Source organism: Ceratotherium simum, chromosome 10 (assembly GCF_057802395.1).
Source record: "Ceratotherium simum simum isolate JZ-2026a chromosome 10, ASM5780239v1, whole genome shotgun sequence".
Classification (NCBI taxonomy): domain Eukaryota; kingdom Metazoa; phylum Chordata; class Mammalia; order Perissodactyla; family Rhinocerotidae; genus Ceratotherium; species Ceratotherium simum.
Genome location: NC_141909.1, coordinates 19469525 through 19541613, shown reverse-complemented (window position 1 = coordinate 19541613; position 72089 = coordinate 19469525). Strand labels below are relative to the sequence as shown.

Genomic DNA, 72089 nt, shown 5'->3' with positions numbered 1-72089 from the left:
ATCATCTGGGAGCTAGAAACGCAAATTTTTAGATTTCACTGCAGAAGCACTGAATCAGCAACTTTGGGGGTGAGGTCACAATCTGTGCCATAACAAGCCCTCCATGTGATTCTGAAGTTTGAGCACTGGTGAGTTAAACCATTCATAATGTGTGTTAATGTAGATTTTCGTCAACATATATCAGCTTTTCTTATATTACATTGATTATAAACTATTAAAAACAGTGATAATTTCCAATTTTATAAGGACCATATGGAGTTTTTATAGCATTATTGTACAAATTGAGCCAGAATGCTGTGTTCATGATACACATGCACGAAGACTTTAACTTATTCCACTTTCTGTCCTCTACTCCAAGCAGCACATAGTAGGTGCTCAAGAAAGACTTGTCAAATAAACAAAATCAAAAATAAGAAAAGAAGGGGCCGGCCCAGTGGCATGTGGTTAAGTTCACATGCTTCACTTCAACAGCCCAAGGTTGGCGGGTTCAGATCCCAGGTGCAGACCTACACACCGCTCACCAAGCCATGATGTGGCAGCATCCCATATACAAAATAGAGGAAGATTGGCACAAATATTAGCTCAGGGCTGATCTTCCTCACCAAAAAGAGAAGAAAAAAAAAGAAAAGGTGAAAAATAATATACTTACTGATTTTCCTCAGAAGTATGGATTGACAAGGAAATTGATGAACCATGTTTTATCGCAATTCTTTTGCTTTCTTAAATATTGAATGAATGAATAAATGAATGACTAAAAGAGAAAGTAAGAAAAACAATCTAATTTTTCTGTGAATCTTAATATTCTCTATGCCTAAATAATTTACAAGTGGCAGAAATACAAATCTGTATAACTTTAAGCACTGAAAGAAGCTTATGGAATAAAAGTCAAAGGTTCACATTCTTCCTTCCAATTTGAAATTTCTCATGATTCTCTATCTCCAAAAAGTGAAAACAAAGTATCAAGTACTTGGAAGTAAGAAAGATTTCTGAAATATAAATGCAATTCAGGGATAAAGCTACTTAGGGAAAACAATGTGAATGGTTCCTCAAACAAGTTACTGCTTTCTTCATATCCACCCTCACCACCTACCCTAAACTGTGTCGTCCTTAAGCCAAACCTGAGCCCTTAAGGGTGCCCCATGGAAACAGGCTGGACTTAGTCCAGACACGGTAAACCTACATCCTCCAGTAGAGGGCATTTTTCCACTTGTTTGGGACAAGTCTCAATCCAGCAAATGTCAGTTGCAGAATGTTTCCAGACATCGTGGTCTCTAGAAATCCTCCATAGAGCAGCTCCATTCAGTGCTCCAGAATTTACCTGTTAGTTTTTTCCTCACAGTTGAGTTATTACTTTTTAACACTGTGATGTCACATAGTAGGTGTTTAATCAATATTTGTTAAATGAATGTGTGAACCCACTACATTTATATATGTATACATACATATATATATATATATCAGTGTTTTTTATATATATAATTATAATAAACTAGACATTGTAATAAAAATAGTATTCTTCTATCTATCTTTGGAACTTTTAGCACGTATTCAGTCCTTATGACATTACTCAGAGTGACATCAGCAAGATGGTGGGATGGGATATACCAGCCTTTGTCCTCCTACAAAAAACAAAAATTATACAGCTATTCACAGCAAAAATAGCCTTGGGAGCGCTCAGGAGTGCAATTAAGGACCTACTACAACATAATGGAGCAAAAAATGGAGAATAACTACACAGAAATGATCACTAGGGTGATCAACATGAACAGCCAAGGTGTTTCTGAGAAAGAAGAACAAAACTGTAGGCATCACACTTCCTGATTTCAAACTACACTACAAAGCTACAGTAATCAAAACAGTATGGTACTGGGATAAAAATGGACACATAGACCAATGGAATAGATTACGGAGCCCAGAAATAAACCCATGCATCTATGGTCAATTTATCTTTGACAAGGGTGCAAGAACACACAATGGGGAAAAGATAGTCTCTTCAATAAATGGTGTTGGAGTAGATATGTAGATAAACTGGATATCTACATTCAAAAGAATGGATCTGGGGCTGGCCCCGTGGCTTAGCGGTTAAGCGCGTGTGCTCCGCTGCTGGCAGCCAGGGTTCGGATCCCGGGTGCGCACCGACACACCATTTCTCCGGCCATGCTGAGGCCACGTCCCACATACAGCAACTAGAAGGATGTGCAGCTATGACATACAACTATCTACTGGGGCTTTGGGGGTAAAAAATAAATAAAAATAAATAAATAAATAAAATCAAAAGAATGGATCTGGACCCCTGTCTTACACCACTCACAAAAATTAACTTGAAATAGATTAAGACTTATGTGTAAGACCTGAAACCATAAAACTCCTATGAGAAAACCTAGGGAAAAAGCTCCTTGACATCGGTCTTGCAAGGATTTTTTGGATATGACACCAAAAACCCAAGCAACAAAATAAAAAATCAATAAGTGGGACTATGTCAAACCAAAAAGGTTCTGCACAGCAAAATAAACAATCAACAAAGTGAAAAGGCAACCTATGAAATAGAAGAAAATATTTTTAAACCATCTATCTGATAAGGGGTTAATATCTAAAATGTATAAGGAAGTCATACAATTCAGTAGCAAAATAATAACAATAATAATCTGATTTAAAAATGGGCAGAGGACCCGTACAGATGTTTTCCAAAGAAGATATACAAATGGCAAACAGGTACATGAAAAGACGCTCAAGATCACTAACCATCAGGGAAATGCAAATCAAAACCACAGTGAGATATTGCCTCACACCTATTAGGATGTCTATTATCAAAAAGACAAGAGATAACACAGCTGGCAAGAATGTGGAGAAAAGGGAACCTTTGTGCACTATTGGTGGGATTATAATTTGGTACAGCCACCATGGAAAGCAGCCTGGAGGTTCCTCAAAAAATTAAAAATAGGGGCCGGCCCACCAGGTGGCGCAAGGGGTTAAGTGCATGCGCTCCGCTGCAGCGGCCCGGGGTTCGCTGGTTCGGATCCTGGGCGTGCACAGACGCACCGCTTGGCAAGCCATGCTGTGGTGGCATCCCATATAAAGTGGAGGAAGATGGGCATGGATGTTAGCCCAGGGACAATCTTCCTCAGCAAAAAGAAAAAACAGGAGGATTGGCAGATGTTAGCACAGGGCTGATCTTCCTCACACACAAAAAAATTTTTAAATAGAATACCATATAACCCAGCAATCCTACTTCTTGATATACATCTGAAGGAAATGAAATCAATATCTCAACAAAATATCTGCACTCCCACGTTCATTGCAGCATTATTCACAATAGCCATGATATGGAAACAACCTAAGTCTGTTGACAGAAGAATGGATAAAGAAAATGTGGGATATATGTATATACATATGTGTGTGTGTATATATATATATAAAATATATAGTGAAATATTATTCAGCCATGAAAAAGAAAGAAATCCTGCCATTTGTGACAACATGGATGAACCTGGAAGGCATTAGGCTAAATGAAATAAGCCACACAGAGAAACATAAATAGTATCATTTACATGTGGAATCTAAAAAAAAAAGAAGTCAAACTCGTAGAAACAAAGAATAGAATGGTGGTTGCCAGGAGGCAAGGAAAAATGGGTAGATGTTGGTCAAGGGGTGCAAACTTTCAGTTATAAGATGAATAAGTTCTGAGGATCTAAGGTATAGAATGAAATTGAAATGGTTGTCAATTATCTGGATATTTATAAATACTGAATCTAGTTGTGTAGAACCAAGCAGATAATTCATATATTTGAGTTACTTATTGAATTATCTGACTTTTTGGAGTATATAGAAATATCTTGAAATTTTAGCTATACAAGGAAAATTTGGTTTCAAGATATGCTTAAGGAATTGGTTATTAAATAACTTTAACCATTACTAATTTCTGTATGAAAATCTATTTGAATTCAATTAGGATTTTTGTACAAAGTTCACTATGTGTATGTAAAGTGTTGGAGTCTTTTCATAATACAATTTCACAAATAAAAAAGGTCTAGGTTATTATAAATGTGTGCTGTTTGCTTTTATTAACAGACTTCAAAGTGATGACAACAGTACATAATTAATACAACATTATGAATCCATTATTTTGCCTACCAATTGTGCTAGCAGATGGCTGCCCCTTAAAACATTAATGTTGGGGATGTGGGCTAACTTAGAATTTAAAGGGCTTATCCACTGTTGGTATATGTTTCAAAAATCTCACCGCTGAAAATACTTTAGATATCTTGTAGGAAATTAAATGGAAATATTTCAGAATTGCCCGTCATTTTTCATATTCTCCAAGCAAGAATAACATCAAGGTTTCCATCTTTGGGTCAGCACAGTGTGTCATTTAGCTAAGTCAACTGAAATCTTTTTATGTAAATTATGGAACAGAAACATTCACTTATTAACTGAATATCAATGAACAGAAGAAGTATTTGTTACAACCAATAAAGAAATCTTGTGTCTATGGGAGAAAAAGGTTGTGTTTCAATATCTTTGCAAGCATCAGCCCTGTGTTTGTTTAAGATAAGAACTGTTATATTAACTATTCATTAGAGGCAATAGTAAATTATTTGAAAAAGTGAAATAAATAATGAAAAACTGAAATAAAAGTGAAGTAAATAAAATGAAAAAGTTTTTATTGATTTTTTTAAGAAGCTGTCTTTAAAAATATCTTATTGATAGTTCTCCAGGAGAAATTATAATCAAATAAATATCTTTTTGTGAACTTTCTCAAAATATTATATACCAATTGTTCTATTAATAATCCTTAAATCAGTGTTTTCCAGATAACAGGTAAAAACATAAATAACACATAATCATCTAAAAATAACATTTAAAGCAACAAAACATAATGCTTCATAAGAGGAAAGTTACATGCTGATTCTTTTCAAATTTTGAATTATTTAATATAGTAAGCTTCATTTTTGCCTAAATTTTTATTTCATTAAAATAATTTTAGCAGAGTTAATTTTTTTTTTTATAAATGTTATCTTTCTTCTTTTTTTTGCTGGGAAAGATTTGCCCTGAGCTAACATCTGCTGCTAATCTTCCTCTTTTTTTTTTTTTTTGTCCTCCCCAAAGCCCCAGTACATAATTGTATATTCTAGTTGTAAGTCTTTCTAGTTCTTCCTTGTGAGCCACCACCACAGCATGGCTACTGACAGACGAGTGGTATGGTTCTACGCTCAGGAACCAAACCCAGACCTCCAAAGCAGAATGTGTTGAATTTTAACCACTAGGCCATCAGGGCTGGCCCCTGCTTTAATTTTTAAAATAGTTCTAAGATATAGATTTTTAAATTATTGATTTGGAAATAATTTCAAACTTACAAAAAAGTTGCAAAAGAATGAAAACAGTAAAAAAAATCCATATACCCTTTCACCTATGTTAAAATCTTATCTCATTCGCTTTATAATTAGATCTGTGTATGTGTGTGTGTACATGTGTGCATGTGCGTGTTTTCTGAAACATTTGAGGGTAAGTAATATACTTTATGACCCTTTCCCCTAAGTATCTCAGTGTGTATTTCCTACCTTGAATAAGGGTATTGTATTACTTCACCACAGTACAATTATTAACTTCAGCAATTAACGTAGATAAATTACTTTTAGTCAACAATCATTCTTACAATTTTGTCAATGGACTCAGTAATGTCTTTTATAATATTTTCTCCCTAGTGCAGGATCCAGACTAGAGTCAGAAATGGCATTTAGTTATTAAACCTCATTAGCCTTCTTTAGGAGACTAGGAATGGAACATTTCCTTAGCCTTTCTTTGTCTCTTATGACATTGACACTTTTGAAGAATAGAGTCCTCCTTTTTTCCAATAGAGCATTTCTCATTTTAGATTTGTCCGATGTTTCCTCATGATTAGAATCAGGGTATGCATTTCCAGTTAGCATATTGCATCGGTGATGTTGCATCCTCTCAGGGTGACATACAATGTCCATCTGCCCCTCATTGGTGATATTAATTTTGGTCACTAGTCAAGGTGTCATCTGATTCCTCCATGGTGTAATTACTACTTTTTCTCCATGTAACTAAGAAATAGTCTGTAGGAAGACTGTTTAAGACCATGCAAATACCCTGATCCTCTAGATTTAGTAATCACTTATGATTCTTTCCTCATCAGATCTTCACTTTGATGGTAGCAAAGGCTGATTTTCCAACTCCAGCATTCCCTCCACATTTACCAGTTGACCTTCAGCATTCTACTGTAAGAGCCTTCCTTCTCCAGCATTCATTCATTCATTCATCTGTCTATCAACTGCTTATCAGAGTGAGCTCATGCATTTCATCGTTTTTTTCACTGGTTTATAATTCATTACTGGATCTAATTATTTTGGTACTCAAATCTTCCCATATTTGGCCAGTAGGAGCCCTTTCAAGCTGGATCCTGTGTCTTATAACACATGTACTTCTTTTTTTCTTTTCTTTTCCTCCTTTCCTTCCATTCTTTCCTTCTTCCTTCCTTCCCTCCTTCATTTCTTTCTTACCTTATAGCATAACAGGATTGTTATTACAGGCTCATCTTATACCCACTCTGTCTCCTCCCAGGAATCAGCCATTTCTCCAAGAAGTCCCAGTTCTTTATGGCGTGGCATGGTGTTAGAGACCAATATCTAGGTGTTGGGTGTGGTCTCCAAATGTATTTTGAATAATGCCTAAAAACTAGTTAAATCCTGTCAAACAGTTGAATTAGTTCTTTGACTAAATGAGATCTGGTTTATGTAGGCAATGCCTAGTTCTATTTTACTATACATTGAGATTTCATACAGATAGGAAAAATATCATGGAGCTTTTCTGACCCCTTGAAAAAACTTTTTTTAAAAGATATTTACGCTTACACCATGATGGTACTCTTTTATGGTACATATAGACCATCAGATATTTCAAGATATTTCTTTACATGGTTCAGACCAATCCAAAAGGAAAATTCATTCTGTGACAAAATGGGAAGTTCCTGTAACTCTTTTGATGAAGGAAAAAATTATTTCATATTTTCATGCTCTAATTTCCCCTAAGGTCCCAACCTACCGCAAAAAGAAATTGAAACTCCACATTTGCATATCTACACATATCCATATGAGTTTCACTTTAACATGTCTCATCAGGGCATGAAATTAAATGTAAGGATTTGTCACATCCTCTCCAAGGTGAGATATTTAGTGGTGAGGCTCCTTTACAAGTTGTTGCATTGTCTTGGGAACACCCTCTGTGATCCCCACTTTTAAAAAGACTAGAATATGGTACCCCTGACTAGCTTAGTTGTAATACTCATTATATTGGTGATTTCTTGACTGATGACTATCTTCCCTGTTAGAGTGGAGGCTCCTGAGTGCAGAGGCCACCATATCCCTAGGGCTTATTATACTGTAGAACTCAAAGAAAGGTTTGTTAACTGATTGAAAGAACCACGGTCCAACATGGGACATGTAGACAGCATTGTTATGAATCTTCAGTGCATAGGTGTGTGTCTCAGCTGGAAACCAAAGACCACATTGCAATCTCAGTGGAGGAGTTGGGGAAACTAAGGAAAATTTTGTGGGGTAAATTAGAAGTTACTTCAGCTTAGTGCTTTATTACTTCATGAATTTCCACCATTTTGACTGGTGAAGCTTTTGGTTTATTCAAATATCCATCCTTGTCCCAGAGTTCTTTCTGTGAACAATTAATAGACAATGGTGAATCCATGAGAAGCACAGGCCTCATCAAACCCACAACCACTTATGGAATGTATGTAATAAAGAATTAGAGGTTAAGGTAGATCCAAAAGAGACTTAAATTTTTTTAAATCCTAGTTAATAATGCAGTTTTTAAAAAGTTATTAGGTAATAACATAATCTGGCATTGTAAAGACTTTTTGCCTTTCGTAATAGAATTAGTATGGCCCTACCAGAAATGCTATTTCAAATTCTGATCACAAATATCTCTTTCTTAGATTTTAGGAGACACTATATAGACCAACTTTGAATATTTGGTTTTGAAAGCAGCATGTTATCTTTTCCACTCACTGTTCAAAAAGAGAATTGAACCAGGAACCAGGGTGGCAGAATTAGGACTAACGAGGAGAAGTGAAAGAATAGTCAATAGCAGACCATTATAAGGAAAACTTTTCTGATAATCAATGTTATTGTTTTAAGGAAGTAATGAGAAATTATTTTTTCCTTTCTCTTCAGAAACTAAATAAGATAGAAGCCAAGAAGATGAGATACTGGAAGTATATATATATAAAAAAGGGCTAGTTGACTATTTAGGAAGGACGGATATATGCAGAGAATACATGTATAGTGTAGTTGATAGACCAGATGATAGCAATAGTGTTAATAATGACAATACAATAATAGCTCTAATATTTTAGCATGTATCCCGTGCACAATGGTGTAAACACATACACAGACAGTCTTATTTAAATAAATCTTTCAAAATATATTTTCATAATGATCTAGAAAAGTAGATATTACTATCCCTGTGTTATAGAGGAAGGTACTGAGACTAAGTGAAGTTAAGAAAGTCAGTAAACGAAGGAATCAAGATTTAAACTTGCTACTCCAAAAGCAATGAAATCTTCTAATTAATAATATAGATTCTAGATATCTAAGAAATTTACAACTTATATTTATACAATGAAGATTTTCTCCCATGTCATGCTCTGCACAAATTCTGAGTATTCTTTTTAAATCAATTCTTTATTGAACATTTATTCAAGCAAGTGAATGGTATCTTCAAAATAATAATACTAGTAATAATAATAAAAGCTAAGAGTTAATGGTGCTTACAATGTACCAAGCACTGTTCTAATGTGTACCCCTTAGCCAAGTCTCACCGTTATCCATAGTTAACATATAATTCAATATTAAAAATATGTGTACATATATCATGTATGGATATAGATTCAGAAAAGTTTTTACCTCATTAACTCCATTTCACTAATTAAATAACCTAAGCCAAAAATATAAGAAATAATATAATCAAAACAAATTTCTTAGAGCCCTATATGAGGCACAATTCCCTCCTTATAGAAATTTCCCATAGGGAAATTAAGCGGGTTTTCTGTGGGGATTTCAGAAGTATTGGGGAAAATGTCCAACTTGCAAACTGCTGCACAAAATGAATATTTCTGTTTATAACTCTCTATATTAACTAATATCCTATCTATTGAAAAGCACTGTCTTTCTAATATCATCCTTTAACAAACATTCCACATTAAAAATTATAAGCCAATTATAGGCCAAAAATGGGAGACAGAGACATGAAGTAGTTGGGATACTATTTCTTATTTTATAGTACATGAACCTGCTGGGGAAAAGAAAGACCACCAGTTTCTTTAGCATTTTCTTCCCTAACATCATTGTGCTGTATCAAATATTTTCCTTCACAGAATTGTAGAACAAACATCCAACAAACTCCTTAGAACATTCCTTCACTCACTCATCCATTGGTTCCCTTTGTCAATACCTACTGTATGTTATGCACTATTTCAGACCTGAGGGACAGAGTTATAAATGAAAGAGACAAAGTCCCTGTCCTCCTAGAATTAATATTCCAGCACAACTTTAAAGACAACAACACATGAAAATATGGAATTTAATGCCAGGTTTTTAAAAAGTGCATTAAGAAAAATAAAGCAGTATAATTATTTCTCTCATGATTTTAATGTAAAATTGAATTGTGACACAAAAGACACCAGTAAAGTGACGTCATTAGTCTGTCTACAAAGTGAAGGTGATATGTAATTATATATTTCTGAGTCCTTCTCTGTAGTGTAATTCTAAATTGTCATTTGATGAAAGAAAGAAAACACTTGGAATGTTTTATGGTTTCATTTGAATTGCAAGAGACCTGCAATACCACTTCTGAGAAAATTCTTATTAATCAAGACTTTTGTAAGGAAGAGGATTAACCCGTTCAGCCTGTTATTTCCCATAAACGCCTGGCTTCACAGGACACTCCCTTTATACTCAGAGACAGCTTGCCAGGAGAACTTAACTGTATTTCCATGAATACAAATATATAGCCTTTCTCTTAAGTGAGTTTCGGTAAGCAGCAAGTATATTTTCACTTTTATAAAGTATTATCTTCAGAAAGGCAAAATGCTACTCTCAGATAGGTCCGGTTCTGCTCCTTTTGGGTGTTGCTAACAGAGATTTTGTTAATTGCAGAACTGCTCCCAATTTTTTCTTTTTGCTCCCACAATTAGTCTATTTGACTAATTAAATTCACTTGACTCTTGTGACTAATCTTATACTATACTTCATCCCAGATTTGAGATTTATTAGAGTTCTAGTGCCCTGAAAATCAACCAAATCCCTCAGCCTCAGCTCTCACTCAGGGAGAATACTAAGGACAGTCCTACAGTTGGATGGTTTGAATTTTCATGAAGAAGGATCTTTTGTTTTCCTCCCAGGAACTAAGCAAAACGTGTCACTAGGCCAACTCCTAGAGCCAAAGTGAAGGAGTCAAGCAGAGGCCACTTAACTGAGAAATAGGCAAGTTTTTAAAGTGAAGAAAGAAAAAAACAGAAAACTGTCCTTCTTGTACTCTTGGATCATGATCATTTTAATGCTACCTGTGTTTTCTATAATAATTCCATTTTTTCTCCTTTAATAATTCATTTTGTAGAAATGTGGTGATGGCACCCTGCTTCAACTGTATTAATTATCCAACCCACATATTTCCTAACTTACACATCTTTTGTCTCATAACTGAGTTCACTTGATGCCTAGCTCCAGATTATACCCCAGCCCAAGCTTCGGAGCATCATCTGTGATGATATCTATCACAGTAGATATCTGTGACAGTGGATATTTATTCAGCCCCAGCCACACGTTCTGAGACTCATCATTATGGGTGCTAGTCCAGTGCTGGCACGGTGTCCTATGTCTGACAGACCAGGGCCTGCTTTTGCGTCTGTTTCTGCGTTCTTGTTCTGCCTAATACTCAGTCCCCCCTAGAACTGAAGCCCTTCCAAGCTCTTACCAATTCCTGTTCCAGCATCTGGAACTCTTTCCCCAAATTTCTTGCTGATGTCTGGATCACTGTTGTCCATAGAATAGAACAGTAATACATTTAGGTAGGCAGTCGGAGGGCTCAGACAAATCTGGAAAATTGCATGATTATAACATTGTTCTTCTAAAATTAGCCTCATCACCAATTTCTTTCTGGAAATTTTATACTATTCGACCTAAGATAGTACATTATAAAATCAAAACATCTCATGCATTTTTTACTTTAATCATAGAATTCCTCATGAAATGTTTTTCCTTAAAGTCAAAGTATTTGTTCTTCAAAGGATATAATCAGAAAGGAAAATTGTAATGATACTCTGAAAAACAGACACAAAGTTTCAGCTTTGTCTATATTTATTGGGATAATACTTTCACTGGCTCAAGTAAATATCAATGGAAAAGTTTTTCTATTCAAAATAGAAGAAGAGAACCAAACATTTTGAAATCTCAGTATCTTAAAGAGAGTAAGATATAAACATTGCCCTGTAAAGAATGTTAAAAAATATTGAAATCTCTTTAAAAATATTCATATTTCTGGGAAATAAGGCAACTAACAAAATGAAATTATGTCCTATTGTTTGACATGATGGAGAGCCAAGATATTCCGTAATTGAATATATAAAGACGTTTTACCAAGTCAAGAAAATAATATCTTATCTATCCATGTTCTAGTACTTCATTGCAAGATTCTTATTATCAGAATCAGGCAGAAGAATCTCACAAGTAGACAAGAAAAATAAGAAATGAAGAAAGAATATTTCCAAATAGTACTATTTGGGCAGGCAAATTTACACGAGTATTCATGTAAATACCACAATATTAAAATAACTTTTTTTTTTTTTTTATGAGGAAGATCAGCCCTGAGCTACCATCCATGCCAATACTCCTCTTGTTGCTGAGGAAGACTGACCCTGAGCTAACAACCATGTCCATCTTCCTCCACTTTATGTGGGACACCACCACAGCATGGCCTGACAAGCGGTGCGTTGGTTCACCCGGAATCTGAACCCGGGTCGCCAGCAGCGGAGCACATGCACTTAACCGCTACACCACGGGGCCAGCCCCAGAATAATTCGGTCTTCAATCAAATTTTAAAAGTTTAAGCATCAGCCATGTATTTTATGTAATTCTTTATATCCTAAAAATACAAATTATTTGTTTCTGTATTGTTCAAATAATAATGAAGACTTGATAATTCCTGATACTGAGATATGGGAGAAATTTTTCCTATGTATACTTGTTAAAAGGACATAGTAATATAAAAAGCATTCCCTTAAGGACATCCTTATAATAAATACAGCTATTTCTTTTAACCTCACTCAATGTAAAAACAATGGTTATACAGTAAAAACAAAAAATGCTCCATAACAGAGACTCTATGGAGATTAATGGGTTTGTAAAACAATATAGTCCAGGTATACATTTCTGTTGGTCTTGTTTAATCCATGAACACATTTTGGAGCAGTTTTTCTAAACTTTTTTGGAAATCAGATAGTGATGAGAATTTGGCGGGGGGAGCTGGTGAATAGAATAACTCCAAAGAGAAATGCAAATAAGCACAATGTGTTGCATTATAATTTGTACCATATTTTAATAAATTGCGTGATGCACAACCAAGGACTGCATAGACTATTGCTTTTCAAATTGCAAATCCCCACCCATCAGAAGTTCAAGAATTAAGTTAATTGGCTGGAACTGGCAGTTTAAAAAACAAAAGGTTTGACAGTAGTGGTGTAGTTTTGGAATCTCTCTTAATTCATCCATAAAAACAGACCAGACAGGCAAACAAGAATAGCAAAACCTGGGGCTGGCCAGGTGGCATATTGGTTAAGTTCACGTGCTCTGCTTGGGTGGCGGCCCAGGGTTCGCGGGTTCAGATCCTGGGCATGGACATACACACAGCTCATCAAGTCACCCTGTGGTGGCATCCCATATACAAAACAGAGGAAGATGGGCACAGATGTTAGCTCAGGGCTAATCTTCCTCAGCAAAAAGAGGAAGATGGGTAATGGATGTTAGCTCAGGGCCAATCTTCCTCACCAAAAATAAAGAAAGAAAGAATAGCAAAACCAAAAACTTTTGGACAACACCTATGACAAAACTTCACAAATGTGAATAAAGCAGACAGGGACAAACTGTACAAGATCCAGATGGAATGAGCATCGGAGAGGCAGGAAGTGGAGGGAAGGGAATGAGCTTGATGGCACTAAGAATAATAAACATCCAAATTGCCAGAGGGGGCTCACTGGAAATTGAAGGAGGCCGATTTGAGAACAGAAGCCGAAACCATGCAGAGTTTTTGCAAGGCCCGATTCATAAAGAAGGCAGGGTACTGAAACGTGATGTGGTCTGATGGGGCTCAAGTAGTCTGAAGCCTATAGACTATTAAACTAACACACCAAAACACCTTCTAATTTTAAAAGAACAATATTATAATCACACAAAGAAAATAGCTTTTCTTTCAAATGAAATATTGACAATTATGACCGGGCAGCAATACCAAGACTATTCATCCCTAAGAATTACCTAAAGTTCTACCGTATTTCACCGATTCTAAGAGGCATAATTTTTCGCCTTTTAACATCTCTGATCCAGCATGTCTTTCATATTTTACAGGGTCTTACAATTATATCAGCACTTTTCCTGTGTTCATGCATTAAATAAATGGTTAAATTATGTGTCTTACAATCGATAGCATCTTAGACATTAAGACAAGTAGTATTTTCCTGTTATCTGCTCAACGGTCAATCATATGCTTTACCAATGAAGGAGTCGTTATTTTCTGGTCAAAGTAAAGAAGTTTGAGTGGTACAATAGAATTCAATGCTACCTTGACCCTGAGGCAGTAAACATTATAAACAATTACTATTTGAGATAAAGAAAAAAAATACCTCTTAGTTATACAACACTATACAGGAAAATATTTGATCACTTGGATTGTACTTTTTAATGTTTCGCAATATTTCAAGAGCTCAATAGCTGAGATAGTAACATTTATAATTATGATTTACTGATTGTTTTATAAATGTTGGTCTTATGGAAATTATGGTCAAAGTAGGAAGTTGAATAAAATTGAATACTAAATCCACAGTACTAATACCATTTACATCACTGGTGCTTGCTGCCATTATGTGAATTTTTTCTCCGATGCTAGTAAACACAAGAAAACATGATGACTTACTTGAAGTTAATGAATATGTTAAAGTAAAATAATATAAATAGAAATTATAACTTAGGGTATTGTTGTGACTGTCAGATGTTTTTTATGTGATTATGTGATACTTTTAATCGGCCAATGTATTAGTCTGGGCCCAATAAAGAGACAAAAATCACACAGTAATTTAAACAGGAGATGTTTAACATAAAGAATTATTAAGTTATGATAAGAGAGTAGCTATAAAGATGTAAAGAGAATACTAAAGTCTACCCTAAGGTTGAGGAAGGGTACTCAAGGAAGGACAAATTTGAAAGAAGGGCCCCCTTTTGAAGTCTGAGGTTCAGACCTAATTGGAAAAGGCATGATTGTAGCCCACTGGATGGCGGAGAAGTTGGCTGCACTGCTGGGTCAGAGGTGGTCCACAGTCACCAGAAAAGCAAGAAACAATCCTTCAGGGTACAGGAGAGCCACAGCTAATGGTAGGGTGTACAAAGGGAGTAGAGGCTGCTGCTGCAGGAGAGAAGCCTAGAGTGTGCAGTGTCAACATGGGGAAAGCTGCAGAAAGATGGTTACCATGCTCAGGCAAGGATACAAGGTTCCCGTGGAACTATGCGCTCTGGGTGCAGGATCAGGCAGAGCTGCACTGCATGTCTTCACACAACCACACCGCTAAGTTACTATGCAGCAGAAGCAAGAAAGGAAAACCACATACACAGGAACCATAAGAAGTTACTCCTTTCCTCCTACAATGTCCCTCCCACTCCCTCTACTGGCTAAATTTACATCATGCTGACTGGAAAGAAAAATGCTTGCAGAGTTCAGTATGGACTCTCAGAACAGGTAGTGAAGGGTGAATTTGGAGCTGAGAGGCAATAAACTGATAACTGGCACGGGAAGCAATTAAAGATATCTTTGAAGTGTCTGCTATAAGAAAGGTATTGTAAGCCCTGGGTTAGATGCTAGGAAAAACACTATCATTAGGAAGCTGTATTGTGTAGCAGGAAGAGGGGAATGAAAAGGAGAGAAACAAATAGAAAGAAATAATGCTTATGGAGAATATGCCTAGAAACCCAGGGTCACAAGTAGTTGGGGGTAAAGCACCTTTCACTTGTATAGTATTTAAGAATTTTATAAAATGCTATATATTATCTCATTTTGATCCTTACAATCATCCTGTGAGGTTAGTTGAGTTATTAGTATTATTACCAACTGATAAATGAGGAAACTGTGGCCCAGAGACATCATAGATTTACCAGATCCCCAAAACTAGAGACTATCAGAGAATTTGATCTTAAATTCTTAGAAACGCATGTCTAGCACTATGGTACTTAACCTTGCTTTGACAATGAAATTAGACTAGAGCTGTTTCAAAGTCCCATTACCCAGAAACACATTGCAAATTACAAATGAGTCTATCAGCAAACTATTAAGAGTGTACTCTAACGTCTAGCCATCTTTGTAATTCACTGAGACAGCAGCTACCTCTCTCTTCTGGAAATGTTCTAGAAAACCCCACCCTTTTTCAGCAACCCCAATACACATACATACACACTCACAAACACACAAACCGCAAACTGCCTGGGCACATAGGTGGTGCCTATCATGGAAACTTTCAGAAGTCTAGCTGTCTGGATTATTTCACTTAGCATAAATCCCTCAAGGTCCGTCACAAGTGGCAAGATTTCATTCTCTTTTGTGGCTGAGTACCATTCCATTGTATATGTCTATATATACCACATCTTCTTTATCCATTTATCCAAGACAAATACCACATTTCACTTATGTGTGGAATCTAAAGAACAGAACAAACAAACAAGACAAAACAAAACTCAGCGCTCACAGATGCGGAGAACAGATTGGTGGTTGCCAGAGGGGACAGGAGTTAGAAGGGAAGCAAAATGGGTAAAGGGGATTACGAAGTACAAACTTATAAAGTTCGTTATAAATTAAATAAGTCATCGGGATGTAATGTACAGCATGGGGAATATAGTCAATAATATTGTATTAACTTAGCAAGGTGACAGACAGCAATTAGACTTATTGTGGTGAACATTTCCCAGTATATATAAATGTTGAATCACTATGTTGTAAACCTGAAACTAATATAATACTGTATGTTAATTATACCTCAATAAAAATTTAAAAAGCTCTAGCTGTGAACATCTTTAAACCTTATAAAAATAACCCCAGCTGTTTTTTAAAAAAAATTTTTAATGTGCATCCATCCTACGAAGAATTAATAGAGCACACAAAGGTAAAATTCAACAACTCACAAATGCTAATTAGATTTGCTAGGTATTAATATGCCTGCTATTTTCCCTCACTCAATGAGTTCTTTCCTTGTTTAAATAATTTCTAATGTCATGTAATTAATCTCACACGCAATCCGTGTAGCCTTTCAAACTTACTTAAATCTTTAGTTCTGCTGACTACATCTTGTTCTAGGTATTTAAATTGTGCCTGAGGGTTGAACATATGAGAACTAAGGCCAACAACATCCAAATCTGTCTCTGACTAAAATATCCAGATAATAAAAAAATACTCTATTTCGTTTGAATAACATAGATAACTTCCTCTACTTTTCAAGTCACTTTAGATATTTTCTAAACAAACAATCACCATCAACTGTGGGGTTGTTGATTTTTTTTTAATCTTTCTTTGGGTATTTACGGTACAAATAAATTTTAGTTGTTATGGCACTTGCTGTCCACTTGTGTGTGATGTACATGCTATGCTTTCCCTCCCTTTGGTTCCCTGCGTAGGCATTTCATTATTACCAAATTCCACGACTAGCGAGTTAGGATAAGAGTAAGTCAGTGAAACTAAAAATTGCTACTTGAGAGACTGTGGTAAAAATTTTAGAAAGAAGCTTAAACCACTGAATAATTTATAGTTAGGGTCTCTGTCTAGTGAACAACAGCAGAAATAATTTTTAAATATATAGTCTTCAAAATCATCCTTTATATGAACAGACATGATTATGATAATAAAGAAAAAGGAATGAAGAGCATATTTCTCTGCTGCTCCCCATTCTTTCCTCCTGTATAACTTCTTTCATATCTGCATAAATCTCATACTTGAGATAATTTTCAATAGTACAAAATTTAATACAAGTTTTCTAAATTATTTGAAATAAAATCGCTTTTTAAAAAAAATCTGAGACTCTAAATACAAGAAGCATTTACTGGGATTTTCTTGACAGGATATTTTTTTATTAAAATTTTTTTATTTGCATAAAGAATGTGTAGAACATAATTTATAAATAATAACAAAATATACAAGACTCTTTATTGTAAATCCCATATGGCCAACTGAGTCCTACAAAATGCTTTCATTGATTTTTTTTATTAATTATTTTATCGAGGTCATACTGGCTTATAACATTGTGTAAATTTCGGGTGTACATTATTATATTTCAGTTTCAGTACAGACTGCATAGGATTATTTTTAACAATAAGTGTTCTTTGTTTGTTTTTAATCATGTTGTTTTAACATTTGAAGAACAATTTCCTGTGGTGTCTCTGCAAATCTGCAAACTCCATATCGGTGATGGCAGGGAGAGCCAGACGGTGTTACATGGAATGAATAGTCTAGGTTATAAATGATGGAACGAAAGTGGCTCTGTCAGAGAATATGAAATAGAAAATAAACGCGTGCATTTAATAGAACAAAGGTCATTTCCACTGAGTGGGAGAAAATAATTCCACGTGTTCACACTAAAAACAAAAGACATTTGAAAATGAAAACTTCGCAAGAGTAATCCCAAGACACAGGTGGAGCTTTTAGAAGAGCGCTGTTCAATCATCCTCTACTGTGGTTTCTGCAGATGCCTCTCCATCTAGCCTGACAAGCAGGGGATTTTTGCCCCACTCCTACCTGCTTATCAACATAGATTTTCAGGTAAAGAAAGTGTTAACATATTTGTTATTGTTGGATGATATCTCCTTTTTTTTACCATTTTTTAAATTTTGCAAATTTTTACCATTGCAAATTTTGATTTTGTTGAAACAGTTAAAACATTTTCTCGTCTTAAATAACTAAACATGTTGGATTTTACCTTTTTTTTTGTTTTCAGGTAAACCCTAATGTTTGCAATTGACACAAAGTGATAACACATACTCAATTGAGTCCCCCAGCTGTGTGTGTTATATATGATTTTCTAAGGTGTCTAGAATTTTAAAGCCAGTGTATTTAGTACCATGTCCTGTGTCTGATGTCAACCACAACTTGAAACTAAAATATATTTTTCAATCTTTTAAGTTATCTAGATTTCATCATTATCATTAATTCTGAATAGACCAGTTGGGATCATTCTGGGCAAAAAAACTTTTCAACTATCATCTATTTTCATTAACATTACTTGAGAAATTTTGGCAATTGTTTTTTATAAAAATCCGTTTGGATTATAATTCCCATACATAGGGATGTAATGACTTTCTGTAAAAAAGAGTTTGCATGCTTTCCCGGTGGATAATATAATTCTCACCTTTGTTGGCATGCGCCTACTACTAATTTAAAGTCTGTAAATTTAAAATAATTATTTCAAAGTGTATATATTGTGAGAGTTATGAATTAGGAAGCACAAGGAGATTCAGATATGAATAGTTATGTTACTTTGGATCGTGAAAAAAATGCAATTTTTTAAAGACTTTTTCTCGTGCAATGCCATTCAGAAAAACACATTTAGGTTCAGTTTATATGCACAACGTGCTTCACCCTTGCCTTGACTATTAAAACCACTAATTAGCAGCTGTTCGATTACTTAAAATAGTCAAGCTGTGCATGCTGTAGCTAAGGACAGAAGGCACAAGTAAAATAAAACTGGTAGTAAATCCATTGTTTCCCTTTTGAAGGACAATTGTTCAATAGGATCTTATGTCTTGATTCATTGTCACAGTGTGAGCCTGGATCCTACTAAGAAACTATAAATTCACAAATACTTGTCAAACGTAAACATGTTTTCTTTATACTGTTAAAAATGTTAGTAAAGAACAAAACTGAATTACTAAAATAACATCTATTGGTTGATTATGTATTAATTAATAAATGTTAAAGTACAGTACTTAATTTCTCTTTCAATGTTAGCATCACTCCTTGCAAAATTCTGTAGCAAAATAACAAATTCATGTTGAATTTTAGATTTATATACACATGAAATATTTGGGAGAAAATAGTAGAATTGGTTAAATAATCTCTTCATAGCTAATAATTAATAATTATTTTCAAGTTAAGTATTATTTGCTAAATACTTTTCCAAAAAATTGTAAATTTTTTACAATTTTTTTTTGTAGAAATAGCATCATTTAATTATATATGGCAGAAATGAACAATTATAATAGGTTTATAACAGAATATATTTTGTTGATTTCAACTAGGTCACATAAAATATTTTCTTTGTCATTTTTTGTAGGTTCTATATTTCTTGGAATCATCCATTTTTGCTAGCTGGAAATTAGGATCAAAATGTTACATACCTAAAATGTATCAAAACCTTTAAATTAGAAGCATTTGATAGAACAATTAAATCCAGAGTCTTTTGAATAAAGTGTCTTTTTCACATTTGACAAATAAGTCACTTTGTCTTAAACCCTTTAAAAAAGATTTCATTAACATGATCTAGAATAATGAGGACATAAAAGTTGTTTATTGTTTAAAAAAATAAAATGCATATATTTTTATTTCTTAAAGTACAAAACATCAGAAGTAATTCACAGAATAGAAGGAATGTTATTTCAAGAAACATTTAAATTAGAAAATGTTTGACAGTCTTATGATATCAAAGGGAAATAATAATAGAATTAACAGAAAGATTTCCCCCAAAATCCGTAGTCAGCTATCATTTTTGCACTGATTACAGTTTTTAGAAAACAAGGAGAAAATGACCTTGAGGTGTGTTATCCTACATACGCTATACCATATATTCTGGAATACCTTCATACTCAGCAATTAAGTTCAAAGATTTAATTAAGAGGAACAAGAATATGTTCTTCTTTTTTTTTTCAGGTCTACTACTTAATTTTTCCTTATTTAACCAACACATCTCACATTAGCATAAACAGAATTGTGTGTATTCTCTGGCTCTCCTCTTCCCATGGGGAATGTAAGACTTCAGGGAAATAAACAGCAAAGCTGCTTCTCTTCCTGCAACTGCAGCTATTCTACAGCAATTCAGGATACAGATAAATCCACACATGCCTGTGTTGTTTTGAAAAGTTGAATTTAAACATCCATACACAGCTGGTCAGAGTATAAACTGCTAAAACCAATGTGGAAAAATAATTTTACTTTACTTGGTAAAGTTGAGTATATGCATACCGTATGACCATTCCTGTGTATAACACTACAGTCTGGAGAAAATCCTTCTCCTGTGCACCAGGAGGGCATGCCCAAGTTCATAGCTATGTTGTTCAACACAGCAAAAAAAAAAGAAAAAGAAAAAAAAAAAAACCCTGTAAATAATTCAAAAGTCCAATGACAGTGGAGAAGACAAATAAATTGCAGCATACTTATACACTGGAACATTTTATGGGATGGAAAATCAGTGCACCACAGTTATGGGCATCGATGAGAAAGATTTTTAAAAAACAAATATTAAATGAAAAATTAAGTAACAGAGGAATACAATATGATTTCAATTTCAAAAACAGGCAGACACACATTGTTTAGGAATACATCCAAAGGCAGTGAAATTATAAAGAAAAACAAGGCAATGATTAGCACCAAATTCAGAGTAGAGACTACTCCTAGGAATGAGGGAAAGGAGTGCAAAGTGGAAGAATGTACACTCAGGTGACTTCAAACGTTCCTGAAACGTTTTGTTTCTCAAGCTGGGTGGTGGGTACCCAAGGGCTCAGTTTTTTGTTTTTTTGGTTTTTGTTTTTCATAACGGCATTTGGTTTTTGAAATTTACATATGTACTATATTTCACAGTGAAACAAAAAATGAGAGGAAAAGAAATTGAATTTAGTTACAGACTTAGTTAGCAAATTGCTAATAACTTTTTGACTGGTTTCAAAGTAGCCTATTGACTAAATTTTGTCTTCCCCCAATCAATAAACAAGCACACATGCAAAAAAAGTGTGTGTTATAGTGCAGAGTAAACCAAGTGAGGTATTCATCCTAATGCGCATGGAACTAAATCTAAATCTGTCAGAGCTAAATTACAGTACAGATGAGAGTTTCGGGCAGTAGTTCTCAACAAAATTACAGTGGATCTCAGCCAAGAAAAGGAAGGAAGAAGCTGAGAGTGGACGATATTCACTGAGGATAGGTGTCAGAACGGTGGTTGGGGAGGGTTTGAAAAAACTGTCCCCCGAGTTGTGTTATACCCCTTAAAAAGCAAGATTCCCTTCCTCCTCCTCTCCTTCATCTCCACCAATCCCCCCTCTCTCGCCCCCTAAACTGGTCTGGAGGACAACTTTAAATATCTACTCATATACATTTTTATCTTTCAAATCAAAGATCCCCATCATCACATTCATTCACACCTTGAACAATTATTTATCGAGCATCTACAACATGCTAGGCACCAACTTTCCAAATAAAGCAGTGAACACAACAAACAAAAACTCAAAATTCAGAAAACTCAAAAACATCTAAATAAAGTAGAAGCCACTTATCGGATAGGATTGACACCATTGGTTAGTCTGTTAGTGGAAAAACACATTTATCTGTTTTAAATTAAAATACTGAAGGTTTACACATATACATAGATCTATTTCATTCACCAATCTTGTGATGGACAGTCTAGTCCTTTTCCTTGAGTATGAGTACATTGATTGGAACTCTGCATCATCTTTCTTACCTAAGCCATTCACATTATGCATTGTGTACAATTTCCAGGCTCAGGTTCTTTCATATGGAAGAAGGACTTAAGATACACTAAAAGTTATAATTACAGACACGAGCTGAGAGCAGAGTTTTTTGGGTTTTGTCATTTTTTTTCCTCCAGACTCAATCTCTCACAACCAACTTAACGGTCATTTTGTTACTTGCCTTTCATGGAGCATTCTAAAAAATTCGATTCAGTTTCCCTAGAAATAACTATTTTCTTTTCAAATTTATCTTATATCTATTCACGTAATTTTTAATTTAATTTAAATTACATAAAATAATAACTGACATAACTGGTTTGGGAACTGACATCGTTTTGGATTTAAACTCTCAGATTGTTGATAAGCACACATTTCAGCTGCTGGAAGCAAAGATGAGCCAATTTACCTACAGAGAAGAACCCACTAGCCTTAAACATTCAGTGCCTTCACTGAAAGAAATCGAGAAATTCTGTTAACCCAGCGTCGGTTAAGGGGAGGCTGGTTAAGAGAACGTGTACTATCAAATCAACAACGGCAACAATAACAAGAGTCGTGAGCAACAGAACACATATTCTGGAAAACACTGTGGAAAGAAGGTTCCTGTGTGGAACATTTTAACCTCTAAGATCAAATTGATATGCAGTTTGGGGGACTTAAATTCTGCCTAAAACCCCGTGGTTTTCAGTCTGTGACTCAGTTTAACAGGTGCAAAATCCCCAGGACATTCCTAGCCTACCACTACTACATGGTGTAAAAAAAAAAAAAACCAAAAAACTAATACAGAAAATATTCATTAAAATTAGCGAGAAGGATGGCGCCGTTTCTGATGAGTCCGCAAGAGTAGATGGCTTTTGATTAGCTACTGACAAAGTAAATGTCAGAAATCTATTGGCCTCATCCTATTAAAGACTGCACATGGAAGAGGAAAGCCCACACGGTCCTAATCCACACTCTGAAAACTGAAATGATAGCCAAAAGCTACCTAAATTCCGAGTTTCCCAGTAGCCCTGTAGAATCTGCAATGCTGATGCTTTTTTGTGCAAATATGGACCCCAAACCAAGGTGCAGACTTGACACCAGGGATTTCTCCGGCAGCACCAACTGGAAAAGACACAGCAAAAAGCGGTCCGAGTGACCCAGTGGAAGTGGGAGAGGAAGGCCTCTCAGCTCGCCCAGTTTGGGGACAAACGTCCTCTCCTAGTAATGGAACCAGCAAGGGCGGGATCCTCCCAGGCGAGCTGCCAGCCAGAGCTGGAGGCAATGCACCTGCGCCCAGAGGTTTTGTGATGTTTCCGGAAAGAAGTTACTTTGAAACTGTTAAAGAATAAAAACATAAAAATGCAAAAGCAAAATAATAGAAATGAGTACATTGCAATAAATTTAAAAAATAAATCAGTATAAAAGTGCAAAACAAACCAGCCTGGGAGGTGCCCCACCCTCCTCCCACCTATGGGGGGTCAGGATTGGGTAGAAAGGAGAGGGTCTGAGAGCCTGGAGGCCAAGCCCCCATGGTGGCCCCACGGCCAAGGGCGCAGTGCAGCCCAGGCCAGGGAGGCGAGGGACTGCGCCTACCTCGAGGTCCAGGGCTTCTCTCCGGAAGTGAAATCGCACCTGGGACCTTGGATTCTCATGACTGTCCCAGTCGCAAGCCTCGCCTCCGGGAATCGGTAAGCCCGGCTCCTCCCGACGGCACCTGGAGACCGAAGTCTCGAGGCCCCTGGGCGTGTGGGAGCCGCGTGCTGGACTGGACACGTACTGCACTCAGGCCACCCAGATTTCCAGCTCAAGGTTTGGACCAGGCGGCCTCTCCCACCCATCTCCACTCCTCCCTCCTCGCTGAACCTTCTCTCACCCACCCGCTTTGGGTTGTTGAAATGTTCTTCCCGTCGCTCCTGAAGCACCAGAGCTCAGATTTTTTTTTTCCAACCTGTAGATTCCTTTCACTATTCCTCGTCTTCTGGTCCTTTCCACTCACCCCGTGTACACACACATCCTTATTCACAGACCTTGCCTTGCAGGCTGTATCTCTGAGGGTGTTCATATAACTGTTTCCAAAGCTCACCTTAATTTTGTCTGTTTTTCCCCCTCAGAAGGTTGAAGTGCAGTGCTATTCACCATAAATATAAGGAGAGGAATGCTACTGTGGGCTGTATGGCAGCACCGGGTGCCTCTAGGCCCATGTCCAGCGGGACCTGGAGTTTCTGTTGCCTTCCTCAGACAGCTGTGAGCAGGCTGCTACTGGCCAGTTGAACTCCAATTTAAAATGGAAATTTCTCCGTAACACACCTGCCATCAGATGTGTGCAACAGACTGCCTTTGTTTGACTGATCCAGTGATTTCCTTCCTGAACTTTTAAAAGTGTTGAATGGCATAGAGTTCTGTTTTTATTTGAAATAAATTTTAAAATAATTGAGTTTTAAGAATTTCACAGCATTGAGTGGAATAACTGGAGACATAGCTGTGTTAAGGTAAAATTAAGGTTTGGGGGAAAAAAACAAGGTTTGGAACCACTGGTATGCACAATCCTAGGCATTTGGATTTCAGTCCTGTCTTTTATTTATGTTTTCAATTTCTATTTTAATTTTATTCACTTAATAAAAACAAATGCCGCTCCCTAAACATCACCATTATTGTCCTTTCAAAAGGGGCATTTTAATCCCACAGAAATAAGAAGGCTATAATCTCACAATAAAGTCTAAAACACTGAATTGATTGAATTTAAACCTTACAAAAAACTCACTGATGTTATGCATATTGTTCCTTATTTTTGCCCTTCCTCAGTGTAAACTTTGGCATGGAATGGCATCAATGTGATGGCTGGTATTTATGAGCCACATTGTCCTAAATCATTTGATTGCTAAATACGTAAACCAAGGTTTCCCAGTTGCTTGCTTACATCACTGCTCTCATCCACCAGCACCTCACTGAGGAAAAAGCTCTCCTTTCCTCCTTCCTAGGTATAGGCACTTATGCTAATCATGAAGAGAAAACAAGCTTGATTAGGCTATTTTCAGAGGTGTGTTCTTCGGTCTGCCTTTTGAAGAATGTACAATTAAGAGGAAAAGCATGTTTATGGGAAATTGCTGGTAGGGTGCTGTTGCAGCACCATTCTCCATAATGGCGATTTCTGATTTGGGATACAGAAGAGTGAACACCAAGGCAGCGTGCCACTGGGGCAGTACAAGTGGAGAGGAAAAGGACTTGTCTCTGGGACATTTCAACAGCAGTCTGTGTGTTCAGTGGAGAAGTTGACTAGAGATCTGTCAATATACTAACCCACCCATATAGTAGGGATGCATAAATAAATGATTCTTTTTGAGATTTCTTTGTGTATGTTGACTTCATGAACTGATTTATTAAAATCGGTACATCATAATGAAATCAGCCAAGTCTGGGTCTGATTCTTGGCTCAGCCACTTGCTTGTGCTGAGAACTTGAATAAATTCTGTCACTTCTCTGAGCCTCAGGTTCATCTTTTGTAAAACAACGGTAATCTCTATTTTACTAAGTCCATGTAAGAAGTAAAACTACTGACTGTTATATGAAAGGATATTTTCTTGACGTGAACATATTTGTGAAAATTTCCATACATATTTACACAATGAATTAGATAAATTATAAACATTAGGAAGGATGAAGCACATCCTTCATGTGTTTATAATGTGCCTGTAAACATTAGGAAGGATGGAACTATAATAGTTCCTGCCTTCCCTTTATGTTTTAGGGGGAAATTAAGGAAGGAAGGCTACTGGTTGTACGTTTTACACCAGAATAACCACTTCAGAGGGTGTGGCAAAATGCAGACATCCACGGATTTCCATCCTCTTCCATTTCCTCCGGCTTCACTTGATCTATCTGTTCTGAGGTGATCACTTAAGGAAAGGTCATGGAAAAGGCCAGTCTTCATGCCTGTCAGAGACAACACTGCTTGCTAAGTGCTATCAGGACTTTCCGCGGTCTTAATGGAGCCAAAATGGAGATGGTGGCAAGAAGATGTGGGTTTCAACAGCAGCCACGACAACCACATCCTTTACTAGAGAGGCAGCGATATGTGGAGGCTTGGAGCAAGGACTCAATAGCCAGACTGCCTGAATGTGAATCCTGGCTCCACCACTTACTATGTGACCTCGGAGAAGTTAGTTAACCTATTTATGCCTCAGTTTCCTCATCTATAAAATGTGGGCCATCACAATACTAGGAACTACTTTAGGAAATTTTTATAAGGGTTAAATGAGTTAATATTTGTAAAGTACCTATAAAAATGTAAGCACTATGTGAATATTTGATAATGATTCTTAAAAAGTTATACTTCTAAGAAAGCTGTGTAATGATAGAGTGAATGAAATGCTTAAACATTCTTCACCTAATTGCCAAGGTTGTTTTTGTTTCGTTTTCTTTTGTTTTGGTATTAGCTTTTAGCTTAGTTCTTTTCTATTCCCAGGAGAACTATGTTTAAACAATCTCAAATACTGATTGAACCAGAAGAAAGCCTCAGTCAGTTATTAACCTAGCCTCCATTCAGTCTGGTTTTTCCATTGATGTCTAACGAGATTCTTATCTCAGAAAGGAAATCACTGGTAAGAGTTATGTTTGAGTATAGTTATTTAACATATGAATGGTGCACTCTTTATCAATATTGCCCACAACCAACTGAGGATGTGTGTGGGTCCAGAGAGATGCCTTCTCACCTCCAAAGTTACTGATACACTTACTAGACATATAATTTGATTCTCTCCTTCCTCCTTACTTATAAGTAGGCCAATAGAGTTTGGAATGAATTAAAAACATAGAGGTCTATTGATGGTAACTATACTCATCCTTTTCTTAAAGCATAAGCCTGATCATTTCCCTCCCTCCATGAGCATCCAAAGCTATTCAAAATCCCCCTCATGTTCCTATTTTTGTAGAGTGCAGAACAATGGTTCATCAAATTTTGCCAAGACATACAAGAAAGAGTCCGACTGCTTGGATCATCCCCACAAGTCCATATCCGTATTTTTTTATAGACTTCAGTATAAAAAACATAGACAAAACAGATAATGTACAATTCCAAGCAAGCTGACAGCTCCTCTACCCTTCTCTCTTAACCCTCAGTGTCCACCAGAGAAAAAAAGGAAAACTTAGGGTATCTAGAGTATCCAAAATTTTATTTTGTCCATTAAGAACATTAACAAAAAAATTTCCATCATCTTAATTTCCAAAAAAAAGCAGAACAATAAAATGGACATATTTAAGAGTAGATAACAGTCCTGAACATGGAATGCATTTAGGTTTCTTAAAATAACTACATGGTCCTTATTTTCCTCTTTTCATCATGGGTTAGTGAACCTTATATCATCCGTTAAGAGACCAGTGTAGAAAACACTGCCGTAGATTATGTTATCTGTAATACACTTAGTTTGTTCAGGTTGCATACGGTAGTTTATGGGAAAAATACCTTAGACTTAAACAACATAGGCTTAAACAACAAACATTTATTTCTCAGTTCTGGAGACTGCAAAGTCCAGGATCAAGGTGCCAGCAAATTTGGTGTCTGGTGAGAGCCCACTTTCTGATTCATAGACTGCCATTTTCTGGCTGTTTCTCATGGTGGAAGAGGGTGGAGAACTCTCCGGGGTCTCTTTTATGAGGGTACTTATCCCATTCATGAGAACTCCACCCTCATGACCTAATCACCTCCCAAAGGCCCCAACACCTAATACCATCACATTGGGCGTTAGGATTTCAACATATGAATTTTGGGATACACAAACATTCAGTCCATAACAACAGTTTCAGCATATACAGCCCCACACCTTCTGAGCACTCTATTATCATCCCTTCACCCCAAGAGATACCAGATCTTACAAACTGACCTCAATTTTAGGAAATGGTACAAGGAATTTACTATATTATAAACCTAAGTCAATCTAACTTCCTTTAAAACATCACATATTGCAAACAAACTTGCTAAATGCTATAGTAATCAGTGTTTTACATTGCATACTTGGAATTAGACTTCATAAAAATGTGACATGTAAATTAGCAACTTGATGCGAATAGTGTGCATTAATATACAAACAAATGTAAAATGGTTGACTCGCATTCTAATTGTGTTAACATTACATACTTTAAACATATTAACATAAAACGCTTAAGTGTGCATTTTATTCTGAAATCTCTTCAATGGAAGGCCAAGGCCTTTTCTTTGAGTATAGTTTCAATGATTAGAATTTTATTGAATAGATCATGCCCTTCACATATAAACCATATTCCAATGCATCTTTTGAGATTTCTAATATTGGTTTCCGTAAAAATGAAAAAAAAAATATTGGCAAAATAATATGAGAATCTGATTTGGTTTGTTTTCTTCATAATCTTTTACAGTGTTTCATGCACATCTAAGTTAACAGTTTTTTTTTTTTTAAATCATATTGTCTGTAGGGAGTCTTTCTAAAGCATTCAACTTAGTTTTCCTAGAAACAACAATTTTCCCTTCCAACTCTCATTTCATTAGTTTAAGTAAAATTTAATGCAATCATGTAATTACAATAACAACTAGCATAAATCGGTTTGCAAACAAACACAACTAATTTTTGGCAAGCCCCTAAATCTGACTGGTGGGAGCAGAAGTGTAGAACTTACTGGAAGGAAGCCTACTAGCTCTAGTGAATACTCTGTGGCCTTGGGTCAGTATGTTTTGCAGAGGAAAGAGAGAGTTTTGATTAATGTATTGAGCATAAGAAAACATATGTTTGAGTTAGGTATTTTCTCATTTAATTTCATTAACTACTAGAAAAACTAATCATGAATAGCATACTAACATTTTAGCATTGCCCCATCATTAAATGACACAGAGAAAGTTATAATGATGAAATTCTTTACAAAAATAATTATTTAAAACAAAATTGTATCTGGAATATCTTGGCTTAAAAAACAGAGACTATGGGTCTGGGACTGCAATCCATCCTGTTCACTACTCAAATTCTCAAGCTGACCATAGGCAAACCTAACATCGACAAACTTTGTTTCTCCATTTTGCCCTCTCTATGTCCTCTTTCAAAAGCTCATTATTTTTATCACTCTTCTCACTTACTACTTCTGTCAATTCCATAATAAATATTTTAAGATGCTTCCTAGCTGGTCAAGGGCCCTTACTATTTGACATCCAAAATTCTCCCCTCTCAAAGCTCTCCCACATTCAAACTTAGCTATTTTCTGTTTTAGTCCTTCAGATTCTATTTTTGCTAGATTAATAGGCTAATAGTTAATGTATATAAATATAAATATATTAATATGGTTAATAAAATGAATATCTAACATACTTTCATGAGTTCTAAGGTCATATGTGGATGTCTATTCAGATAATCTCTGACCAAAAAAAGGTGTGATTAATGGTAGGGATTTTAATAGATGCTATGGAAGACTTTGGAGTTGGGAGAAAATTTTCAGTGACAGTGCTTTTTAACCCTTTTTACAAATTAATACTATGGAAGCCACACAATCATTCCAATCATTAGGGCTGACTCTTGATTCCTTGGACCAAAGACCTACATAAAACTATCTCTACTAAAGACGCAGGGCGAATTTACAGGCTGCCTCTAAACTCAAAAACACCTTTATTTTATTTTGATCCGGAAAGTCAGTCTGTGTGTATGTGTGCGCGCGTGTATGTGTATTTTTAGCATGCTTGTTAAAGTATAAGTTTCCGATGGAAAAGGAGCATGCTATGTATAATTTCTGGAGGAGTACTGATCCCATTTTAGGTCCAGCCAAAGAGGTTATTCTTAATAGAATAGCTGGAGTCTCGCCCTTATTAACAGGCATCTAGGCAACTATAACCCACAAGCCACTGGCACCGTATTTCCCCCAAAAGCTAGAGGCAAATATTGAAGCAGACAAAACCTAAAAAGGTAAAGCTGTCCACTCCTACACGTTTTGGCTGAACCTTTTCCTTCCCTCTCTTCCTCCCCCAAACTCCATAAATCAGGGATAGGATGGCTTCAGTCTCAGGTCGTGCCGGTTTATAGCAAGCACAGTTAAATCTTTGTTATTTTGAAGATAAAGCCTAGGTTAATGAACAGTAGTACATATCTCATCTCATTTATTCAGTTACTCTCAAGCATTTCTAAAGCTCTCTGTTTTCTTCCTTTGGCTTTCAAAGGAAGCCGCACTTTTAATCTAAGAAAAAAATAATTCCACAAATTCTGACTGAGACAATGTCACTTTTACAAGTTTACCCTCACCTCTTTAAAGTGGAATTATTTTTAAGATTTCTTTTCCATTGTTCAATTATTTTTAATCAAACAATTTATTACATCTCCTTACATTATCCAACAGGGCTTATTTTTTAACTATTTGTCATTTTTCTTTATCCATCAGAAAGTGATAATTAAACAAGCATGCCAAACGCACGTACGTGCGTACATATACAGGCTTTCTGGATCAAAATAAAATAAAGTTTTTTTCTAGTTTTAAATGTAATTCCTGAATTTGCGCTGCGTCTTTGGTGAGACGGTTTTGCAGTAAGTCTTCCATGCTAGGAATTAGGAGTCAGCTCTAATGATTAGGCGCCTGCCAAAGTATGCTTCTGAACTGTCGTAGTTTTTACAGTTTTGAAGCCTTGGAGAAAGATTATATGTTTCCTTCGGTGTAAACCACTAAAGGGAATTGTAAAATGGACATTTTTCTAAAGACTCTTTCAAAATGTATTGACACTGTGGTTGATGGCCTGCATTGCTAATGGTTTGCAACCAAGATTTGCAAAGACTGCTGATTATATACAGAGGTCATTTTAGAAGACTATTTAAAGGCTTTTAGTTGGTAAAAGTGCTATGTTTCTAAAAATACTTAATTAGAGGGTCTACCAATACAAAGAGGCAAGTTAAAGAGTTCCATTGATGGAGATTCCTGCATCCATCCGGGTTAGCCTGTCTCTGATTGTTGCATAAATAAATAAATTAATCCTTGGAAAATCACAGGATCACAGCCAGTGGGACAACACGGTATATAATTATGCAATTAACTGAGGTGTTACCATTTTTCTGTACCTACTATGAGTAATAATAAAGTAACATCTCCCAGAATGAGGCTAGAATCTTGGAAATAGTAGTCTTTTTCTTTCATGCATACACATACACCACTTAAAATGAAATCAATTTAAGAAGACAACGTAAACAGCATTTAGAATTTTTGTTCTCTGTTGTTGTTTTTCTCCCATGTGATGTTTTCGTTTCCCAGTTTGGCAGAGGGATGGGCTGGTGCAAAGGATGTTAGGGAGACTGGAGTGGAAATGACTTTGAGTAAAACAAAATTGGAATTAAGAAAAAGACGGATCAAAGAAGCAGAATCTTTGGGTTGTGAAGAAACTAAAAGAGATGGCTGCCCTTATAGACCTTATATTGGAGCAGGGAAAGGCAGAAAGTAAACAATAAACATAATAAGAAAATAAATTAAATTGAATGTTTTAAGACAAGTGCTAAAAAAAAAAGTAGAACAAGAAAAGATTGGGGAGATTTGCAGTTTTAAATGGATTCTACAAAGAACAAGGAAAAACAATACTTGGCTTCAATTTTGGGGGTGGAGGTAGAGGGGTTAGGAGACAGGTCTAGCAAAAGAACCTTAAGAGACTTTTGGATGAGTCCTTGTTCTTAAATAAATAAGGAGAGAAATCAGCATTCCCTGCCCTCCTCCTGCATTCCCTTCACCCATCCAGCAAACTCTGGCAACTCTCTTAACCTCAGTTCTCTGTACAAACAATGCTGAAATGGTACAGGCACATCAGTGAAGATCCACTTTTTGCATATTTATTTTAAAAACATATAGACACATACAAAGAAACCCTGTATCCCGCATCTTCTCACTGCAAGGCTTTGTGCTGGCTATTTTCCCACACAATACTTATACACATGTCCATTCTATGGTTAGCTCTCCTTGAAAACAAGCTCTCTGTGTTACACATTTCTGTATCTTACTCAAGGATTATTTGTTGCCTGAATACATGAATTCATTCATTCATTCATTCATTACTGAACGTCGAATTTGGCCAAAGGAAAGAAAAGAAAAAATTTGTTCTATCATGCTCCAAAGGACGCAAAGTCAAGTTCAATTTAGAGCAAATATATCAATTTAGAGGCAATTTGGAAGTTATTTTTCAGTCCCATAAATCTTAAACCAGAGAGAAAAGACTTTGGAAGAAAATGTTTCTCCTCCCCTTTGTACTAATTGCATGACTAGGTTCAAATGTATTATTTATCTTGCTTCATGAACATACAACTTAACCAATTCTGTATGTCTTACATGTATGAACAATGCGTGTGTGGTATGTAGAAGAGTCTATGTGGAGAGATTTTTAGGTACTTTGATAGTAAAATAGCCACTTTATGGTGAAAAAATTACAACTTCTTCAATTATTATTTACTCTTATAAAATAGAATGTTTTGAGAATCTGGCTCAATGTGTATAACAATATAATTTAGAGTCTTTTCAACAACAGAAAGAACTAGCTGTTGGCAAATAATCTTATCACAATATATTTAACTTTATGTTACTGTTAATAATAATAATAGCTAATGTTTATTGAGTCCTTGTGTACTATTTATGACTTTCAACCATTGACATATATGTCATTTAATTTTTAAAAACAATCCAATAAAATAGATATTATTAATAGTCTTAATTTAAACATGAGGAAATTGAGAGGTAGAAGGTTGTCCATGATTACAGGCTAGCAAGTAGAACTGTTGGGACACCCACACAGGTCTTTATTGCTCTAAATTACATTCTTTAAACATTGGTATATGTTGTTCCTACTTTACTAAATAGTTTTGGAAATACCAGATGTTTTATGGACCACCTGAGAAGGTTTTGAGATGCCTTTGAGACTTCAGGAGAAGTCGAAAGGGATTACTTACTCTGTATTATATTCTCAATTTTCTCTTGTCTAGAATTGGCAATGAAAATAATTCTTGACTTTTATCTCTTCTTCTAGCAATCAGAACAACGGCAACTTTGGTATTCATTGAATCTCTGTTGGAATTGAAGAAAGTGAGATTTTTTTTAAAAAACGGGCACTTTTTTTGTTATTTCTTTTAAAGACGTACTGAAGGAGGATTTGGTGCCTTGGAAATGTTCAGATTTAAATTATTTGATTTTTCTTCAATACATTCATGTTGACCAATTCCTAATGACTAGTAATGCCATACAAAATTAGCAATACTGTTCTACCTAGCTTGGCAGTTTTTAGGTTAACAAAAATACAGGATATTCCTAAGTAGTCAAAATGAAAATGAAAAATATATGTAGTGTTTTAAATCTCTAAATCTAGTTGAGTTGATATTGTTTGAATGTACTCTAAAATACATCCAATGTGATAGTACATCTATGAACTACTGTTACAATGCAGCAGTTAGTCTGAAAAGATTAAAAGAAGCCAGAGAAGGTACTGCCTCCAGGATCAGGTGAAGGGCCAGTACACACAGAGGAGAGCTCTGGAAAATGTGGCCTTTGGTAGTTTGTCTTAGAATCCACCCATGCTTAGTTTCTTATTGGTCTGTCAGTCTAACCTTTACTTACCTGTTCTCTCCTATTGATTCAGGACCACCAGTCGTCAGTATACTCCCTGAAAAGGAAATATTTAAGAAATTCCTTGTTGAGACAGAAATCTGTCACCATTTCAGTTTACCAGGTAGTGTTATGATTACTGGTGCTCTGCATTGACTTTTTTCATGCTATAATCCTCACCTGCCTTCCACAGGTCCACAGGGAAGTGTGGGTTTTTTGTGTGTTTTTTTGTGGGGGTGGGGGGCGGGTCTCTTCTAATCCTAATATCTTCTTTGCGTTTCCCATGTCCCCAATTTGATAAGCTAGATACCATATACACAGATGACTACTGATCATTTGATTGTTCTCATGCAGGCAAATCCATATGTGGTTATCACTATCAGTTATATCAGCTTCCCAAATTAGAGACTGTGATCACTTACCTTCACAAGCAAGTACATGTGAATCAATGGTTATACTAATACTCAATTCAGTTGGTTAATAGTCAAAATACAATCTGCTATAATCTGTCAAATCTCTTTCAGAGTTCCAGTCAAAATTTTGTCTGCTGGAAACGTCCATTTCTATCCCATATCTGCTTAGGTTTTATGTCAGGGATACATGATATGGTATGTAGTTCCCAGGAAATTGGATGTATCAACCTCTGTCTAGCCCACAACTGAACTTCCCCACTTGGCCATTTGTAAAGAGCTAATTTTGATATCAGAGAATGATATCGAATGATACCTAATGACTCATTGACAATGGAAAAAGGCAGTCTCCAATGTGCTTTAATACAGAGAAGTTTCATTTGGGAGCCACAGATGCTCTGGGAATCACTAAGCCATCCCAGATTGAATGTGTCTTCCCAAGATCCATTAAATGACACCAGCAGCTGATTGAGCGATTCATCTCTCTTTCTGTTTCTGTGATCCTGAGTCAGCTGGTTAACCAACATCAACCTCTCCAGTTTTTTCGTTCTGCCTTCTTGCCATTTTGATCACCCTACCCCCAGCCATTATCAATATTTTATCCCTTAGTCCTAACTCACTTCTGATTTCAGAGCTCAAAAGCCTAATAATCTTGACAGATTCTAGCATCAGTATCTCCACTCTTTTTAAATCCTGGTTTCCCAATCTCTAGCCTCCCACTGGTGCCTACAAAGACTTCAACTACGTCCCTTTGTATAATCCCACATGAGTGTAAATAAAAACAAAAAAGTCCATCTCGCTTTTCAGATAGAATTAGAAGATTTAATTATTAAATATGTCTCTAAGTATACATTCGTAAAACGGAAATTACATTCTGTATAATTTCTACATATATGTATAACCAAGTACAAACATTGATATATAACGACAGTATAAAATGCTTTCATGTTTGTGATGTCCAGAGATGTGGAAAGTATAAGCCTCAAGTCCACTAGAATGCATGGTAATTAAAATTGGCATAATAAACATAGTTTACCAGGGAAAAAATGATTTTTTCTACATGATTCTGCAGCTAGGACTTTCATATTCATTAATTACTTTGACAATTTTTGAGCAATACTCTGTGGCAATTATTTTAGATGAACATACATGAGACTTCAAAATAGCTCATTCTTTTTGCTACTATTAGGCACTAACCTTGAACACTGGATATTGAAATAACCAGCTGCTATAGCTAATGTTAGATGTGGATCTAAACAATGCCTATTGGAACAGCCAGCTCACCCGGATAGTGTAAGATATTAGTCATCTCTTAAACATTTAATATTGAAAAAGAGAATTCTCTTGGCTAATGTTAGAGGTTAGTCTTTTCTTGAATATTGGATATCGTAAAAGCCAGCTCTTCTGGCTAATGTTAGGTATTAGAAGTTTCTTAAATATTATCTGTGACTGATTTGTCTGTCCTGTCCATGACTCTAGCTGCAACTAGCTCATCTATGCATGATCATTTAGGGAACACACAAAAGTCAGCAACGGACAATATTCGAGTATTTAACCACACCGTCCTTCTCGTTAACGTGTCTCGTTAATCCCTGCTCTTCTGTTTGCCGTGGGGTTTGACACTGATTCCTTCCTCCTTGTTGTTGTTGTTGCTGTCCATACTGTTGTTTTGAAATTGAAAGATAATATACATAGAAGAAAGGGCATAAAATACACTAATCAAAGGCGTGTAACACTGACATTTTTTTTACACCCATGTAACCACCCTTTAGATCAAAAATATAGACTATTTCCAGCACCCACTTCCTAAGCTATTTTCCACACCCCATTCCCACCATTCCCATCCTCTGATCTGTCACTCCTTATTTTGATATCCTGTGTGGACTTTTATGGCTCGTAAACTTCAGCTTCCCTCAACCCTTCCTATCTTGACTTGGCTTTAAACATTCTCTTGGCTTAATTTTACTTGCAGCTCCCAATACCAGCTGCCATGACCTCCCAGCCAGAGAAGGCGAACAATTTGCTTTAAATATTTTACAAGCAAATTTTAACACTGAACACATCTAAGTATATATGGCTAAATCTAATATCATTTGCTTTTAAAATTATACCCACACGATTTTGGGAAATTCCTATAAACAAATGTGTCAGACATAGCTGGTCTTCCTACCACCACAATGCCATCATGCACAAATTCTCAGAAAACAAAGAAACTCATTTCACATTGTCAAGGATGATTTCTAAGGCTTGAGTGGATATTGATTTCTCTTTGAACAATTGTAGTGTAGAGCCCCCCCACACTCTCCATATTGTTCTTAACTGGCCCTTACACTTTTATCCTTTCAGACACAGAAATGTCATCATTTGTTCCAATTCAGTTTTGGTTTAACCCAGTCAAAACTTTGTAATATACTTCCTTGTTTTGAACAATGGCATGTGAAAAATAAGCTAATATATTGAAATTTACTGTCTGCCTATGGAAAAGGCTTAATTAATTGGCAATTAGGGGAGCAAGGGTGCCTTGGTTTGCAAGATTTTTCAAAAATGTATCCCCTTTTTTGGAAGACATTTAATAATACTTCTGTGTTTTTATAATTGTATTGGTTTATATATTCATTAGGCATTTATAGAAACAGAGCAAGTGAACATCACTAATCTTCAATCTGAACACATTGTCATCCCACCTTTAAAGTGACTTCAGAAAAGCAAATTATTTATTTACAACTATAATTCACATAACCAATTACAATTTACATAAAAATAATTTTTCATCATCTTGATATACAAAGAAAGTATTAGGCCTGAATGGTAAGGTGACTATAGGTACTCAAGTGTAGTTTTGTAAAATAATAAGACAACTGTGAAATCTCTGTTATTTTAACCAATCTTAAAGAGGTAATTATAGAATCAATATCTTAAGTTGTTTCTGGAACTATTAGCTAGCAAAATAGACCTCGATGATAGGCTGAATCAACTTGTTTCCTCTTATATAAACTGAGGTTAAAGCCTATATTTGAAAGCAAGAATATAAAGAAAACCTAAGAAGCTTTTAGGAAATTAAATAAAATTGATTAAAAGTGTTAGCATTTGGTAATTACTCCTACCTGGGACCCGTCTTCTTGTTGTCTGTCTTTTATTATTTTTAAAATTTAGTGATCTTTATCTACTCCTTTCTCACAGCTAAGTGATCAAGAAAAAAAATTAAACTTATATCTAAATATGTCCACTTCAGAGAATTTTTTCAAATACAGCACAATCCATGTTTGCAATGATTTTCCATTGTTAAGTAGATTTATTAGTTAAATTAAACTGCAACCCCAGATAGCAAAAATATAACAATGTTCTAAAGTTTCCAGTGCACCTTATAAACCAAGGCTGCTACAGTTAATGTACGTAAGTTTTTCAAAATTATTTCTGAAGGTTTTGTCTGTTTTTTTGAACCTTTATGCCCATAACTCTTTGGTGAAGGATTTGAAATATCCTGGGTCAGTTTCTCATGGTTTCTCTGTTTGTATTAGTAACGCACGTATGCAATATGGACAGACACCAGCACAAGCACCTACCAAGATTAACCAGCTAAAGGTACTGAGTAGTCAAGCACTTTTATCTAATGCAAGAACTAAGTACCACAGCTTGTCAGTTCTGATTTAACTCAAGCACGACCTGGGAATTTTTTTAAAAACGATGTTCAGGTCCCACTTTTGACCAACTAAATTAGAATATCTGCAAGTAAGGGCCAGACATTTGCATGTTTTAAAGGCTCCTTGGATGATTGTAAAGTATAGCCATGTTGAGAACCAATGAATTAAGTTAGGGACAAGAAATTTAAAAAAAGCTTCTTATAATTTTGATGTTGCACCCTTCTAGTAAAAACAAGTGAAAAACTAGTGAAATACTTTATTATAATTTACTATAATGATACATTGCCTTAAAATGTTTAATTAAAAATGTATTAAATTTGTTTTCTAAAAGCCATACAATTTTACATATATTGATAAACCTCAACGAATACTGGATTTCTTTAAGGGTAGAAACTGTCTCTTTATTGTGACAAATAGTACCTAGCATGTTTAGTTTTCTTAATTAAATAATCATCAGGTACTCCCATGTGGTTCTACAGAGTACCCAGTGACAATTTCAAAGATACAAAAAGAAGAAACCACTTTCTTCAAATTGCTTCTTTATTCAAATCCATACACTTATTCATCTTTCCTTCTATAATTTATAATTTCTTAATTTCTAAACCATATATGGGACTATCAGGTTAAATGATCATGGTCTTTGTGTTCATTATAAATTTACTGTCACTAATAGCACCTTGGAATGTCATTTGTAGCGAATAATCTATGTATTCACGTTATGCATGATTATCAAATAACATATACAAAATACAGATGTTCTAAATTCTTAACTAAGGAAATAAAATAACTTGACATCAGTGGAATTATTTTATTAGACATTGGAAGGAATAATATAAACAAATAAAATAAAATCCTGAAGACTTGAATCTTTCCACTTATTTGCAGAAGATTCATGGTAATCAGTAATAGCCTGTAATTCTTGAACTTTTCATAAGCATAGACTGTCTTATTTCTTGTTATAACTCGACCAGTGCCAGAAGAATAGCAGGCACTTAATAGATGATTGTTAAATTGGACTGAATATTTTAAAAATCCTAACTATAAAACATAATTAATATGGTAGGACTAAACTATGCATTTTCAGACATTTACAAATATATATTAGAAAAATCCAAAATTTCATCATTGAATTTGTCATTGATCACTATTTGCTACATTTTAAAAAAGAGTTCAAAATGTTCTCGATTTATAACCAGTTAATTTTCCAAAGTCAAAGTGGTGTTTAATTTATTTCCCTTTCTGATAAAATTCAAATACTGCAAGAAAATAATAAATAACTATAGGAATCTATGTTAAAAATGCCAAATTTACAAAATTTGAAATATACTTAATTGCAATAGCAAACATAGGCTATCTCTGAATCGCTATTTAAATTATATATGGATTTAGGTTTAAAATAACACTGATAGTCGTCATTTGTCTTTGATTCCTGTATCATTCCTAAGTTTTCATGTCTATAATGTGAAGGTGATTATTGCTTGACTAGTTTCTTAAAATCCTATAATTATGCCACAAAACAAGAATATTTTAACTGAATTTATCTTTCAAAAATTCAATACAATTAAGTAAATTGAGACTGACACAGTCAAACAGGAAAAGGTAGAGAATAAAATTCTGAATGTCATTAATAAGGTCAAGAACTTTTTATATGTTCTAAATTCATAACTTCTGTGCCCATAAGGCTCTGAAGCATATGAGTGAAAAGTGAAAAATACAGATATTTGTCTACTACTTGTTATATACTGTGTAAACACTCAGCTATATAGAACTGTTCTGATGTTGAACTGAGCTTTTCATTTCATTTAAAATGTTCTGGATTTTGTAAAACAGTACCGTGTGTTTTAGCTAACTTGAGAAGGCTGTGTGTCTACTTTGGCATTTCAGATAGTTTTATTTTTACATTCTTTGGTTGCAGAAGGCATTTGTTAGCAGTTCAGATATTTTTCTGATCTCCAAAATCACAACCACAAAATCTTCACTTTAGTTATAAAGTATACCTAGCTGTGGCCCCTGAAATTGAGGAAGGTGAGTTTCTAGTTAGTCAGTAGTGACTTCAAAAAAATATAAAGTTGGCTAAACTTCAAATTCATTGGAATTGAAAAGTTTTCAATTATTCTGATTATACTTACAATAATTTATTAATTTTGAAAGGAACTATGAGCGAACCCCTTAAAAATAAAATGCAATCTACTAATTGTGAAACTTTCTGGGATTTCCAAGTAAGTAGGTTTAAATTAATTTACATCTTCCAAAATCCTGATTACCGTAAAAAATGTATACTTTAAGAATTAAATTTCTCACACTGTAGTCACAGAAAACAGTTGCTTGCCTTGTAGATTCCCACAGAAATATTGTTAGATGGCTAAAAACAGCCTTTTAAAACTAAGAACATTGCAGTGATGTCTTTAATTAGAAAGAAACTATGAGATAAATAACTCTCTCCTGCTAAGGAACCTGTATATAGGTGGGATTTCCCATGATTCACAGAGTGTGATGAACACTTACTCATAGCACCCCTCCCCCCAGACATTCTAATTTAAAGCAGAAGATAGAGTTTTAGAGAAAAAGGAATTGACATATCAGACAATGCTGACCAAAAGTAACATAAATTAGACTTTTAATAAAATTAGCAATCAGTTTTCCTCTTTAAAAGACTCGAGTGACTACTACAGAAAGATTAAATGTAAAATTTCAGATTCGGCCATCTATTTTGAGTTGTAAAGCAGAAATATCTAGAAAATAGAGCTTTAATATAAAAGGGTAGCAAAAACAAGAGTTAATCCATTACTTTCCATATCACTAGTTTGACAATTGAATTTAAGCAAAGCATGATAAAATGAGTCAGAAAGATAGTAAATAAGTAATATTGTCAAGATTTGAATATCGAAAATTTTAACACTTGGACATAATAGACATATTCTGGTAATATGTTTTTCACAGTTGACTTGTAAAATCACGAAATAGTGGTATGTGCTTTCCAACAAATACTTACTGGATTATTTAAAACCAATTTAAAATTACTGTATTTGTAGCAAATGTTATGAATCCCCACTTCTTTGAACAATTATGTTTCTGAGAATTCTGGAATTTCCTAAACCACAATGTGTAGAAGGAGGTGCTCCAGAGTGGCCTCCTTTTTTCAGCTTTGTGGTTGTTTATGAGGTTCTTTCCGAGCCCTATTTCTACAGGAGAGCCAAGTGTTCTTACTAAATGCAGCAGGGTATGGGAGGAGGATCAGGTACTACAGCTGTGAAACCTCTGCTCGGGCATGCGTTTTGGTTTACACACGGCCGGGTTAAGGAAACAAATTTCAACGATTTGTGCATTCATGTCTCGGGTGTAATGCATTTATCTCTGAGTCTAAAACGATCTTTGCACTGAGTAATCCCGTTTCGATGTGAGAGTAAGTCACTGGATTTTACTTAGCTTTGGTTCATGTTGGCATGAAGCAGGCCCCTAATTACCACTGAGATCCATCAAGGGCAAGGAAAGTAATACACAGTAATCACATCGCGTATACGTCGAGTCCCAGGGAGCGCAGGGCTCTCAGGAAGCCGCAGGAAGCGTGCGCTTCCAGGAGGGTGTGCGACGCGCGGGGGTCTGCACGCGCGCCGAGCTTGTTAACGGAGGGCGTGTCGGAGGCGTGGCGCGAGGTGTCCGGGCGAGGCGCTCCGCGAGGCGGGCGGCAGTGGGCGGGCGGCGGGGCAGCGCGGCCCGAGGAAGGCAGCGCGGCGCCGCCAGCGGCTCCCGGCTCCCGCTCTCCCGGCCGCCTAGCCCGAGCCGCCGTGGGCGGGGCCTGCGATGATTGGCGGGCGGGCGGGGAGGTCGGAAGTACTTTGTTTTTTATGCTAATGAGGGAGTGGGGCTTGTCCGTATTTACGTTGAGGCGGGAGCCGCCGCCCTTCATTCACCCACATGGTCCTTCGAGGTGCCGCCGCTGCCGCCTGATCCGCGCCTTCGCGCCACTTCGCGCCCTCGGGCGAGGCCGAGGGGGTGGGGACGACCCTCGCCGCGCCACCGCGGCTCGCGCCCCTCGCAAAGCCCCTCCGCGGGGCGGGCCGGCCGGCCGGCCGCACCCCCGGCCTGGGGCCTCCGGTCGTAGTAAAACGGAGGCGGGTGGGGAGGCGGGCGCGAGAGCCCGCGGCGGGCGAGGCGAAGATGGTGGCGGCTACTCCTCCCGGTGAGTCTGCCCGCCCCTCCGCCGACTGAGGGAAACCTGTTGTGTGCGGCCCGGGTCCGGAGGACGGCCGGGCGGGTGGGGCGGAGCGGCCCGGCGCGGCGTGGCGGCTGCGGCGTGGCCGGGGGCCGGGGCGGGTCTCGGGCCCTTGGCCGCCCCGGCGTGTGGCAGCCGCAGCTCGCTGCCCCGTCGCTCGCACGCGGGCCGGCCGAGGGGTAGGGCCGGGCCGGGCCGGGCGAGTGGGAGGGGCGGCGGCCGCGCCCGGCCCCGCGCGGACCCTGCCTGGGCCGGCCCCGGCGGGCGGCGCACACAATGGCCCCTCGAGGGCGGGCGCGCGAGGCCCGCGCCCCCTCCGGGGTTCGGCGGGCACGCGGGGCGCGGCGGCCCCGGCCAGGGAAAGTTTCTCCCGGGGGCGAGAGTTAAAGCGCCTCCAGAACAAAGCGGCGGCGGCGGCGGCACATGGGGCAGGCCGCGGGCCGGGAGGGGGCGCGCCCACGAGGTACCTGCGCGCCGGCGGGCGGCGCGGCGTGGGCGCGAGCCCGCGGGCGCCCAAACTTTGTGCGCGGGAGAGCGGGCGCGCGGAGGGCGCGGGAGCTCGGGGCGCCGCGGCCTGGGCGCCCCCCCCACTCCGCGTGGGCTTTGTTACCCGGCGTGGGCAGCCACCGGGCGGGGCGCGCAACTTCCAGGGCCGTGGCCCGCGGACCAGGCCCGGGCCGGCCCCGGCGGCGGCGTGGAGGCGCCTTCGTCCGCCCGCCGGCTGGGAGCGCGGCGCGGGAGGGCCGGGCCGGCTCGGCGGGAGCGGCGGCCGCGCCGCCATGTTCCTGCGGGGCGGGCTGCGCGGGGGTGAGGGCGGGGGACATGGCGGCGACTGCGCGCCGCGGCCGATTGTTCCCGGCTTAGGCCTCGGGCCGCGTGCGATGGGCACCGCAGTCGAGGAGCCTCCGCCCCTCTGGGCCGGGCTCGGGGGGGCTGGGGGACACAAAGGAGGGGCGGCGCGCCCGCGTCCCCGCCGCGCTCGGGCCTCGGCGCCGCCGGTCGCCGCGCGGCTGCCGCCGGGAAACGGGTGGGGGGGTTGCCGCGTCCAGCAGGGCCCAGCTCTGATCCACCGCCCCCTGGTGGCCGCGCGGGGAGCCGCAGGGCCGCGCGCCCCCTTGTGCGACATGTGCTGCCGGCCCCGGGCTCCATGAGCGTGGCGGGCACTTTGCAGTCTCGGGTGTTCCTGCTCCTTTATCTGTTCCTAAGCCGGAGGAGAGGGGACGGGAACTGGGGAAGGCAGGGTCGTTTCTGCAATATCACCAAAAAATCACAAAGATTAGCAAAATGCCGTCCGGACCTCATCACTTGGGGAAACAACTCTTTATCCCGGCTTGCAGCCACGAGGTCTTGATTGGGGGAGGGGTGGTGAAGAATAGTCCCTTTGCTGCTGCTTTTCGCTCTCATTGGAGCCGTACAGCCGAGTTAACGATTGCTGTTGATCATACTGGAGTATTTCAGGGTTTTTTTTTTAACATAAGACACGAATCTACTACTTGTGGGTGTTTTTAAACTTTATTCTCTTAGACATTTTCACCCATACATTGTTGGTCTTTTAAACCCTGCTAGTATTGCCTGGCTATGTTATCCTCGGTTTTGCAAATAAATGTAATTAATTGATATAAGGGGGTTGGAAAAGAGAAAATTTAAATATGGATTTGTAGGGTGGTAGTAATTTTGAGCAAATATGTTTGTCTTTTTTCCCTATTTCCCCCTCCCCCATCCTAGTCATACACGTGGACCTAACTGCACCAGAAGCTTTTCTAAGGATACTTGCTGGAAAGGAAGTTTTCCCGAGTGGGTAAGTGTATTCTAATTTTTTTTGTTAACTTTTCTTAAAAACAGATGTTTCTTGACTTGAGTAAATAAGATGGGATTGGGTTTTCAAAGAGTGAAATAGGTATTTTGTACTTTGTCCATTTACCTTTTCTAGAAAATTAACTCCGTATGGGTCAGCTAATTTTTACGTTAGTAAAAGTACAGTGCAAAAATCGTTATAAATCTTTGGAAACTGATGCAGGGTTTACAAAATGTAATTTTAGAACTCCTTTAAATTGGGTGATAAAATAGATCTAATCTGGAGTAAGTTTTCAGGGTTTAAAATAATTTAAACACATATTTAAGTTCTACGACCAGTTAATGCACTTGAAATGTAGTCTGAAGAGTAATTTTATTAATCAGTTTACCAAGTATTTGCTAATTGGAAACCGGAAGAAAAGAAAAATGTTTTGCCACGTGGATGTGAAGATTTCCTCTGAAAGGTACTTGAGTCAAATTGCCCTGTTGATAAATTAGTTCTCATTCATATGCAGTCAGATTTTCACTTTTTAAGTCATGCCTTGGGGAATGGCCTGGTAAAGAAAGAGCCACCACTTTCTCTTACAGTGTTAGAATGATGGTTAGTTATGATTGTCTTGTGAAAAAGATTTTTCTTCTAATTTTAATGTCTAAATGTGCTTCTAAATGGAACTTGCAGGTTTAAGATAATTAAACTCATTCTGCCTTCCACCATTAGGGATTATGCTGGATTTTGTATGTTTTATAGCTGTTAGAGTTTGAGGTGTTATTCTGTCTAATTATTTATTTCAAATTTAGCAGGAATACAGAGAACTTCACCTTGTAAAACTGAAGATTGTGACCAGTCAGAATAATGTCAAAGTGCTTACAGTGCAGGTAGTGATATGTGCATCTACTGCAGTGAAGGCACTTGTAGCATTATGGTGACAGCTGCCTCGGGGAGCCAAGGGGGGCTTTGAAGCGCAGGGCCTGCTGGTGTTGAGTGCTTTTTGTTCTAAGGTGCATCTAGTGCAGATAGTGAAGTAGATTAGCATCTACTGCCCTAAGTGCTCCTTCTGGCATAAGAAGTTATGTTTTCATCCAATAATTCAAGCCAAGCAAGTATATAGGTGTTTTGATAACTTTTTGTTTGCAGTCTTCTGTTAGTTTTGCATAGTTGCACTACAAGAAGAATGTAGTTGTGCAAATCTATGCAAAACTGATGGTGGCCTGCTATTTCCTTCAAGTGATTTTTACTAATTTTGTGTACTTTTATTGTGTCGATGTAGAATCTGCCTGGTGTATCTGATGGTGACAGCTTCTGTAGCACTAAAGTGCTTATAGTGCAGGTAGTGTTTAGTTATCTACTGCATTATGAGCACTTAAAGTACTGCTAGCTGTAGAACTCCAGCCTCGGCCTGTCGCCCAATCAAACTGTCCAGTTACTGAACACTGTTCTATGGTTAGTTTTGCAGGTTTGCATCCAGCTGTGTGATATTCTGCTGTGCAAATCCATGCAAAACTGACTGTGGTAGTGAAAAGTCTGTAGAAAAGGAAGGGAAAATCAAACCCCTTTCTACACAGGTTGGGATCGGTTGCAATGCTGTGTTTCTGTATGGTATTGCACTTGTCCCGGCCTGTTGAGTTTGGTGGGGATTGTGACCAGAAGATTTTGAAAATTAAATATTACTGAAGATTCACCTTCTACTTTTAAATGTTCCAGAGATGTGAAATAAAAAATCTTTGTAATGTTAATTACTTTGTCACTGTAAAAATCATACAACTCTTTGTTCCTTGAAATCAAGGTTTATCATATTTTTGTACTAAAACATTCTACCTCTGAGGTTGCATGTCAGATTTGACTGTTAAGTTTTTATTGTATTTTTTTGTTGTTGAATTAGATTTATTTCGTTATCAAGTATTTTATTATGAATGTCTGTAAAGGAAATTTACTTTAATAAATGACTGATGATAATCTGTAAAGTTTGAGGATATGCTTTTTTGCTACCGGATATTTTACTTGATCTAAAAGTTAATTAATAAGTCATGTTACTTGTACATTATTCAAGTATTTAAATTTGGTGAAAATGCTATTCTGTTTAAAGCAATGTGTAAAGAAAGGTTTTTTTTATTTTTTAACACATGGAATTTACATATGGGAGGGGAGGTTGTGTTGTTTCTGGTAATACTATTTTACGAGTACTGATGTTCTTGATGTTAATTGGTTATGTACTAGTTTTCATAGTAATTAATGATATATAAACTGTTAGTGATCTGTAGACTGTTCTTTGCTTTCTGGAACTTAAAAAATATAAGTTAAAAAGAAAACAAGGCATGCTGATGATAAATGGAGTGACAGATATGTGTTATGCATACACATCTGTAATGCCAAGAGTGTTCCCTGCTGCCTTCAGAAACCACTTTCGCAACGATGACAGTTGGTTCTAGGCTTATGTGACTTATGTCACTGGAGGGGAACCTAAGAAGTGGCAGTTACAGTATTTTTCCCAACATTTCTGCCTTTTCTTTTCATGTGTTTTGTCTCTAGCCTGGGTTTCATATGTGTGTAAAAATGTGGGTTAACTTAAGAAGGATCAGGTTTAAAAGGATCAATTGTTAAATTGGACCCAAGCTGAATTTTGGAGGAAAGATGCTATCTTACTAATATGAAATAAATATCTGTCACCTTATTTGTTACACCACCTGATAAATTTAGAAAGCATTTTTTAAATAGGTTATGTGAAGTCAAACAAGAAAAGTTTAACTTCTAATGTATCCCTTCTTTAAGAAATTTAAGGAGTTTAATTATGGGTCCCTGAATAGAATGGTAAGAGTTTCAGTTATGGAGTTGATGAAAAGGTAAATTTTCAGAATGAGAAAATATTAAGAATTGTGTAGTGATTTATGAAATGGAAATCTAATTGTTCTTTGGTTTGAGTTCTTAAACCTTTTGAATTGAAGGAAACCTGAAAATTGTTTTGTTTTGGTTATTTAATGACAGACATTGCTTTAAACTAAATGTTGTAAAAGTCCCATAATGTTAGCATGGCTTATAGTAGTCTGCAAAACTGTGCGCTGTGGTTATAAGTGAGAAGAGTGATGTTTACATCTGTCAAACCATATAAAGCTTTTGGGGAAATAGGCTTGTATAATTCTTTGAAGTGGAAGTGATAAGAAGCCTGCCAGTTGATTTCTGTAGTACGCTAAAACGTAAGTCAAATAAATTTTAAAAACAAAACCTTTAGAAAAATGGTTAACTGTTTCTCTCTAGATACAGAACTTCTGTTGTATTTGTGTTCAGAACTTAGTTGGACTTTAGCTGGGACTTATATCTAGTAAACAAGTTAATAAGTGTATGTTTTCTTGGGTTGGCGGTGAGGCTGAGGTTGTATAGGGTTTAGTAGGAATTGCATTTTGTTTGTTTCTGGCTTTACAATGTGGCAAATTTTATGTTCTTGATCCTGTTAAGATTTTCTTAGGCATGACAACATAGCAGTTCTCAAGTAGCACTAACAAAATGCCATGCAGGTTAGTTCTCAACTGATTTTGTTGCCTGGATGAAGCAAGGCTTTGTCTTGTAATATTTTTTATCACTATTCTCTTTGTTTTTCCTCCAGAGTCTCAAATCCCCGTCTTTGCCAGCCCCAGCAGGTCGTGCGGTGCACACAGTGGCCCCTCAAGGAGGGGACTCAGGAGGCATATAAAGGTTGACATTATTAATTTAGCTATTTTGAGATAGAAATAAGTGAACAAATTGATTGTAGCTGATAATTGCTTCATCTCTAATTGACCTTGGAAAAAACAGTTTGGACCTTTTTTCTTAGTGTTTTAACCCTGAAATTGCTTAAGACTTAGGATACTGGCACTTCAGGTTTGATTGCCTTCAAACTATTAGAAAAAATTAACCTCTTCATATTCTTTTGCATGTTATGTATGTACAATTGTCTCGTGTGTTTAAAAGGAAAGCACTTAAGGTTTTACAAATTATTCTTTTTCAAAGTTGCTTGCAAAGTAGTGGTGATTTTACTAAAAACTTTGAGATCTTCATTTTACAGGCAAACCTGTCTAAGCAGAGCAAGCCAGACTTGGGTTTTTCCCTGTAGTTTGAAGAACCCTACAGAATGATTCTTGACAAAATGCAACCTGCAACTGCCTGGAGAACAATTCATTGTCACATCAAAGTTTATTATGTATTTAATGAAATACTGTTCTCAGTAATCCATGACCCGGTGTAGTTTGTCTATGAGAGAACTAGGAATCTGAACTGAGCACTAAAGGTAAGGGGAGCTCAGTGTAAAGGCCAATTTTTGGTGTCTGACTGGAAATGAGATCATCATGCCTGCTTGAGACTTTGCAGATTGTCCTTTGCTTTAGAGGTTGTTTTACAGCTTACATTGTGCTTAAAGTCTGAATTAATGTAGTTTTCTGTTTTGATAAAGTTCAGAATGTAATATTCTTAATGAGTTTTAAAGGATAACTAAGATGGATGTATCTCCCGTGAATTTGAAGACTATGGAAAAATTGTTAAGGTTTAGTTTTCTTTTTCCAATAATTTGAACACAGACATAGCGTTCAGAGATGCCTGCTTTTGTATCTGCAATTTAGGTATGCTGTTTGTTTTAGTGCATTTAATGTAAATAAATTACGTGTTTTAAAATTACTTGTTAAGAAATTGTCCAGAATGAGCATATTGAAATAAAAATCTTAAGGTTATTCTTAGTTGTGGCAGTTTTTCTGGTTTTCTTGTTGTTTTTTTTTACTATAAATGTTCTAAACATCTTTGCTTATTACTTGAGGTAATTGGGGAAGTGGGGAGAGGTACTGAAGTGATTCACCTGTATTATCTTACTTTGGTATCTATGGCATCTGTATTTGTATCCTAATTTTACAGATGAGGAAATGAGATGAGCAATATTTATGTGTAAGAAGGATATAAAACTGGTAAATGGATCCTAAATTCAAACTTATGTCAGTCTATAAAAAAGGGTATCCTCTACCTATTTTGAATCTGACAAATGCTCAAGTCACACTTAAAGTTACTTAATTTAGAGATTGAGTTGGGTTTCTAATATATTAACCTAAAATCTGATTAGATGGGCTCCAAGTGTAAAATGTTTATTTTAAATCATAGATCATAGGCATTTAAAACCCAGCCAGTTGAGATTTTACTAATTAAGTCTAAAGCGTCTCCATTTGGTTTTTACTGGGATATTGCACACGTTAATAAAGTTTTTTTTACCTATTAATTCATTGAAAAATGTTTGAGGAAACCATAAAGTGTGAAAAGTCTTAACTGCTTTTAGTAAATACCCAAATATTTGTTGATACTAGGGGTGAATCTTTCTTAATGGACCTGTAGTATATTTGAAACAGATTGAGATGTGTTCAGCGATTTCTGAGTGTTCAAAAAAATTATAGTAAAAATTTTTAAAATAAGGTACTAGGTTGTGTTTGTGGCCAGTAAAGCCACTCTGAAGCAACAGTTCCAGTCTTGTGCAGTTTTGAGTACTTTAAAAAAGCATGTCCCTGTTTACATGTTTGTTTATAAGTTTATATACTATGAAATTGTTAATAGATAATGGTAATGTTGACTTCAACTTAAATAGACTAAAAGACATTGAAAGCTTCTTATATTCCACTGGTAAACTTGAAAGAAATCATTCTTATATACTTAGTTGAGATGTAATGATCTGTATGGGAATACCATTATTCAGCAGATGAGAGGAGCTGGGATCTCTGAATGTTGCAAGAGTAGTAGATGAAAATTGTCTACGTTTAGGTCAAGTATGTATGCCCCTCCAGCCACTACGTGGTTTTAGGCAGTGCATCAAGTCCCGTTACATCCCTCACATAAATTCAAGAATGCAAAGGCCATGTTGAGTGAAGACTACTGTTGGATACCTTTATAAGATAAGGTTCTTAACCACAGTTGGGCATTATAATTAATTACCTGAAGATAATTTTCAAAATATAAAGTCCTGGAACTTTGGTATGGATGCATTAGATAGGATCTTTGGGGAGTGAGTAGGGCTGGATGCTAGGAAGACAACCATTTTGAGAAATCTGTTAATTTTGATATATTTAAGAATATGACTACTGCCGTAAATTGTCGAGAATGACGAGCCATGGGAAGAACATGCAGAAGGCAGAATAACATCAAAGCAACACCTTGGAATTTGTATGGAGGTAAGATGCTCACTAAATAGGACTGGAGAACAGACTTTTTGCTTCATATACTTAAGTTCTATAGCTGTTTTGCTTGGCATGATACCTTTCAGCTGGTGCCAACCTTATATTTGCTTCTGAATCCACAGGCTTTTCCTCACTCCCAACTTTAGGTGGTAGTAACTCCCCTCTCTGCTCCAAGGATACTTTGTTTTGGTAACAGCACCTAATACACCAAGTGTGTAATGGTCTTTGCTGATGTGGATTTCCTTGAGGGTTGGCTCTTGTAATCACACTGGTCTACAGGTTCATTCCATACAAGTGATTTTCTAGTCCTCTTTCCAGACTCAAAGGAATATACCTCTCGTTCTTTGATATCTAAAATTTCTTAAAACACTTAAATAAAAAGGATGTTATTTTTGCCATGTTCTGAACATTTCTGATCTCTGATTTTGCCCTTGACTGCACTGTTACTCGTGACATAATAGACTGCTGCTTCTAAAATATGAAACTTCATTGAGCCCCCAGCTCACTCGATTGCCTTTATACAGTGGCTTTTGGTTGAAGGGCTCTGCGTCCCTCGTCCCCACCTTTTACCCTCTCCAGGATGACTTCAAGGACTTTGCACTTGTTCTTCCTGTAGGTTGGAAAAATTTCCCCCACCTACCTATGTATAGTTTTTTTCGTACAGTCTGCACAACTGTCAAGTCAAACTAGCTCTCCTTAACCGCCAACTGTAGTCCCCTTCCCTGGGTCCTGTTTCCTAATAGACTAGTGGCATCACCTGGGATCTTGTTAGAACTGCAGGATCTGAGGCCCTTTGGCAAGCCTGAATTGCCATCTTCATTTATTTTAAGTTTTATGCCCCTCATTCCCCTCTAGGATACTCCATGAGGGCAGGGATTTGAAGATGTGTGGTTCATTGATGCCTAGTCAACACCTAAAAACTGTACCCAGCATGTAGAAGGTCCTTGATAAGTCTTGCATAAATGAGTGGAGGTGCCTGTGGGTGAATACGACTGCTAGAGTGAGGCAGGCTCAGTGGAAGTTAACAGCAAAAATGAAAGAAGGCATTGATCTGCTAGTATGTATGAGACTTATAAAAGAATCATTGTAAGATGCCTTATTGATAAGCTTATCAAATATCTAGTAGAAGAGATCAGTGTAGTGTTTGTGAGTAGGAGATGGGTAAGTAAAGGATTTACAGTATCCAGTAATTTCTCTGGCAAAAATGAAAGCCTTAGTGTCTGAAGTGTTAAGAAAATAAAAGACCTCTTCCTTCTGCATTCCATTTGCATGGCAGTGTAATGGTGATGTTGAAAGTATGTAAATATTGAATTGGACTCATCTAAAAAATGAGCAACTGATGTTCAGGCCGCTGGGGTAAAGGAGAAGAGCACCCACCAAACTAATTATTGAGGAAGGTGAACATGGTGGGAAGTTGTGCTTAGAGGCAGGATAGTTCTCAACATAATTGTGTTGCCTGAGTGAAGTAAGGCTGTCTTGTAATATTTTTTATCGCTATTCGCTTTTGTTCTCCAGAGTCTCAAGTCCTCATTTTTTGGTTATTAAACAACTTAGCATTCTTAGAACATCACGGTACTGACTGAGACACTAGAGTATTCTAACTTTTGGCTTCACCGCTAGCAGAAGGTTTCAGGAATGCAAGTAGTCCTACACTGGTATACGTGCCTTGAATAAATTTTGAATTTTCTCTCTGGTGTCCTGAGGCGAAGAAAGCATCAGTAAAGCCTAGCTTGAGGAAATGTTCTTTGTGATGTAAGAAAAGGGTGATAGTAAGGAGGAGTTGAAGGAAAACCAGGTACGTTCTCAGATTAATTTTAGGAAACGACATACAGAAATTGGTATGGCAATTGATTTCCTCAAAACTAGACATAACTTCTTGTAGTACATCTAGTTTGTGGGCCCCAGGAATACCTCAACTCCGATTTGAAGACTTCTAAGTTACCACGTGGTACTTGGCTGCTTGGCTATACTTAAGGAGTATAGTGTAATGGTTAAGAGGGAAACTTCTTGTTCAAGTACCAGCTTACTCCATTAGGTTAGGCAAGTTATTGTTTGTTTTTGGCTTTTCCAACTTGGTCAGCGAGATAAATAGCTGTCATAGCTATCCCAGTTCATGTTCTGCTAGAAACAAGCCTCCATTCCACCTGCATTTGAAACAGTTTCAGCTTCACTCAGCTTGGACAAGTTTAGGTGTCAGAGCCATCTGAACCTAGTCTAAGGGATAAGATCATTTTAAAGCCTGATCCTTATGCATCATCTCTATCGTCAGTGACAAAGTCAGCTTTCCCTCAGCACACAGGATACCTAGACAGGGTGGTGGGGTGAATAACAAAAGGATGATAATAGAGTACAATACTGAGTTGGGGAATACATCTCTGTTGGTCCCAAACATGATTCCGGTGAGGGGCGGGGTAGGAGGAGTAGATTGGGAGTCCACACGGGTCTCACCAGGTTAAAATTAAGGTACTGGGGCCTCTACAGGATCTGTTGCCTTGCTTTTTCCCAGCTTCTAGAGCCTGCTGGTGGTCCTTAGATCATGGCTGCTTTTCTCCATCTTCAGATCCAGCAACAGTTGGCTGAGTCCTCACATCACACTATGCTGACCTCATAGCCTTCATTTTCCACTTTTAAAGGCACTTGTGATTGTATTGAACCCACACAGATATTCCAAAACTCATATTTTAAGGCCAGCTGATTAGTAGCCTTAATTCCATCTGCCACCTTAATTCCCCTTTACCGTGTAAACTATTTGAAGGTTCTGGGGATTAGGACTCAGATGTTTGAGGGGACCTGTTGTACTGCTTACTATGCCTCCTCTCATCATCTTGTGGAATTATGTCAGTTTTGAACATTGTTATAGTTCCAGACCTGAATAACTACTTAGGATTTCTTTCAGACAGCTTAAGTAAAATTAATGAATTAAGGAAAAGACTTAACAACCCAGTGAGAAAAAAATGGTACAAACTCAGACTCTTTAGAGTTTTCCTCCCCAGGATTTAAATTCCAGCTTATAGAGGTTTGAAGAGAAAATGACTATTCATAAATTCAATTGTCATTCTTGTCTGAGTAAAAGGAAGATTTTCTCAGATGGGAAAGGCTCAGTATATACTTGTCACAAATCCATTCAAGAAAAAAGTTGTAGAACTACACCAGTCAGCTAACAGGTTATTTAAAGAACTCCAGAATGAGGGAGCCAGGAAATAAAAATGTTAGCCTATAAGACACGTAAACATTAAAGGACTGCTTTAAGAAGTGAAAATACAGAATGTAGAGACCACCAGGGTCTAAAACCTGAAAATTAGCAAAAACTGGGAAATGAGCCTTAGAGACATGTAGAAGGTAAATAAGCAATCTATCCTTTGCTTTGTTAGAGTGCAGAAATGGTTTGAATGTTATTTTTATTTCAAGGCAACCACTAGCAGAATAAAAGACTAAACTAGAAAAAGAGCTAAGAAAACAACCCACAAAGCAAAAGACAAGAAAGGAGGAAATAGAAGAGCATTTTAGTAGAAATTCAGCACAAAATATTTTTAAGTAGTTTGTTTTAACTCAGTTATACTTAAGTTTCATAACCTGCAAGCCTTGGTGATTTGTAGCCTTTGGAAATGTATCCAGGTGGTGGTTTGGCTGTGCTCAAAGTCCTGGCCCTTACCTTGGTTCTCTCTGGCCCGGCAGTAAGACCTGTTACACCTCAGCTCCTTGAAAACAACAGATCTAATTTTGTATTCCCCTAAATGGTTGCGAAATGGGCATTCAATAAATATCTATTGAATGAATGTAAGATCACTCCCAAATATTTTACATTAGTGTATTCTCTGATGCACTGCAATATGTATTTCCACACCATCCTTAAAATTCTCATCTGATGCCAAATTTTGTCCAGAAGTCGAGGCTGAAGATTGCGCTTCCTTTGATGGAAAGGATAGAAAAAGACAGTGTGTCTATGGTGGGGGGTGGGCAGGCAGTGGATATAAAGAAAAAGCTATCCCCACATCTGTCTGTGATGTGTAAGGGTGACATGGATGGCTGAGGGGTAGGTATGATCTGGTGGGTTCTGGGAGTTTTAATAGTGGGTCATAGTATGATAAAAAGGGTTCAGAACAGATCTCCGGCAGAAGTAACTCAGAACCAGTTTCTTGCTTTGTAACTTAGGAAATGGGAAATGGGTCCATGACCTCAGGACCACTGTCTTTTTTACTTTTTGGCCGTTACTGTTATCCACCAGATTGCTGTACTCTGGGAAGTAAGCTGCTTAATAAGCTGACAAATATTTGTGAAAATATATATTCATAACCGTATACTAAAGGCTGTGTGTCCTCAAGGAGATTGCAGGTGATTTTGAGATGTCTCACATGTGTAAAATTAGAATTAGTAAAATGAAGTGGTAGCTGACACTAAATGAAAGGCTCAGAAATTAAGTGCTACTGGAGTTCAAGGGGAAATGACTAGTCTACAGTATGTGCATTTGGCACAGATTATAACACAATCTAATTTAGCATACATTAATGCAGTAATCAAGTTTTTTACCAATTTGGTCATGGTATGTTGATCCTTGCTTTTAATAGGAGGAATCTAATATTTTACAAATTTTTCCAGCCAAAAATGGAACGTGCAGTTTAGTACCAAGTAAAACTGTTCAGTCATAGTTGATTGCTGTGACTGTCGAGATTAAATTCTTGGTTTCCTTGCTTATACAGAATTTGAGACATCTCACCGCTATAGAAGTGCCTTGTCTTAAAATGGTGATGGAATAGTAAAATATCCAAGACCCTAAGCACATATTTTATTCATTTTAAAGACTTGTTCAGGGGTCGGCCCGGTGGCTTAGCGGTTAAGTGTGCGCGCTCCGCTGCTGGCGGCCCGGGTTCGGATCCCGGGTGCGCACGGACGCACTGCTTCTCCGGCCATGCTGAGGCCGCGTCCCACATACAGCAACTAGAAGGAAGTGCAGCTATGACATACAACTATCTACTGGGGCTTTGGGGGGGAGAAATAAATAAAATTATTAAAAAAAAAAAAAAGGCTTGTTCAACCCTGCTGATGTTTGAAGACTAATATTTTAATCATAGGTCTGTCTCCAAAAGGATGCCATCCAAAAGTAATTTTCACTTTTTGTATAGGGTTATTACTTTGTATTCATTTGATTTATTAAAAAAAATTAAGGGATAGCAATACATTTATACAGTCATGTAATTCAACTTTAAGTTACAGGTTTCTTACACATATTCAGTTCTGGATAATGATAGAATCTAGAATAAGGAAGCACTGATGAAACTTAAACAAACCTACCAGGAAAACGTTAAAGTCATAGTTTAATAATTCAGTGAGGTTACAGTGCAGAAATTAAATAATCATGTTATATAATGCCATTATGTTAAATAGCTGAGAATGACTTAGCCATGACCTTTGCCCACTTTTTTAAAATACAATACTAGCTAAACACAGAGCACATGCTACTAAGATGCTGAAGAAAATTTTGAGATTAATGATTGATTTTTACACTTGAACCATGTTAAGTCTAAGTGCTGCTGACGCTGTTCTGTCTTGAACTCATGGAATAATTGGGCCAAGTTTGAGGAAATCAATCTCTACTAAATAGTTAACCATAAGGTATATTTGTTCTAGCAAACAAAATGCTTTCAAAATGTTCCACTTTTGAAACTGTTTGAGTTTTTTATGTTGACCCAATGACTTTGTTTGCAGAGGTAAACTGAAGTGGAGTTAAGCAATTGCCTGACAAATGTGATCACTGAGATGACCATACGGAATAAAATGAAGGAACTGCTTTTTAGACAATTTACTTAATGACAGTGGACCTTTACTCTTCCTAGATCTTGAGCAGTTTTTGTTTGTTCCAAGGGTTGTTGGAGTTATAGTCCTGCATTCTTTGCCTCCCTCCCTTCCTTTCTCTCTCCTGCTCTCTCTTTTCTTTTCCTCTCTCCCTTTCCTTCTCTCTCATTTCTTCCCTCCTTTTTTCCCTCCCTCCCTCCCTCCCTCTCTATCTGTCTATCCATTTATCAATCATCAATGATATGCACATGGTTAAGGATTTTTTGTCTAGTAATTATTAACCTATCCTTATAAAATTTTAAGTATTGAAGTATTACTTAAAGTAATTTATCATTAGCTGTATCCTTATGAAACTTTAAGTATAAATTAAATATTTAAATACTTAAAAATATTAAGTATTTAAGAATACTTGAAGTATTACCTTTAAGTATTCAAGGTAATCAGAATACTTATTTAGTTTCAATTGGATGTTTTACATTCATATGGAAAACTCAGAGGCAAAAGTGTCATTTAAAACATGATATATTTTGAAACAAGAAAACCAAAATTATTTTCTACTGGATTCATTAACTTAGTACCACCTGAATTAACTGCTTATTTATTGGACTGTAATCATAATATTTCGTATTTCCTAGTCATCTCAATTTCAAAGTGCCTGGAATTTGCATGGTCTAATCTGTTTTGATGCCATCTTAACCTGAGAGTTAAATAAAGGTCTTTCAAAGATTTTTTAATCTCGTGAACCCATGCCTTAGGAACGGTGAGTTTAAAAGATTGCATAATGTCAAAGAAAAGCTTCTTGTCTTTCAAGACCGGGAAAGATTCCCTGGAATGTGGACAGCTGGCGTTGGGGGGGGAGCAAGAAGTGGCAGAAACCACTGCTCTTTCCTGTCTTTTGTGGGGGTTGGGCACAGGTAGGAGGTAGCAGAAATCGCACATATATTAAGAGTTCCACAGCTGGCCTTGTCCCCTCGCTCAGATGACAGGCCTGAAAAAGACTCACCAGACCTCTTGCTACTCTCTGTGGCATGGGAGATAGGTAGAGTGGTTCCTGTGCATTTAAGGAGATTTGGGAGTGTGGGAAGGATCCCTGTATGCCTGAAAGAGAGGCATGCTTGAAGAGGCCTTCAGTCAGGCGCAAGAGACAGCCCAGCAGTGACAGACATGGCCTGATATCCAAAAACCTGTGTGGAAAAAGCCTGTCCCCACTCTGAATTTGTAGCTGAAATGCATTCTAGCTACATGTGTACCAGGGATTGAAGACGGAAGATATTAAGAAAGCATTGGAAGAGCTTGGTCCAGAATCATTTAATACAGCAAGTGGGTTAGAAAAGAGGAGGTGGTAGTTACAGGAGGAATGAGATGGCTTGAGAAGCAGTCTTTGTGACCAATATGAACTCGAATTTCTGAGCCCACAATAAAGTGAGAGGAGATGTGGCTGATCCCCACTGGTGAAATAAAAGTGGATACTGCTAAAAACAAACAAAAGGACCTATGCCTGCTTATTCTCTGACCCTTGACCCCCACAGCAAGGGAATACCCCTTACAGCCACTCCACCTCTACTCATCTATGCAGTAGAAACAATGCAGTAGTAGACAAATCAATCTGCCCTGGTGCAGAACTGCATAGGGCAGCAGAATGGCAATTCCATTGTGTAGAAACTTGAAGAATTATTTTTTGTAACCTTAAAATTCCTATTGAGGAGCTTGAGTAATTTTGTTATAGGCCATTTAGTTGTCCTTTAACCCTTCATATAGGACTTGTAAATGTCCTTATGTTAACTTTATTTAAAGTTAATAGTAGCTAACAATTATTGACCCAGTGTCAGGCACTGGGTATTTATTTAATCCCAACAGCAACACTATCAGATAACTGCTATAATTACTGTTTCCATTTTACAGATTAGGAAATTGAGGCAGAGAGATATGCAGTGCACTCAGTTCACAGGTCTGATAAGTGGAGGAGCCAGAATTTGAATCTAGACAGTCTGGTTCTAGAACCAGTTCTCTTAATGGCTATACTGCCTTCTAGAACAGCTTATACATTATGATAATTATGCTAAGAAAATTTCAATAGCAAAACATTAACATTACTTATTGTTGAACAGAAAAATTTGAAGGGATTTAATATGATTTTATACTTTTCCCAAATGTAGGATAACCATATTTCTGTTAGAATCAGAAGAAATAAAGAAGTATATTTTTAATGAAAACTGTGGAAAGAATTACATAGAGTAATCTCACCAGAAAGACAGAGAAACATACAGAAATGTCCATTGCAATGTTATCTGAGTGGTGAGATTTTTCAGTGACTTTTTTTTCTTTTTCTGTACTTTCATTTTATTTTTTAGTATTTGATTTTAAACCCCTAGTTTTAAAAACAAAGTAAAAATTATGTGTGGGTTTTATGCTAAAAATTGATAATCTCAATATAATCATTGGTTTTCTGGAGAAAAACATTACCAAAAATGATTCATAAAATATAGAAATTGTTAATAGATCAGTAACCAAGAAACACTTTAAAATGTAACTAAATAATTACTCCCATTGAAGACTTTGAGCCTAGAAAATTTAGGCTATTGAGTTATTTTAAATTTCTGAGGATAAGCCAATTCCAATGTTATAAACTCTTAAAGAACAGAGGAAAAGGTAAAAGGCTTCCTAATACATTTCAAGTTAGCACTAACATCTGAGAAAAATACAAAAATATAACAGTGGATGATCTCACTTATGATAGATGCAAAAGAACTACATAAATATAATGCAAATAACATCGTGATAAGTTTAATATATTAAAACAGGGGCCGTCACCCTATGACTTAGCTCGGCTTTGGTAGTGTGAATAAACTCACTGAAATAGAACACAGAAATAATTGGCATAACTTAGAAAAGGGGAGGCAAAATTATCATTATTAGTATTCAAAATGATTCTCTTCCTTGGAAACCGAAAGAAAATTAGTAGAAAAATTATGAAAGCTAATAGAGACTTCAGTGAGGTAATTGAACAGAAAGTTAAAATATAAAAATCAATGGTTTTCTTAGATACTCACATAGAAGTTACTAAAAGAAAAAAAGACTGCAAAATAGTGACAATGGTATAAATTATCTAGAAAAAATCTTGAGACATGCAGAGTGAAAGGTAAAAGAATTTAAACACTAGATTCATAAAAGAAAAGTTGCATAAATAGAGTGCTAGCTAGGTTTCTCTATGAGAAAAAACAGTAATGTATCAGTCTTCCCATACTCCATTATTGAGTCAACACTGCTCCAATAAAAACCCCATGGAATTTACTTTTGGACTTGGCAAAAATAATTCTAGTCTCCATCTGGAAGAAGAAACAGGTAAGAAGATGAGAAAAAGTCAAACAACGTGGGAAATATACTAGGTACTAAATGTTTTATGAAGTTACACTAATAAAATGAGACACACTGGCAACACTCAAGATAAATCAATGAAACAACATAAATAGGCTTCCAACAGTCATTGTTATATATAAGAATCCAAAAATATATAATTAAGAAAAATGCCAGAATCAAAATTAAAATACAAACACTACACTAAAGAAAATGTTTGAAAAAAATACAGGAAATAGAGTGACTATTCTTAATATAAAAAGCAATCATAAGAAAAATCATGAAGTTCTCTAAGAAATGAATAGGCAAAAGATAGGTGTTGATAATTCAAGAAAAATGAAAAACAAGTGGCAAATAAATATAATGTGCTGGTTGAGAGAAATGGCAGAATCAGTGTCAGGCATGGCAGTACTGGGGCTTATTTAAATGACCTAATACCCAGAGATTTTTACTTGGTGGCGAAGGAAACATTTTTAGAAAATTCTTAATATACATTACTACTTTTTCTGTTTGTGTTTGTGGCAGAGACTGCTTATGTCACCTCAATATCTGTTTTTCTCAGTCCCGTCTAGGAACAAGATCAGCCAAGTTTTACCTGGGCACATGGCTACCTAGCTAGACACTACTGGCTCCTTCGCAGTTAAGAGTGGCTAGGTGACTAAATTCTTGTTAATGAAAAGGAAACAGAAGTGATCTGTGCAACTGCCAGGTCACATCCTTTAAAGCAATGTGCTTATCTTCCTCTATCTTTTTTCCCCACCATTTGGGATGAAATATGGGCCTGGTGCTGGTGAGTCAGCTTTGACTATGCAGAGGAGCAGAGTGTGGAACTCTAGGGGTAGAGAGAGCAACAGAGTGAAAGGAACCTGAAGCCCTCGATGACATTTTGGAGCAGAGCCTTCTACTTAAATGGGGTGGCCCTGATATTAGAGTCTGGGACAAAGGCCTACATGCAAGTAGTTTATTTTAGAAGTGGTCCCAGGAGCAGGAACGAGGGAGAGGGGAGTGAAACAGGAAAGGAGTTATCAAGTTGGCCACTACTAGAATTGCTTGGTGTTCCTTCCCGTGAAACCCTCTGGAGACCTTTAGGAAATGTATTCCAAAACTGTCTGCCTAGGGAGGAAAAGGAGGAATCATTTTTCCTATTGGTTCTCATCCTTTACTGACTAAAGTGGCTCCAGGGTGTTAACCACCCCCCTCTTCTGGATAATATTTACATATTGATATCTATTGGATTCACTTGGGTGGAAAGAGAGAGCGACACCACACAGGCCCAAGGTGAGGCATTGTGTGCTCCATAAAACTGGTCAGCTTGTGTGGATTTCCTTGCCTCGGGAGTGGCTGGAGTTAGAGGTGTGATTAAGGAGATTTAAAAGGGGCTGGCCACGTGGCTTAGAGGTTAAGTGCACGCACTCCGCTACTGGCGGCCCAGGTTCGGATCCTGGGTGCGCACTGACGCACCGCTTGTCCGGCCATGCTGAGGCGGCGTCCCCCCACATACAGCAACTAGAAGGATGTGCAACTATGACATACAACTATCTACTGGGGCTTTGGGGAGAAAAAGGGAAAAAAAGGAGGAGGATTGGCAACAGATGTTAGCTCAGAGCTGGTCTTCCTCAGCAAAAAGAGGAGGATTGGCATGGATGTTAGCTCAGGGCTGATCTTCCTCACACACACACAAAAAACGACAGTGCACAAGAGTTTCCAACACACTGCACACTTAGCACCACTCAGATCTGCTTGTGTCCTGCATTGATCCCAGTGCATCACAGGGTGCCTTTAGATATGTCTGGCCACAATCTCAGCAAGCACTTAATATGAGAGGGTTACTGCTGCTAGTCCTGCCTCTGTCATTGATATTCATCATTACTTTCTTCATCACGTTTTATAGATCTCTTGATCTGTCTCGCAGCTTGCATTTCAGCTGATCTTGGTTGCTTGCTTGGTGGGATTATCCAGGCCTTCAACCCTGAGGAGACTGACCCCTTACTTGCCATGTTATGTTTGGGCCGCAGTTGCTATAATTGCTCATTCATCGTGGTCAACAGGCATAAAGGCATGAAGAGACACCCTAATGAATCCCCTGGGCTCGATATACATTCTTCACTCACCTCATTTCGTACCAGCGACTCCAGCTCGTGGTGATCAGGATAAATTACATTCACCATTGCAGTAACTCTTTTTTTTTTTCTGCCAATTTGTCCCCTGCGTTAAAGAGCCCAAAGTTACCAGGTGGTTTTTTTAGCATCCAGAGGGGAATACGCTCAACAACTCACTTCAAGTGTGTGCCAATTATCAACTTATGTCCTTCAGCTCCAAATTTACCCTTCACTGCCTGTTTTGCAAAAATGAGAGCTTGCTCTTGAAGTATTCTTCCCTGCCAGCTGGCACAATATTAAGCTTTGTCAATAGAAGGTGCTCAAGAGAGATTGCAAGAGAAAGGGATTTTCTTTCCTGGTTCTGGCATGCTCACCTGGCAGGCTCTTCTCCATTGCCCAGCTCCTTCAGTGTATAACAGTCAGCAGCACCCAGAGGCTGCAGTTTCCTTGGGCAGTTTCAGAGTGGAATACTTAGAGCAGGACACTGCCCCATGAATAGCTACCAGAGGGTGGATTTCTGGTAAATTCAACTGACTTTACTCCACTTACTGCCATTCAGTAAGCCATGCTGAATCACTCTCCAACAAAGTCTGGATCTCAGTCCTTGGAGGGCTTCTTCCTTGGGGCTCTATCTCAGCCCCAGGGGTAGTGGCTGCTTCTTGTATCTCTATTCCTATATTCTTTTTTTTTTTTTTTTTTTGTGAGGAAGATCAGCCCTGAGCTAGCATCCGTGCTAATCCTCCTCTGTTTGCTGAGGAATACTGGCTCTGAGCTAACATCTGTTGCCAATCCTCCTCCTTTTTGCTTCCCCCAAAGTCCCAGTAGATAGTTGTGTGTCATAGTTGCACATCCTTCTAGTTGCTGTATGTGGGACGCAGCCTCAGCATGGCCGGAGAAGCGGTGCGTCGGTGCGCGCCGGGGATCCAAACCTGGGCCACCAGTAGCGGAGCGCACACACTCAACTGCTAAGCCACGGGGCCAGCCCCAATTCCTATATTCTTTAGAGTTCTGTTTACTTCTTACTAGACAATTCCTTGTTATTCCAAACCCTTGTTTAGTTAGTGATTCTTTATATTAAACTTTCCCTGTTCAAATTATTTTGTGGTTTCTATCTTCTGATTGGACCTAGACTGATATAAGATGATACCACAGTAGATAATGGAGAAGAATGAATCTCCCTGGGGGCAAGACCAGTGGCTGTGGGGACCAGTGGACAAACTAGTTCCTTCCAGAGATTGGAACCAGAGCCTAACCAAGGAATTTACTTTATTGCTTGGGGAAGAAGTCTTCTCAATTCCTGCCAAATAGAATATCATAGTGAGGGCCATGTTTCCCATTCTTGTAGAATGGTAATTTTTATTGCAGCTCTTTATCCTACTTCACAATTTCGTATTGAGATGTATGGGAGCACAAGTAACTTGTCTGTTAGATAACAAATTGCTAATCCTTGAAGAACCACCTCCAGATCAGGTAGAGAGAAATAACATCACTCGGAGATCCTCTTTTGAACTGGGCACAATAACTAGATGAACTTTAAGTTGCATTCCTTGCGGAGGGCCTGTGTTTTCTGTCTGGGAAGACTGGTGTGTGTGGATATTTGAGGGCTAGAGGCCAAAGGCAGAGACTACTGTTTTCCAATATTCTTTCCCCATTTTCCTTTTAATAATAAAACTCCTTGAGTTTTTGGTAAGTGCTTGCCCACCCAGAGACAATATTTTTCTAGTCTGTTTTGTAGGTATGTAAGGCTGGGTTCTTGACAATGGGATGTCAGGGGAAGAGATACATGTAACATTCCAGTCTCGATCTTAACACAGTTAGGTATATGCTCCCACCTCTCTCTTTACCTTGGTCTTGAATAAAGACAGTGTGCTGGCAAGCCAGTTTGGAATATGTAGTGCAAGTGAAACTCTCAAGGGGTTCAAAGAATCCCACATAGAAAATCTGGGTTCCTGAATGTCCTTGTGAAGCAGAGTCTCCTCCTTGCCCTGGATTGCCTGCTTACCTCTGGACTGATAGGTGAGAGAAAAATAAAGTTATTGTTTTGTTTTTATGAGCTAATGAATTCTTGGTCTTTTTGTTACATCAGCTTAGCCTGTTCCTTCACTAACACATTCTTTCTCATCTTCCTTTCAAATTAAGCATGTTATTTTCCTACCATCTGACATGGAACTTTTACAGTATTTCTTTCCCTTGAGTTTACTCCTCCCATTTTTTGCAGAGAGAAGAGTTTGCAGAAATCTTTGGCTTCATCTCATTACTCTTTACTGTCACTGCCTGCAGGCAGAGCCCATAATGTAAATGTAAAATTGTGTTCAGTGTAAGTTCCCTTGAGTGTGTAATTATAACGCATTCCAGGGTGCACCTAAATAGGAAGAATCTGTTTCTCCAACCTAAGATTGCTTTTGGTGTCAATCACACAGTGAGATATAGACAGAGGCAATAGCTATAGTAACTAACACTAAATGAGGCAGACCATAATATAAAAAATTATCCATTTTCATTGTTAATGATCTTCAGATAATATGGAGCCCTAAGGGTGGGATGGGAGAATTCTAATTTATTTTGGAGATCTGCAAAATATTTCATAAGGACATAGTATTTTTGTTCATCTTCAAAAGCACTAAGTGATTTAGATCTGTTTTATACTGAACACAAAGTGATGATTAAAACATTGTCGGTATTTTCTGTTGTCAAATCACAAATACTCATCAAAGTGTAGATAGCAACTAATAGTTATGAAAATCCTTTAATGTATATAAAAATACTGAAATATATTTTAAAAATATATAAATACTTGTATAAAACCTTTAAAACATGCACACAACAGCAGTCATTGCAAAAGTGATTGTTGATGGTCAACTATTTTATTGACTAAATTCAAATATACTTATTTTGAAGCTCAAACTCTTAATGAAGTAAAGCTTCATAAATAAATAAACAATTTCATAATTTACTTACTTCATCTAAAATAGATTATTCTGATTGAATTTTAAACACATATCACAAGACTCAGAGAAGTTTGGATCTAGAATCTTTACATAGGGGGAAGTAGTTTGTGAATCATTTAGTAAAATATTCAAGTAATTAAAAATAAATGCCTTTGATTTCTAAAATGAATAAATTTAATTGCTGACACTAACTTAACACCTTTGAAAATATATCTTGGAAAAGTAAAGAAGTATAATTAATTTTAGAACTAGGAGTCAAATAGAGGTAAAAAGTTTAGACACAATGCAGTGTTTCCCAAATTTTAATAATTTTTAAACCACATTCATGATTTTTGGCGTACCCATATAACACCTAAAATAATATTTACTTAATCATTTTATTATATTTCATTCCATTCCATTTTTACTTAAATACATTTAATTTTTAAAAACCAGCATCATGGTTTTACTTGCCATAAATATAATATTTATTATACATACTATATCAAGACATAATATTATTTTCTAACTATCTACTTAAGTAAAAAATATTCTTAGGTGTGCTATCTAAAGTCATTTCACTTAGCCCACATACCACACTTTGGTTAATGAAGTCGCAAGTCTGTTATTTAACGAAGTTTTTTATGTCCATCTTTTCAGGAATGTTTTATTTGCCCAAAACAAATTGAATAACATACTTTACAATTATCTTTGAGGTAAGAAAATAATTGTCAGCATAACATTGAACAATATTTTAGGTTTTTGTGATTGTATTTATGCATATCTGTAGATTGCCAATTTGCAAACAAGAACTCTGAAAAATTCAAATTATATTTATTGAGAAATAAAACAATAAGAAAGCCAGATTATTCTACAAAATGCAATTCACCATTTTCAATGACTATGACACATCTTACTATAGGGCAGTGGATTTGGATTTGGAGACAAAGTATTTATGATAGGATTTTTCTATCATCCGATGTCTTGGATCACCATCTGTTTACAAATATGTTTATGGACCAAAATGCTGGATGGAGTCAAGTTTCAACCTCATCCAATTCTTGGAGTTTTGCCCAGATCAAATGTGCTTGGTAAGCTGGAGCACTATACATGCTTCTGATGGACTAAAGCTGAGTAATGAAACCTCAATACTCCTTAAACCCGCTCGAGTTGTTCAGAGTACAGTGGAGAGTCCTAGCATGACCATGTGCAGCAAGTCTGTGCACAAAAGTCCCTTAAGTTTCCATCAACCCCATGCTTTCCCAGTGTGCTGAAAGGGATCTGTTCAGGCCGCCTTTGGAGGTATATTCTTTTTCTATTGCTGTGTAACAGGTTACCACAAATTTAGAAGTTTATAACAACATCCATTTATTAGCTCACAGTTCTGTAGGTCAGAAGTTCAACCACAGTGTGGCTGGGTTCTGCTCAAGCTAAAATCAGGGTGTCAGCCAGCCACGTTCTCTTGTGGAGTTAGGGTCCTTTTCCTAGCTCATTCTCGTTATTGGCAAAGTTCTTTCCTTTGCTGTCGCGGGACTGACGTCCCTGTTTCCTTGCTGTCTGTCAGTTGGTAACAGATCTAAACTCCTAGAGGCTGCTCCAAGTTCATTACCACGAGGTCCTCCCCATCTCAGCAATGGAGAATAGTCCTTCAAATCTTTCCAAGTTGCTTCTGTGAGCAGCCAGAGAGAATTCTCTGCTTTTAAAGAGTTCCTCTGATTGGGTCAAGCCCTCCAGGATGATCTCCCTATCTCAAGGTTAATGGTATCATATACACAACCTAATCAGAGGAGTAAAACACATGAAATTCAGTCCTGGGGATATGCAGGGTGTTCACACCAGGGACAGGAAATATTGGGGACATCTTAGAATCCTGTCTACCACAGACACTTTTGTCACTTTCACTTTCAGCTTTACAGATTTCTTTGGCTTCTATCCTCACACCCAAGCCTTTTCTTTCTTTTTTTTTTTTCACAAAAGAAACTCAGAAAAACTCAAACTCACTAAATTAGTTTATGTGTAATAAAATATACATAAAAGATGTGTATTCCTGGGCTTGCAAACGTGTTTCAAGGTGACAACAAATAAGCTTAGATGCTATTCATCATTCTCATTGGAAATGTAGCTTCAACTAAACCGTCACTTAATGGTGAAACACTTTTGTGACACTATAGTAGCTGACGGTATGGTTATAATAATAAGGACATTGTATTAATTCAATATGATTTCCGTCTAACTAATGTCAGGCCTACTGTGTAAGCAAGTGACAGGTTTATTTCAATACTAATACTAGTTTATTTATGGTATTCTTTCTACAAATTAAATGTATTTTTTAGGTTCTATGGTATGAGTATGCAAATAGTAAAAGATTAAATTAATTATTTATGATTTGGTTCACCTATCCTGAAATGCCTTATCTCCTCCTCCATGTCTGATTATTAACTGGATTGACATAGTAACTAATTCTCAGCCAAAAGCTTTGCTTTATCAAGGTTTATATGAAAAGGTAATTTTCAAGAACACAAGTACGTCTAATTTGGAGGTGCTCCCTAAAACACTAAAATTTATTACTAAATCTAAAATGGCTAATTTCAAATCAGGATAAAGACTAATGATGGAAAATAAAATACTCAATGGTGTATTGTAGTGTGGTGAAAAGAATAATAGTCAGACACCAGATAAGCTACTTAAGTAACTTATCTGAGTCTTAGTTTTTTTACTATAAAAGCAGGGTGATCGTCCAACTTTATTGAGTTGTGAGAACTGAATGAGTTTAACAAATGTACAGTCTATAAGAAATGTTCAATAAATACTTCCCTTCTTCAAAAGTAAATAAGCTAATTTGTTAAATTAATAAACTGTAAAATGGGAGAAGTCACAGTTTAGATGGACAGAGAACACTCCACAGATTTAATTTGATTTGTAAAAATTTGTAGATTCAGCTGCTATAACTGAGATAGTCAGAATAACAGTGGCTTACATAATACTCAAGTACTTCTAAGTATTTGAAACAAAGGACATTTAATAGTGGAATCAGTTAGATGACGAAATAGTTGAGAGAAGTCAAGCGGATGATATGTCAACCCAGAGATGAGCAAAAGCAGAGAGTAGCATCTCCCTACCCTGGAAGGACAAAGGGAGGATGAAGTGTTCCAGAAACCCAGGGGATGGGGTTGTCAAGGAAATGCAGCCAGAGATGCCACTCGATGCAGAGGGAGAAATACCCTGGTTTCTTCCTTCGAACAAAAGGCAGATCACAGGGGAACATAAGAAATAGCCCACAGAGTTTGAGAAGAGCAAAAAGGCAATGAGAGTATCTGAGGGCAAGCAGACCATGGACCGGCATGCTAATTGGTGGAACTAAGAGAAACGTAATTGACCAGCAACTCAGATTTTAGGTAATTCAAGAGACGCCTGGATCCTGAAACTATTGTGATGATTAATTCTCTTAATTGTGTTTTCTCAGAGCTTCAGAACCACCACCAACAAAAAGAGAGCCGTCAAAGATAGAGACTTATTCCCGGAGCCCCTCTCAGGCAAGGCTGGGGAAGGGAGCAGCAAGACTAGCAGCCTGGGTTACAGTAATCAGGAATGTGGGCCCTGTTATTCCTGGCCACAAGACATGGAGGAACAAATCAATATGGTCTCACTTCCGCTCTTTTTCCAAATGTGAGAATTCTGCCTGTCTTCATCATTATATTGGATATTTTGGCATGCAGAAGAGTGTGTTTTCCAAAGGTGATCACAATAATATATATCACATCCTCATGTTCTCATTATAGTCTGTTGCTGACATGGGTCCACTGAGAGGTGTAGGGGGTCTGTGCTTTCTCTCTTTGAATCTGGGAGAGCCTGTGAACGTGAAGAAGGCAAAACTGTGAATTTTGAGGCTGTGTCAAAAGAGATACAGCTTCTGCCTGGTCCTCCTGGGATGCTTGCCCTCGGAACAAAGCCACCATGCTCTGAGTAAGTTAAGTACCCATACGAAGAATCCATGTGTCAGTATCCCAGTTGAGAGTCGGTATCAACCTAATGTGAGTAACTGAGTCTTCAGATGATGCCAGCCTTCAGCTTTCAAGCCATTTCAGCCAACTCCAAGAGAAATAGAAATAACATGTCCTCACCAAGCCCTTCGCAAATTGCAGACTCATGAACAAAATAAATGTCACTGTTTTAAGCCACTAAGTTTTGGAGTGGTTTGTGACTCAACAGCAGATAACCAGAACATAAGGTGATTAAACTTATAGTTTAGTCAAACGTTGCCGGACGTGACAAATCACTTTGGATTTAGAAAAATACGCTTCTCAAGAGATCCTGGACATACCATTTTATGTAGTGGCTGGAATTGATTTTGTATTCTCTCTCTCTGGAGAAGTGGAAGTGCATTTCAGTTGTAAGTGGAATAATTGTATTTACTATATTAGGCAGAGGAAATGTGGGAATTATTTGTGCATGTCTAAAATGATGTTATAACTGGATCTTTCCTGTCTCCATTTTGACAGAAGCACCAATGATCAATATCAGATTACCTAAGTGAGGGGGACAGATCCCAGCTTCATACTGATTTATTCAACGTAGAGTGCCTTTTATGTGCTATTCGTTATTCTAGGTGCTGGGGATGGAGGAGTGAACAAAGCAGTTGAAATTTTCTGCCCACCTGAAGCTTACATATGCAGAATTAGAAAGGTTTTATACTCTAAAAACCTGTTCCTTAAGGAATATAAAAAGGAGTCAGGGTTGGTAAAGAGCAGTTTGGTTAAGAGATTTTATTGGAGATTTTGTTGGCCTGTGTATTGGTAAGGAGAGGGCAGGTTATATTATAATAACAAATATGCACAGATGAACCAGAGGTGAGACATGTGTAGGATGTCACAGATCTTGTCCAATAAGGGTCAAGAAACTTCAGCAGAAATAGAATGAGAACGAACAAATGTGGTTCTAAGGGTGTGGAAGGAATGGCAGAAGACCATCTGGAAGAGAGATTCGTCTGCCTGCCTGGGTCAAGGGCACTCTGGGAGAGAGACAGTGTGTTAAGGAAGCTCTGAAGAGAGAAAAGGTGGGAGAGAGAGCAGAAGGACACACTCATGTCCCCCCCTCGACCTCCCTCTTCGCCTTCCTCGTGGCATGCCTCCACAGAGAACAGATCCAAGCTTAGGACATAAGAATTTTTGATGCTAAATTAAGTTTAAAATTTTTAGAAATATTTTGTACCAGGCATTCTAATTTTTAAATTGAAACTGTATTTACCACTAACAGTAACTGAAAAATTTTTATTTTCTGGGAATGAGTGACCACAAAAATCACCGGCCTGCCCAAGTATTCTTTCCAGGTAAGAGAAGATTACCTGAACTGAGTAAATTTTGAAGCCAAGGTAAGAGACATGGTTAATTGTCATTGTGATCACAATCCTTACATCATGCTTGTTCAACGCACCCAGTTTACGTCTGTGGGGTAAAGGGTGTCTTTTTCTAGATAGACAATGGATAGTTCTACACTTTTCCTACTCTATTGCTGCTAAGAATACTCTGTTTCCCAGTGGGGAATGAATTAAATGGGGATCATTCCACCTATCTTTGGTCATAAAAGTGACCACCTGACCCAGTCTCAGTGAGAATAATGGGTATAGCAGGATCAGCATTTGACCCAAGAGTCCATGAGACTCTACTTTTGTAGCTATAGAGGAAGAGCTGCATCTTTCTGTTGGGGTTACTAGGCTGTGGGTAGCCATTTTTTCCACAATGTGGAGGGGGAGAGAGAGAGAGAAAGAGTGAAAGCCTACCTCACTATATCATTTTAATCCCAGATCCGTGAAGATTTACCATGAAAAATTTCACTTATATGAAGCAACCAAATTTAAGTTTTTATTTAAGCTAGTTTGAGTTGTCACTTGCAGCAAAAAGAATTTTGACCACTATCAGTACCACATTTGAAGAGGAATAAGTGTATGCCTCATTGTTAGCAGCATGTCTCTGAAACAATGCTCCTTAGTCTCCATGGATCTTGGATCCTTTGAAAATCTAATGAAATCCAAGGATTCCTTGTGTTTACACATTAACACAATTAACTCAATTATATTGGGATTTGATTTTCTTCCCATAGATAACGAAACAACATTTATAAAGAATTATATCTTCCTCATACTTTTTCAAAAATTGAAAGTGAATGAAAAATTATTAAATAAGGTAAAAAGTAAATTCAAGAACAAGGCTGCTGCTGTTTGGCTGGAATGCAAACTTGACACAGTGGAGTGGTTTTTGATTTGTTCCTCTTTGGCAAGTTGGGCGTCCTATGACAGAAGGCAGAAGACATCTTCAAGTGTGGCTTGCAGTGCTTATAGGTGTCTGCAGATTTCTCTTTGGAGTGAATTTTCAGGACTCTGTCATTTTCGTCCATAGGGAGGATTTTCTCCTGTGCTGGACCATCCACAAACTTGTTTGCTTTCAGTATCCCTTTCCAGAGAGGCAGCTTGTGCCTAGAGATAAGTGGTTTTTCATCAGTACTTATAATGTCACTTCAAGGCCTCCAATCCAAGGATTTACCTCATTCACGTGGCTGAAAATATCTGTCAAATAACCCAATCCATGAATCAACTCTTCCCTGTCAAATAGACCTGGAATTTGGGTTGTTTGTCTCCACTTAATAGTAAAACTTCTGTGAAAGGTTTATTTAAATATGTGAAGACTTTTGGAAAGTCAGCAATTATATATTACATTTCTTGTTATGATAAAACCTCTTGAAAGGTAGCAATTCAAGGCGCTGTTTTAGTTGTTGACTGACAACAAACATGCCAATGTAGAAATCTTGTGATCTCAAGTCCCAGTGACATGTGGCACTTTTCTTAATTCAACACAAGTCCAGATGAGTTCCAACTACGCAGGTGCTCCCCTGTGCTTGGAGTAGCAGGATGTTTCCTCAAGCTGAAATTTTCTTTGGCAAAGTCATTATCTTGAAGATCCTGATACCAAATAGGTAATTCTTTTCTGATGATATCAGTGGGAAAAACCAGGAGCTGACTGCGCTGCTGTTTAATGGTTTCATCCGATTGTAAGTTGAAGGGAAAAATAAAAATAACTAACATTAATTTAAATTTATTCAAAATTAGAATTTGTTTTAATTATGCTTAAGTACATATACACAAATTAACTGAATTTGACTAAACCACTTTAATAACATTTAATCTAATAACTGGTCATAAGATGACAGTGGTTTTTAAATCAGGTACTTTGAAAGATAATATAATATTTTTTTCTTTTAGCCTCTATCGGCAGGGATTTTTTTTATATTCATGTAAATATAAGAGAATTTTCAATTTGTTTGAGATATAAGGCAAATCTCTTTCTGCGATACCAAAACGGTAACATGTACTCTATCATTTTGGAATGGTTGCTAATTTTACTAGCTAAATATTAAATTGTCAAGCTTCCATAACAAATATTAGTCTTGAATATGAGCCATGCTTCTGAGTTTATGAATATCAGTGTTCAATCAACGGTTACACATACAATAGTATATATCTTTACTATTGACTCTAGAATATTGACTCCAGAATGTAAATATCTTTTATTCTTTCCTAATGATTAAATTAATGTTATTCATGTTACTTATATACCAAAACATAATATTTTAGAAAATTGGTATTCTCCTAATGGCATCAACATATATGAAGGACTTGGGTGATGAATAAATAAATAAATAATTACAATTAGCAAATTTCTGTGGGTCACATTTATCCTTCAATAATATAATAATAATAATAATAATAATAATAATAACTATCTCTTCAGAATCACTTTCTCTTTGGCTTAAGTGTCGTGTTCTCAAATTTATACCAAGTCATTACAAAAAATAGCTGCATAAAAACTTGCTTTGGTGTGTGTACTACACATTTTATTAATACCTTGTCTTTCCTACAACTTAATATACCAGTTGAGACAAGTCCTGGGAGAAGAGAAAGAAGGAAAGAAAAGCAAGAAGAAAGAAAGGAAGAAAGGTAAGCAAGCAAGAAAGAAAAGTGAGCAAGAACTTTGCCTCTTAAGGAAGTGGTAGTCGTCTTCCTTTCAGAAAATGAAGTGGTGCCTGTTTACTTGTCTGTCTCCCTACTTGGGCTCTGAATTCCTTGAGGGCAGAAAACATTTTCTTCACTTGTGT

General features: G+C 37.3%; 1 long non-coding RNA gene across 1 annotated transcript; it reads left to right on the top strand.

Moving 5' to 3' along the window:
• The first annotated feature begins 41517 nt into the window (after nucleotides 1-41517).
• Nucleotides 41518-48295, top strand: LOC106800694 (uncharacterized). Its single transcript, XR_015553390.1, has 2 exons — nucleotides 41518-41776; nucleotides 43535-48295. It is a non-coding gene; the product is annotated as an uncharacterized LOC106800694 (long non-coding RNA).
• The last annotated feature ends 23794 nt before the right edge of the window (nucleotides 48296-72089 follow it).